The 72089-nt window shown below is 45.2% G+C and overlaps 1 protein-coding gene and 1 long non-coding RNA gene across 2 annotated transcripts; one reads left to right on the top strand and one right to left on the bottom strand.

Annotated features, from left to right (window-relative positions):
* Positions 1–36935: 36935 nt before the first annotated feature.
* Positions 36936–55751, top strand: pnkd (PNKD metallo-beta-lactamase domain containing; the record flags this gene model as incomplete). Its single annotated transcript, XM_084315255.1, has 9 exons — positions 36936–37093; positions 37255–37370; positions 37501–37613; positions 44864–44922; positions 45713–45805; positions 46865–47028; positions 48132–48218; positions 50856–50971; positions 51775–55751. The coding sequence occupies 9 exons, from the start codon at positions 36936–36938 to the stop codon at positions 51946–51948; spliced, it is 1080 nt and encodes a 359-aa protein (XP_084171381.1). The 3' UTR covers positions 51949–55751.
* A 9176-nt stretch (positions 55752–64927) lies between these two features.
* LOC311229067 lies at positions 64928–67964 on the bottom strand. The gene is made up of 3 exons (XR_014619727.1): positions 67916–67964; positions 66462–66588; positions 64928–65597 (listed from the first exon to the last, which is right to left on the bottom strand). It is a non-coding gene; the product is annotated as an uncharacterized lncRNA (long non-coding RNA).
* Positions 67965–72089: the final 4125 nt, after the last annotated feature.

Here is a 72089-nt window from a genome sequence, read left to right as displayed (position 1 = left end):
AGACCCGACATTTCCTACACGGTAGCTTTCGCTTGGGGGTGGCTTTGTATGCAACCATTACATGCTTCACAAAGCCACCCACTAATCTGCTCTGCGGGTCCCCCAGTGGGGCCCTAGGGTCGCCACGCCCCACCTGCTCAGCCCCTGCCTCCTCCTCATCCCCACCCCCTGCCTCCTCCCCTGCCTCCTCCCCTGCCTTCGCCTCCGCCTCCATCTCCGCTGTCACCCCAGGAATCTTCTTCTCCAGACCATCTGTGTAGGTCCGCGCCACAGCCCTGGTGAACCGGAAGAGGTTGTGGTAATGCCCTTGTGGGTGCTTTTTTTTGTACAAGACAAAAGCGTTGAACATACATATTTGGATCAGATACATCACAAACTTTTTGGTCCACTTTCCAGTCTTACGTGTAACCGGATAGTACGAGATATTTTGATCCAGCTGATCGACGCCGTTCATGAATTTATTGTACTCCATGATTGATGACGGCTTGAGCATCTCCACCCTCAGCGCTTTGCCCTTCTTCTGCTTCTTCCACACCATCGCCGTTTCCATGGTGTCCTCGTGGTAGCTGCTGATGGTCTTCACGATTCTCTTATCGCGCCATGCCACGATCAGGACCTCCTTGTTGTTGACCGCAATGCGCTCCCCCACACGATGTCACGTTTGGTCACATTCTTGATGATGGCTGGCTCCCCCCGGTGCTTCCTGAGGGTACCACAGACGTCGGTCCTCAACTGTCGGAGCCTGGCGGACATACGTACCGAGTTGTAGAAGTTGTCCATATAGAGCGTATAGCCGGCCCCAGACAGACGTCCAAGCAGACCGACGACCGTGTCCCCCAGGAGCGAGCCTTCCCGACAATATGGCTTAAATGCAAAGCAATATCCTGTGCGTGATTCGCACAGGAAGTAAGACTTGATGCCATAGCGGTTGGGGTTGTAGACCCGGAAGGTCAGGCGGCCTCGCCATGCCATCACCCCCTCGTCAATGGCGAGCTCACGTTCAGGCTGGTACAGGTCCTTGCACCTCGCGTTTACATGGTCGACTACAGGGTGTACTTTGCACAATTTGTCTCTAACTTCCAGGGAAGTATTGTCCGCAAAGTGGAGGAATCGCCAGATCAATTGAAACCGGTTGCGTGGCATGGTCTGCGAGTAATATGGTGTGTACATCATGTCGTCAGTGGTCCACATCTGGTCCACGCGAGGCTTCCGCAGGACACTGCTAAGGAAATTGAGTCCAAGGAACTTCTTCAGCTCCTTCAATGCGAGGGGCTTCCAAAGCAGTGCCCTGCTACTGGTTAGCGTGGGGTCCAGCCGGGCAATGGACTGCTCAGCGTAGAGGTTGGTCTGGGCAACAATGGAATTCAGAAAAGCATCTGTCAGGAACAGATCCATCCATTTCGCAGGCCGGTACGATTTGAGTGCCGCGGCGTCCTGGAGCAACCCCGGTTGGGCTGTGAAGGGGATCCTGTGAGGCACCCAGCCCTCACGAGACCAGGCATTCTCCTCTTCCTGACGGATCGCAGCCCTGCTCTTCGCTCCTCCACGCCACGACCTGTCAATTATACAAATATACTATAACACCCCTACTGTAGACATTCATATGCCACGTAGTTACAAACTGTGTGTGAGTGAATGAGTGTGTGTGTGGGGTTCAGATGTCAGAGCTGGACGTAGTGTGGGGGTCAGAGGTCAGAGCTGGAAGTGGTGTGCAGAGTGAGGCCAACTTACCGCTCTTAGATGTGCGTTTCGGCCCTGCAACGGGTTCCGGCATGTCCAGACTAGCATCCAGTTCTAGAATCACATGATGTAATACATTACACTAGGGCAACGTATTGTCATTGTATTTACATGATATATATATATAGCATTATGTGTTATATTTTATGTACAATTACCTGCAGGAGTAGAATGTGATCCTATGTCGTTGCCAGTCTCTGCGTCACTCTCTGCGGGGTCTGCGCCAGAATCTGAATTAGATTAAATTCATTCAGTAAGTAAGTCTCATAAAACACAATAGTAATACATTTACACATACATAAATGTAGTTAGTACATACCCAAGCATGTTGGTGTATCGGCCCCGGATTCGGTGTCGGATCCTGTAATGAACACAAAATAAATCAGCGGCCATTGTACATCAAAGCATGTACATGTACATGTGTGTGTGTGTGTGTGTGTGTGTGTGTGTGTGTGTGTGTGTGGTGTGTGGTATGCAGGCCTCGCCATAGTTCAAAGGTGTTTGAGAGGGTTCAAGCCTTTGATGTGGTGTGTGTGTGTGTGTGTGTTGTAATCAATGCTATTTCATTTAGCATTAGTCCCAATTCCATTGATAGCACACACACACACACACACACACACACAGTGTGTGCTATCAATGGAATTGTGATACATGCTATGCTACACAATCCATGCATATATAGGCCACAATGTACTGCAAGTTCAAAGCTGTTGGATAGGGGTCATGCCCTTTGATATTTGTGTGTGTGTGTGTGTGTGCGTGTGTGTGTGTGTGTGTGCAGCATGGTGGCCTATATATGCATGGATTGTGTAGCATAGCATGTAGCACAATTCCATTGATAGCACACACTGTGTGTGTGTGTGTGTGTGTGTGTGTGTGTGTGTGCTATCAATGGAATTGGGACTAATGCTAAATGAAATAGCATTGATTACAACACACACACACACACCACATCAAAGGCTTGAACCCTCTCAAACACCTTTGAACTATGGCGAGGCCTGCATACCACACACCACACACACACACACACACACACACACACACACACACACACACACACACACACACACACACACATGTACATGTGTACATGTTAAAGTTAAATGCATCAATCTGGTGCACTTTGAGAGCAAAATTAAAAGGCTAGATCTATGATGAACATTGTGCTCAAAACACAAAATCGAGGGGCGCCCCAGTGGCGAACCACATAGCGCGCTCAGCCGTGACACGGCCGACACGGGTTCGACTCCCGAACCCGTCGTTATTTGCCGAATGTCTTCCCCCCACTCTGTCTCCCATTCCTCCTCTGTCTCTCTCTACTGGACTGCCCAGTAGAATAAATAAAGCGATAAAACGCCAAAAAATATATATAAAAAAAAAAACACAAAATCGACTAGAGACTAGAGCATACATTTGAGCCATCAAAGAAATTAAGCAAAAGTGGTTACCTGTGTTGAACTAGTTTATTTTTTAGAACATTTAAATAGACTGGATTACTATTACGACTACTACCACTGCCAATACTACTGATACATCCCTATTGGGAAACTCTATATTAAAAAAATTAAAATTAAATAAAGATATTATATAAATATATATATATAACATTTACGGAAATCAGTCTCAAGACGGAACGCTTTAATGCCTGTATATATAATATACGAAAAGAAAACGTTAAACTCTGGTTACCTGATCAGCTTGTGATTTGTGTCTATGTGCACAAGGTACTTTGGACAGGGCACAGAGTATGTACGCCTGATGACGCATCCCAACTGAGTCATTCTGGACAAAACCCCAAGACTGTCCACACGGTGCATGGATGCTCTCACTCTGTCCCATTGCAGACGGTGTCCCTGTGCCTGCAGACTCCCTTTCACAAGTCGATAGCCGACATGGGGCATCCTCGTCCTAATTTCTGTGACCATTGCATCCAGCTCTTCATCGGTACAGGTGGTCTACAATGCCCTGACTGATATGTTGTTGTCTGGCGATGCAAGCCACAGGCAGCCCTATCTCAAGGAGATTAACCAAGCGATCCATGTTGACTACTACCCTTGGGCGTCCAGGTTCAGGTCCTCTTTCCAGGTGTATATCTGGAGGTAGCAGTTGGTTTTGTCTGTGTCTCTGAATCATGTTGTGCAGCTCTGTCAAACATTCCATAAACCCCTCAGACATTTGAATGTGCTGTGATATGGCATCAATAAGCACTTAAACGTAATGTTTTTGACTACACAAAATAGTTGAATAAGACTTATTCAGGAATACCTCTCTCACCTGTTATACGAGACCAAAGCCACTCTTCACGGAATGCAGGCATATCATCATGTGGGCTTTCAGAGCAGAGTAAGTTGTGTAGTGGCTTGGCAGGCGCTCATAGCAGGTGGAGGAGGTAGGTAGGCTAGATGGGGAGTGCACAATTTCAAGCCTGAGGACTGGGGCTGGCACTTCCCAACCAACCCAGAACCTCATAAGCTACCGCAAGTCTTCTGAGGATGCTAGGATGAAAGAACATTTAAAATGACTAAATAGTAGATTCATATATTTCTTAACAAATTGATTGAAAACTTTATTAACAGATTGCAGAATGGGTACAATACAGTACGCTCAATACAAACAACTGCTAAGAGGATGCAGACCAGAAAAAGACATGTCTCGTTTACATCAGGGTCCCCCATTTTCAATTCATAAAGACATTTATGACATACAAATATACAGTAAGTTTCATCAAGACATTTATGACATACAAATATACAGTACTGTTTAAGAAAAAGAGACCATAAAAAATATATACACATTCGAAGGGAAAGAAACTGTACATTGGAGGGGGGGGGGGGGAGTTGGACATTTACCAGGGCCAGTTTCTAATTGCAGTCTCCTGTAGCTGCTCTTTGATAGCGGTTTTGAAGGTGGGTAGGGATAATAATTTTTTTACAGCTGTGGGTAGGGTGTTCCACATTGATGTGGCATAATTGACACGTGTTCAGTCCCTTGTTTGAGCCTAATCTGGGTTTAACATGATTTGTGGAGCTCCCTCTGGTGTTGTGGTCGTGGTATTCACTGACCTTTGGGAAGTATTTCGACATGTACATGGGTATCTTAGTGGTGTAGTGTATCTTGTAGACCAGGCCCATTGCAAGTTGCTGTACTCTGTCGTCTACTCTAAGCCATCCTAGGTTGTCAAAATGGGCAGGGGTGAGGTGGGTTTTAGGAGTAAGGTCAAGCAGTAGTCTGACCAGTTTGTTTTGTGATGTTTGTAGTCTGGTTTTTAGGGCCTTTGAGGTGCTTTGGTACCATGAGGTGCAAGCATAGTCGTAGTACTCTTGAATGAGTGCTCCTGTTAGAGTCTTCAAGGTATTCTTGTTTACCAGAGAGGAGATGCGGTACAAGAATCTTGTTCGTTAACACGAAAATACACGATTTTGTATAGCCCACAGTTAAAATGATGTGAAAATGATACCTTCTTCAATAAAAGTGTGAAGAAAACCCATACGTCGTCGTGGTCATCGTGGTCATCGTGGTCATCGATCTGTTGAGCCTCCGGACAGTGTAAACAACATAATTAACTCTGAATATAAAAATATGAGGAAAATAAACAGCGTAAACAAAGGTGCAGATGAGGGTCTGTATGCATGCCCTATCGGTTATCGGTAGGGATGCACCGATCCGACTTTTTCAATCCCGATACCGATACCTGGGCTTTGGGTATCGGCCGATACCGAGTACCGATCCGATACCCATTGTTCAATTAATAAACTGTATGCCTCACTGTGTGGAAGAGACTGGGATCATTCTTTTGTGCAAGGCAACATCAGGCATGACTTAGAACAGGGGTGTCAAACTCATTTTCACAGAGGGCCACATCAGCATTATGGTTGCCCTCAAAGGGCCAAAGACCGTATAAATGTTAATGTAATGTAAAATAAATGTAGCTACTCATTTACATATTGTTAAACATGTTGTTTCTGTATTTATTACTTATTCAAGTTATACATATTGCATATGCATTTGCATAGATGTAAAAATATATGTTAGGTTATGTTATTTTAACAAATAATTTTAGTTTATCAGAACCCCATATTACTCCATCAATCAATGATCAAACCATTCAAGTAAATAACAAAGAAGAATATCATCAAATACAAGCTATGACATTAAGTTTGTTCAAAACCTTTTTGTCACAGTCAAGAGGGGCAGAACTAACACCTGTGAGCTGCAAAGAACACGTGGGACAGATGTAGCAGATGTTACAAAAACAAATGGCTGCACACAACCTTGCAGAGGCCATACATCCAACTAATGGAAGATAGTTTAATTAACTTTAATTAACAGATTGCAGAATGGGTACAGTACAGTACAGCTCAATAGACACAATTGTTAAGGGGATGCAGACCAGAGAAAGACTTTCGACTTGTTTACATCAGGGTCCCCCATTTTCAATTCGTAATGAAATTGCTATTATGTGTCTGCATGAACACACAACTGTAACTGTACTCAAAAATAACAAAATAAGGGTTGTCTCAGTTCACAACTATATTGGTCAAGTTTTGGGTGGGACTTGTTTGCGTCCCTACAGCTTCTTATTCAATTGAGCGAGATGCTCGGTTATGTCACACAGCCAGCTTGCATCTGACAGTTCAGACAATATTTCTTCAACCCTTTGTTACCTATTCCGCCTGGATCTTTTTTGTATTTTGGGCTGTAAAATTGTCAAAGAATGTCTGAGGAGTAAGTGCTTTTGGCTTTTTTCCTTTGTTACTTCATGTGAGGTTTTGTCCGCTGCTCACCTACTCTCTCTCTTCCTTTAAGCCTACTGTTTAGGAATTCCCTTCTCACTCACTCTCACTAGCCCCCACCCTCTCGTTCGTTACTCTCGTTTGCTCTCAGCGGCCACACCTTGGACTACCTGTCATTGTGTGTTTGATTGGTCTTGTGCCGAACACACACTTTAGTTTCAAGTATCAATTACCTTCACGCACCTGTGGTGCATTCTAATTAGTTCCCCTGTGGGCTTTAAGTACCTGGCTCTTCCCCTCTGTTCCTCGTGGGGTCGTGCCGTAACATGCCGTAACATTCGGTATCATATTCTCTATCATCAAGACTCCTTCGGGAGGTCCTCTGTCTGTTAATGCTGTTTTCATCTCCGGCGTGACATGCGCTCCAGCCTTCGCCTCCTGTCGCCGTTGCCTGAGGGGGATACTGGACTGCGCTCCCTAGTCTTCCACGGGAGGTATCCCAGTGATCCACTTCAGACCTCCGCACAGCAGACGCCCAGACGACCACCCAGACCTCCGAGCCTGGCACGCTCTTCCGCGCAGACGCACTCCAGATGCGTCCTCCGTACCGGCGCGCATTCCGCGCAGACGCGCTCTCCACTTCAGACCTCCGCGCAGCAGGCGTCCTGACGCACATCCAGACCTCCGCGCAGCAGACGCCCAGACGACCACCCAGACCTCTGAGCCTGGCGCACTCTTCCGCGCAGACGCACTCCAGATGCGTCCTCCGTACCGGCGCGCATTCCGCGCAGACGCGCTCTCCACTTCAGACCTCCGCGCAGCAGGCGTCCTGACGCACATCCAGACCTCCGCGCAGCAGATGCCCAGACGACCACCCAGACGACCACCCAGACCTCCGAGCCTGGCGCACTCTTCCGCGCAGACGCACTCCAGATGCGTCCTCCGTACCGGCGCGCATTCCGCGCAGAAGCGCTCTCCACTCCAGACCTCCGCGCAGCAAATGCGCCCTCCGTACCGGCGCGTACTCAAAGCAGACGCGCACCTTCCAGACCTCCGAGCCTGGCACGCTCTTCCGCGCAGACGCACTCCAGATGCGTCCTCTGTACCGGCGCGCACTCCAAGCAGTCGCGCACCACTCTGACCTCCGCTTGGACAACCGGTTCCCCGGTGGCGACGCTCTCGCCCCGCTCTGTTCCAACGCTCTTTACGCACAACGCCTGGGTGAGTTTTTTATGACTGTCTTTGATCCAATTCCGTTTTTCGTGTGTTTATAGAACACTGAAGATTACCACCTTTTTATCAGACAGTCACTCACCCAGCGTTTGCCCTTTTTGATTATTTTCACTGGGATAATATTTTGACCTAACTTCTCCCACTGTGTGTTTTTCACACCGAAGATATTATCACATTGGATTGTATTTTGGACTTCGCTCACAGTGTCTATTTTTGCACCGAAGATTCTGTCACCTTGATAACTCTGTTTTTGGGACTAGTCACCTCTCCTGCACCTGCTCTGTTTTTCCCCATTGTACTCTGAGCTAACCCACTCCTCTCTCCCTCTCGGCCCCGTTTACCCACCTCGGAGATCTGCCGAGAGAAGTCTGCAGAGCGGCTCTGATGTTCCCACCTGCTTCCCCAGACTACCATCCCGGGAGAAGCTGCAGAGCAGCAACCTCTTTATTGCTTTTTCCTAGGCCTTACCCTGTTTTTCTCTGTCCCAGTATGCAGCTCCAGCCCTCCCCCTGTTCTAAGGCCTTACCCTGTTTTTCCCTAGTCCTCCTAGTCCTCCCTATCTAGTCCTCCCAGTCCTCCCTGTCCCCAGCCCGCCTCCGCGGGCCTCTGTCCCTTTCTCCCCTCTCCTAGTCCTCCCTATCTAGTCCTCCCAGTCCTCCCTGTCCCCAGCCCGCCTCCGCGGGCCTCTGTCCCTTTCTCCCCTCTCTAGTCCTCCTAGTCCTTCCCGTCCGGTCCTCCTAGTTCCTCCCGGTTCCTGCCTTCCCTTGCCCCGGCCCTGTTTTCCTTTAGCCTTCCCTTAGCCTTCCCCTTAGCCAGCTCGCCTCTTAAAGGCACTGTACCTTTCCCTTCTTGTCTATTCCAGTATTGGTGTTCTCCCTTAAAGGGACAGTGCCTTTTTCTGTTTGTTTTCAATAAATGCCCGTTCTTGGCTTACTCTCATACCTGTCTTGTGTTGTGCGATTGGGGTCGGTTAAAAACCATAACAGTACGACCCCACCTAATCGACGACCCCAGCCAGCACAGACGGTGTATGTTGAGTTTGCCTTTTTTTTTCTTGTTCCCTCTAGTTCCCCTCTAGCTCCCCTGTTAGCCCTGTTTAGCTCCCCTGTTAGCCTGTTGACTCCCCTGTTTGCTTCCCTGTTAGCCTCGTTAGCTCCCCTGCAGCTTGTTAGGCCTCTACTACCAGCATGGCCCCTGTCAGCTAGCCATGCCCAGGCAGCTAACCCGGTCCCTCTGCATGGCCTCCACTTTTGGTCAGTTTATCCCACTGCTAGGACTGCCTTTTCAGCTAGCAAGGTCAGTTTATCCCACTGCTAGGACTGCCTTTTCAGCTAGCAAGGTCAGTTTCCCCACTGCTAGGACTGCCCTTTCAGCTAGCAAGGTCAGTTTATCTCACACTGCTAGGACTGCCGCTTCAGCTAGCAAGGTCAGTTTCCCCACTGCTAGGACTGCCCTTCAGCTAGCAAGGTCAGTTTATCCCACTGCTAGGACTGCCTTTTCAGCTAGCAAGGTCAGTTTATCCCACTGCTAGGACTGCCCTTTCAGCTAGCATGGTCAGTTTGCTCCCACTGCTAGGACTGCCCCTTCAGCTAGCAGGGTCAGTTTTCTCTCACTGCTAGGTCTGCCCCTTCAGCTAGCAAGGTCGGTTCCCCACAGCTAGGACTGTCCTTCCAGCTAGCTTGTTCTCTCATGCTGGTCCAGCCCTGTCTGCCAGCCTAGCTCCGGCAGCTAGCGCAGCCTCTATGTTAATGTGCAGTACAGCTAGCATAGGCCCTGTAGCTATCAGTGCCCTGGCAGCTACCCTTTCCCCCTGCTAGCCTAGCTCGGCAGCTAGCGCAGCCTCTATGTTGATGTAGCAGTACAGCTAGCATAGGCCCTGTAGCTATCAGTGCCCTGGCAGCTACCCTTTCCCTCTGCTAGCCTAGCTCCGGCAGCTTGCGCAGCCTCTATGTTGATGTAGCAGTACAGCTAGCATAGGCCCTGTAGCTATCAGTGCCCTGGCAGCTAACCTTCCCTCTGCTAGCCCTTTTCCCGGTGCTCCTCTTGGTTACCACTCAGCTCCTCTAGTTGCCCCTCAGCTCCTCTGGTTACCCCTCAGCTACCCTACTTTGCCCCTTTGCTACTCTAGTTACCCCTCGGCTACCCTGTTCTTTTGCTAGCCCCACTTTTGTTGTGGCTTCCCCTGCTGGCTTGGCCCAGTACCTTTTGTTTTTTGCCTTGTTTTGTCCCCTGCCACTCTGTCTGTATTTTTGGGTCGCCGGGTGGCTCCCGTTGAGGGGGGGGTACTGTGAGGTTTTGTCCGCTGCTCACCTACTCTCTCTGTTCCTTTAAGCCTACTGTTTAGGAATTCCCTTCTCACTCACTCTCACTAGCCCCCACCCTCTCGTTCGTTACTCTCGTTTGCTCTCAGCGGCCACACCTTGGACTACCTGTCATTGTGTGTTTGATTGGTCTTGTGCCGAACACACACTTTAGTTTCAAGTATCAATTACCTTCACGCACCTGTGGTGCATTCTAATTAGTTCCCCTGTGGGCTTTAAGTACCTGGCTCTTCCCCTCTGTTCCTCGTGGGGTCGTGCCGTAACATGCCGTAACATTCGGTATCATATTCTCTATCATCAAGACTCCTTCGGGAGGTCCTCTGTCTGTTAATGCTGTTTTCATCTCCGGCGTGACATGCGCTCCAGCCTTCGCCTCCTGTCGCCGTTGCCTGAGGGGGATACTGGACTGCGCTCCCTAGTCTTCCACGGGAGGTATCCCAGTGATCCACTTCAGACCTCCGCACAGCAGACGCCCAGACGACCACCCAGACCTCCGAGCCTGGCACGCTCTTCCGCGCAGACGCACTCCAGATGCGTCCTCCGTACCGGCGCGCATTCCGCGCAGACGCGCTCTCCACTTCAGACCTCCGCGCAGCAGGCGTCCTGACGCACATCCAGACCTCCGCGCAGCAGACGCCCAGACGACCACCCAGACCTCCGAGCCTGGCGCACTCTTCCGCGCAGACGCACTCCAGATGCGTCCTCCGTACCGGTGCGCATTCCGCGCAGACGCGCTCTCCACTTCAGACCTCCGCGCAGCAGGCGTCCTGACGCACATCCAGACCTCCGCGCAGCAGACGCCCAGACGACCACCCAGACCTCCGAGCCTGGCGCACTCTTCCGCACAGACGCACTCCAGATGCGTCCTCCGTACCGGCGCGCATTCCGCGCAGACGCGCTCTCCACTCCAGACCTCCGCGCAGCAAATGCGCCCTCCGTACCGGCGCGTACTCAAAGCAGACGCGCACCTTCCAGACCTCCGAGCCTGGCACGCTCTTCCGCGCAGACGCACTCCAGATGCGTCCTCTGTACCGGCGCGCACTCCAAGCAGTCGCGCACCACTCTGACCTCCGCTTGGACAACCGGTTCCCCGGTGGCGACGCTCTCGCCCCGCTCTGTTCCAACGCTCTTTACGCACAACGCCTGGGTGAGTTTTTTATGACTGTCTTTGATCCAATTCCGTTTTTCGTGTGTTTATAGAACACTGAAGATTACCACCTTTTTATCAGACAGTCACTCACCCAGCGTTTGCCCTTTTTGATTATTTTCACTGGGATAATATTTTGACCTAACTTCTCCCACTGTGTGTTTTTCACACCGAAGATATTATCACATTGGATTGTATTTTGGACTTCGCTCACAGTGTCTATTTTTGCACCGAAGATTCTGTCACCTTGATAACTCTGTTTTTGGGACTAGTCACCTCTCCTGCACCTGCTCTGTTTTTCCCCATTGTACTCTGAGCTAACCCACTCCTCTCTCCCTCTCTGCCCCGTTTACCCACCTCGGAGATCTGCCGAGAGAAGTCTGCAGAGCGGCTCTGATGTTCCCACCTGCTTCCCCAGACTACCATCCCGGGAGAAGCTGCAGAGCAGCAACCTCTTTATTGCTTTTTCCTAGGCCTTACCCTGTTTTTCTCTGTCCCAGTATGCAGCTCCAGCCCTCGCCCTGTTCCAAGGCCTTACCCTGTTTTTCCCTAGTCCTCCTAGTCCTCCCTATCTAGTCCTCCCAGTCCTCCCTGTCCCCAGCCCGCCTCCGCGGGCCTCTGTCCCTTTCTCCCCTCTCCTAGTCCTCCCTATCTAGTCCTCCCAGTCCTCCCTGTCCCCAGCCCGCCTCCGCGGGCCTCTGTCCCTTTCTCCCCTCTCTAGTCCTCCTAGTCCTTCCCGTCCGGTCCTCCTAGTTCCTCCCGGTTCCTGCCTTCCCTTGCCCCGGCCCTGTTTTCCTTTAGCCTTCCCTTAGCCTTCCCCTTAGCCAGCTCGCCTCTTAAAGGCACTGTACCTTTCCCTTCTTGTCTATTCCAGTATTGGTGTTCTCCCTTAAAGGGACAGTGCCTTTTTCTGTTTGTTTTCAATAAATGCCCGTTCTTGGCTTACTCTCATACCTGTCTTGTGTTGTGCGATTGGGGTCGGTTACAAACCATAACACTTCATCAATACCTCAGATGTTCAACACGCATGTATGTGTAAGAATGTGTAATAACTAAGGCTGTCAAAGCTTTATTAACGCATTAACCCACAATTATTTTAACACCGCTATTTTTTAACCCAAGATTAATGTAAAAAAGTTTTACATTGAGTTTGACACCTATGACTTAGAACATTACTTTCCTAACTTAGTGAAACAAAATGTAACAAATTAACACATAGATATAAATGTACTGAATTGTTATTTATAGTTGTAGTTATTATAAAAAAATATATATATACATTTGTTTTTTTACCGATACCCGATCCAGCTATTTTAGTCATATCGGGCCGATATCAATATGGGATCGGTGTATCCCTAGTTATCAGTTATATGTCTATGCCTGGGAGGTGGGAAATACCTGCAGCTGGTCTTTGCTCTCCAGGGCCTTGGCGATGGCCTGCGCCGCCTCCACTCCGACAGTGTTCCCTTCTAGCCGCAAGGCTCTGAGACCTCGGTACCGCTCTATGTCTTGCACCAACTCCTCCACTGAAAACACAGGGGGACAGTTTTAAAGATGAGCATGGGACACGTTCTTTACTGGCGTATACGGGGTGACAGATAAAGACTGTGTTTTCACCTGAGTCTGCGTTGTCCAGCCTTTGTAGCTCAACTCTACGTCCCCGACGTGGGTCTTGGAGAGAGCGTCGGCGAGCTGCGCGATGTTGTGCGAGTCCATTATGTTGCTATGGAGACGAGATCAGATCGCATTCAATGGGAGAAAGCCTTTTGCCGAAGATTAGCGCTGGACACACGAACGAACACGCGGACCTTCAACACCTCGACCCTGGTCAAGAAAGCTCACCACTGAGACTGAGGAAAGCCCACCTGTCTCTTCGGATTCTCATTAACGTCTACCGTTGTGCCATATAAATCATATTTACTAACTGCATCACAGTCTGGTTTGGCAACTGCTCTGCCTCGGACCGGAAAGCACTGCAGAGGTGGTGGAAACCGCCCAGCGCATCACCGGTACATCACTCTCTGCTACTGAGACTGTTCAGCATGAACAGTGTCTGAGAAAGGCATGCAGTATCGTCATGAGGACACCTCTCACCCCAACCACAGACTGTTTTCCCTCCTTCCCTCTGGGAGGCGCTATAGGAATCTCAGTTCCAGGACCAGCAGGGTTTTGATTGATTGATTGAAAACTTTATTAACAGATTGCAGAATGGGTACAATACAGTTATGGCTCAATACAAAACAAACTGCTAAGAGGATGCAGACCAGAAAAAGACTTTCGTCTTGTTTACATCGGGGACCCCCATTTTCAATTCATCATGTATTTAAGTACAACTACCTACCTCAATCTATAGTCTATCCATATAACTGTATGATAGTGTAGCAGCCTGAAAATATTGTATATTATTCAGAACTGCTGACTTGTGTTTTATATCCCCTTTGTACACAAAGACATCATTGATATTCCCACGAGCAATGATATGAGTTTCTCTTCCTCCTATCGACTGAAGTATGGACCATACACAGTATCGCTGGACCATAATCAACATCCTTCCCTGTGTGACTAGTAGGCGGGACCAGCAGGGGGCGGTGTCTGACAGAGAGTGTTGGAGAGAGATGGAACGTGATATATGGGAGCGGAAGACGGAAAGAGAACCTCTTCGGCAGTGAACTTGAACACGAACAGTCGCAACGGACGGGGGCTCTGGAGAGCCCTGTTGCAGAAGTTATGCCAGAGGGCCCCGTGGGATAGCGACGGGTGATAGGAAGTACTTGCTAGTGGACGCGATATCCTAGCAGTACCAGCGATAGTGTGTGAACACTTAGTGCAGAGCCAGGCACTAACAATCGGGTTATAATAGTTACTGTGTGCGGTATAAGTAACGTGCGGCTAACAATGTATCAAAGTCCTTAACAATCGAGTTATAGTAGTTACTGTGTGCGGTATAGAGTGCGAGCCCCGAGACGAGCGTGGGCCAACAACCGGTCTGCTCCGGCTGCCTTCAATCAGATCTGCACCCGGCTGCCTGCAATCAGTCTGCCCCGGGTACCTGCGACCAGATCTGCACCCGGCTGCCTGCAGCCTACGGGAGTTCGTCCCGTCCAGCAGGGGTCGGCATCGCTCAGCACACGCTCTCAGCCGGCGCTGCCTCTCTGTCCAGCTCCGCCTGCTAGCATCCTCACCGAGAGCGTTCGACGCCATCTTGCTTCCCGGACAACAGTGGCGTGGCGAGGCGGCCATTTCGGATGAGTACAAATGGGCATTGATGCTCCCGAGTTATTATACAGTATACAGTGTGGTGCAGCCTGCGGGCGAAAGTAACGTTGCTACTACCATTCCATAGGGGTACCCCAAACAATACATGCCGGCATTAAGATAGGACTTTACTGGTATTTTGTGGGCCCACTCTTTTGCTTTCTGTTTATTTCTTTTGAGCGTGATACCGTGTTGGTGTAATAATATTTTCCCATTCAGTGAACCCTTCTATTCCTCCCCTATGTCCTCCCTTCTTTCCCCATATTACGGAGTACTAGAGCAGTATATGTAAACCCTTAGGGAAGGTATTGATACTGTGTCTAGCCCAGACATGGGCAGCACTTAGTCTGGGTACAACAAGAGCACTTGGTGCCTAGGGCGTAATTACCTAATTATCAGACTGTAATTATTGTGCAATGATAACCCTGGTGCAATAATCACCAGACGTAGCTATTGTGTAACTAGGCCAATGATACAATAATAATCAGACTGAATGGGAGCACGGTGTGTGTGTCTTTTATTGAGCCAAATCTTAACCCTTTGATGCGGGTAACACATATATTATTAACCCCTTCCTATTTAACCTTCCCTTTTCCACTGTAAGGTTTCTGGTGTTAATGAGGGAGGGTACTGCTTGCGGGGGGAACCAAGTTATTTATTTACCATCCAGTCACTAGGTGTGGGGGGGTGCTAAGGGGACAATTGGGGAGAGTGAGGGCGTGTTGGGGAGTACTGCTGATTGCCCTGGAAGAGAGAGGAAGACCAGAGTACCGGACTAGGTTTGTAAATCCTGGGCCCCATACACTCCCACTGCCAGCCTCCAGTTGACGCTCCTGACCCCAAAGACGGAGGTGCAACTAGCCAGAGTTCTACTGTGTCTCTCTACCTAGTGACCGTGCACCACAGTTCCCACGAAGCAGGGATAATCCACCCTGCTACATTTGGCGTCACGAACAGGATCTACATCCTACTCCACTCCCTCGTAAGTGACGACCAAGAGACCTAAGATGTCAGACAGCGACACCCCGAAGCCGGAGGTCAAAGCCGGGCCGTCCCGGGCGGAGCGACGAGATGACCCGCCGGCCCCTCTCAAAGAGGAAGGAGGGAAAGCCGAGACGGTGCAGGCTTTGGCCGCAGAAGTGGAGTTCCTAAAGGGTCAACTCCAAGACCAGGCGGACGTCCTGGACCACCAGGCCAAACAACTGGAACGGGCCAGGTGCCAAGAGTCGCTTGCAGCGGCGCAGGCCATGATCCTACAGCTCCCTCCAGCGCCCCTCCCGGTGGTGTACGTCCAACGAGAGCGGAAGTGCAGCGAATTTGGGGGTGAAAAGGAGAGAGGGGAACTGCCTGTGGAAGACTGGATCCAGGCAATGAGGACTCATCTCCGTGCCAGTCGAGTGCCCGCAGAGGAACAAGCGGAGGTCGTACAGCTTCACCTCAAAGGCAAAGCGAAGCAGATGGTACGCTTCCGGACGGAGGGCACTATCCCAGACACGGAAGGCTTGTTCTCGCTCCTCGAGGAAACCTATGGGGACAAGGTCCCGGTCAGCGTTCGACTGGGGGAGTTCTTCGACCGAAGACAGGCCGCCGGCGAGACCGTACGCCAGTTCGCCTATGACCTGCAGGAGAGGATCCGTCGCCTACGACATCGGGCGCCTGCGCTGGTGGCCAACGCCACCGCCCTGCTACAAGAGCGGTTCGTGGTGGGCCTCCGAGACGAGGCCCTGAGGAGAGAAATGCGGAAGTACATGAGGGAGGACGGGACGCGGCCGTTCCCCCAGGTACTGCAGGCGGCGATCGATTGGACGGAAGACGAGCTGGTCCTCCCCGCCGACAAGGGTCCCCCCCGGGGGACACTATTAAGCAGATCCAGGCGGGAATGGAGCGGCTAGGTGCGCGCCAGGAGCAACTAGCTCAGACCTTCTCACAGGAACGTGACGCGCCCCGGAGAGGCGCCACCGGACGGCGACGCCGAGATGACGCGACCGCCGCCACACGAGAGCCCCGCCGAGACGAAGACGGCTGGCTGATCTGCTATGCCTGCAATCAGCCGGGCCACATCAGCAGAGACTGCCCCCGCTCGGCCGGCGAGCCACGCCCCGCCTCTACTCCCAACCCCGAAGCTCCGGGCTCGTCAGGGTACCGACCCGGAACACGAAGGACAGTCGACGCCGTCGTAACCGGAGTCGCCGACTCGGCCGCGGAGGACACCAGGACGCAAGACGTGCAAGGGGGATGCCTCACACTAGACGTCCAGATCGACGGGGTCGAGACCCGCTGCCTCTTCGACACCGGCGCCGAAGTCACCACCATGTACGAAAGCCACTTTCGAAGACACTTCCCGGAGTCGAGGTTGACCCCCGCCAACTGGATCACTCTCATCGCCGCCAACGGGTTGGAGATCCCAGTGGTGGGGTGTCTCTACGCCGAAGTGAAGTGCCTTGATATGACATTTACGGGGAAATGCATATTCATACTAAAAGACGACCCCGGCCGAGGGGACCTAGGAGACGCTGTCCAGGGACTTCTGGGCATGAACGTGCTCGGCGGGGTAGACGGCCTGTTCGCAGGGATCAAGGGGATGCGGCCGGTGAACCGAAGACGTGTCGACGCTAGAAGCATCGCCATCCGCCGTGTGGTCGCCGTCCTGGCCCAAGAAGCCAGAGAGTGTACCGCCCCGGGGAGGATGGGGTACGTCAAGGTGGCCGGCAGAGAGTCTGTGGTCATTCCCCCGCACAGCGAAGTGGTCGTCTCAGGCCGCTGCGAGATGACAGCGGGGATGCGGCTGGTGTTAATGAGGGAGGGTACTGCTTGCGGGGGGAACCAAGTTATTTATTTACCATCCAGTCACTAGGTGTGGGGGGGTGCTAAGGGGACAATTGGGGAGAGTGAGGGCGTGTTGGGGAGTACTGCTGATTGCCCTGGAAGAGAGAGGAAGACCAGAGTACCGGACTAGGTTTGTAAATCCTGGGCCCCATACACTCCCACTGCCAGCCTCCAGTTGACGCTCCTGACCCCAAAGACGGAGGTGCAACTAGCCAGAGTTCTACTGTGTCTCTCTACCTAGTGACCGTGCACCACAGTTCCCACGAAGCAGGGATAATCCACCCTGCTACATTTGGCGTCACGAACAGGATCTACATCCTACTCCACTCCCTCGTAAGTGACGACCAAGAGACCTAAGATGTCAGACAGCGACACCCCGAAGCCGGAGGTCAAAGCTGGGCCGTCCCGGGCGGAGCGACGAGATGACCCGCCGGCCCCTCTCAAAGAGGAAGGAGGGAAAGCCGAGACGGTGCAGGCTTTGGCCGCAGAAGTGGAGTTCCTAAAGGGTCAACTCCAAGACCAGGCGGACGTCCTGGACCACCAGGCCAAACAACTGGAACGGGCCAGGCGCCAAGAGTCGCTTGCAGCGGCGCAGGCCATGATCCTACAGCTCCCTCCAGCGCCCCTCCCGGTGGTGTACGTCCAACGAGAGCGGAAGTGCAGCGAATTTGGGGGTGAAAAGGACAGAGGGGAACTGCCTGTGGAAGACTGGATCCAGGCAATGAGGACTCATCTCCGTGCCAGTCGAGTGCCCGCAGAGGAACAAGCGGAGGTCGTACAGCTTCACCTCAAAGGCAAAGCGAAGCAGATGGTACGCTTCCGGACGGAGGGAACTATCCCAGACACGGAAGGCTTGTTCTCGCTCCTCGAGGAAACCTATGGGGACAAGGTCCCGGTCAGCGTTCGACTGGGGGAGTTCTTCGACCGAAGACAGGCCGCCGGCGAGACCGTACGCCAGTTCGCCTATGACCTGCAGGAGAGGATCCGTCGCCTACGACGTCGGGCGCCTGCGCTGGTGGCCGACGCCACCGCCCTGCTACAAGAGCGGTTCGTGGTGGGCCTCCGAGACGAGGCCCTGAGGAGAGAAATGCGGAAGTACATGAGGGAGGACGGGACGCGGCCGTTCCCCCAGGTACTGCAGGCGGCGATCGATTGGACGGAAGACGAGCTGGTCCTCCCCGCCGACAAGGGTCCCCCCCGGGGGACACTATTAAGCAGATCCAGGCGGGAATGGAGCGGCTAGGTGCGCGCCAGGAGCAACTAGCTCAGACCTTCTCACAGGAACGTGACGCGCCCCGGAGAGGCGCCACCGGACGGCGACGCCGAGACGACGCGACCGCCGCCACACGAGAGCCCCGCCGAGACGAAGACGGCCGGCTGATCTGCTATGCCTGCAATCAGCCGGGCCACATCAGCAGAGACTGCCCCCGCTCGGCCGGCGAGCCACGCCCCGCCTCTACTCCCAACCCCGAAGCTCCGGGCTCGTCAGGGTACCGACCCGGAACACGAAGGACAGTCGACGCCGTCGTAACCGGAGTCGCCGACTCGGCCGCGGAGGACACCAGGACGCAAGACGTGCAAGGGGGATGCCTCACACTAGACGTCCAGATCGACGGGGTCGAGACCCGCTGCCTCTTCGACACCGGCGCCGAAGTCACCACCATGTACGAAAGCCACTTTCGAAGACACTTCCCGGAGTCGAGGTTGACCCCCGCCAACTGGATCACTCTCATCGCCGCCAACGGGTTGGAGATCCCAGTGGTGGGGTGTCTCTACGCCGAAGTGAAGTGCCTTGATATGACATTTACGGGGAAATGCATATTCATACTAAAAGACGACCCCGGCCGAGGGGACCTAGGAGACGCCGTCCAGGGACTTCTGGGCATGAACGTGCTCGGCGGGGTAGACGGCCTGTTCGCAGGGATCAAGGGGATGCGGCCGGTGAACCGAAGACGTGTCGACGCTAGAAGCATCGCCATCCGCCGTGTGGTCGCCGTCCTGGCCCAAGAAGCCAGAGAGTGTACCGCCCCGGGGAGGATGGGGTACGTCAAGGTGGCCGGCAGAGAGTCTGTGGTCATTCCCCCGCACAGCGAAGTGGTCGTCTCAGGCCGCTGCGAGATGACAGCGGGGATGCGGCGTCCCGTGATGCTAGAGAATACGCCGAGCGCCAACCTGCCTCCCGGACTATTGGTGGCGAACGTGGTGGCATACGCCCGACAGGGGAGAGTGCCTGTGCGGGTGTTGAACCCGACCAACGTCGAGATGGTGCTCCGACCCCGGTCCAGGCTAGCGGAGCTCCACTGCCCCCGTCAGGTACGGCCTCAGGAGAGGGTGACCGTGGAGGAAGTAGACGGAGGCGTCCGAGTGACGGCGATTGAGACTCGAGCCAGCCCGCCAGAGGCGGAGCCGGACGGGAAGACCCGCGGGCTCGCCGTGGCCGTGCAGGCGAACCTGCAGGATCTCACACCGGCCCAAGTGAGCCGGCTAAATCAAGTGCTGGAGAAACACAAGGCGGTGTTCTCCGTCGACGATGGGGACTATGGTTACACAACCACGGTCACGCACTACGTTCCCACTGGTGACGCACACCCGGTCAAGCAACGACACCGCCGAATACCGCCCCATGTGTTCCAAGAAGTGAAGAGACACGTACAAGACCTGGTGAACCAGGGTGTCCTGGTAGAGAGCTGCAGTCCGTGGGCGTCACCAGCCGTGATCGTCATAAAGAAGGATGGCTCCGTGCGGTTCTGCTGCGACTACCGCCGCCTAAATCACGTGACGCACCGGGACGCGTACCCCCTACCTCGCATCGAGGAGTCCCTAGACGCCTTGGGGCAGGCCAAGATCTTCTCTTCGCTCGATCTCACCGCCGGCTACTTCCAGGTGGCGGTGAAAGAAGAAGACCAAGAGAAGACGGCAGTCACGACGCCCTTCGGCCTCTACCAGTGGAACCGTATGCCCTTTGGGCTGTGTAACGCACCAGCAACATTCCAGCGGTTGATGACCACCGTGCTGGGAGACCTGGCCTTCGACGTCCTACTCGTCTATCTAGACGACGTCTTGGTGTTCGCCAGGGACTTCGAGAGCCACTGTCAGAAGTTGGACCTGGTGTTTGGACGGCTTCGGGAGCATGGGCTCAAACTCAAGCCCCGGAAGTGTTTCCTTCTGAAGACCGAAGTCAAGTTCCTGGGACACGTCGTCTCCGCGGCAGGCATACAGGTCGACACCGACAAAGTGAAGGCGTTGGAAGACTGGCCGGCGCCACGCTCAGCGAAGGAAGTGAGGCAGGTGGTCGGGTTCCTGTCCTATTATCGGCGGTTCGTGCCCCGCTTCGCCCAGGTGGCTCAGCCACTGCACGCCCTGATGGGGAAAGAAAAAAATGGGTTCGCCAAAGGCCGGCCCGAGGCTTTCAAGTGGACTCCGCAGTGTCCGACGGCCTTTGATCATCTGCGGCAGTGCCTCTTGACACCCCCGGTGCTGGTCTACCCCGACCTCCAGCTCCCCTTCATAGTGACCACAGACGGGAGTTACTTGGGACTGGGAGCGGTACTAAGTCAGCAACAAGAGGGCGTGGAGCGAGTCATCGCCTTTGCGAGCCGAGGCCTGCGTGGGTCCGAAAGGAATGACCAAAATTATAGTGCGTTCAAGCTGGAACTCCTCGCCCTGAAGTGGGCAGTCACTGAGAAGTTCAGAGACCTCTTGATGTACGCCCAGTTCACCGTGATCACCGACCACAACCCGCTGAGGCACCTCGGCACGGCCAACCTGGGAGTAGTGGAGCAGCGGTGGAACGCTCAGCTTGCGGAGTACGACTTCGTGGTGCACTACAAACCTGGTCGACTCAACCAGAACACAGACGCTCTGTCTCGCATGCCGATGCGATCGGAACCTGAAGTGGAGGACACTGAGAAGGACTTCCTAATGATACCCGCGGCCGGGCCCCACACCCGTCAGGGTCTCCAGGAACGGGCCGCTCCATTGTCCGTCCCCGCCCCAGTCGCCCGCGAGGGCTACGTCGTGGTCCCAGCAGAGGAAGTACGGGCCCTGCTGTGCCCCGGGAGACCGACCGAGACGCGGGAGGTCTCGAGTGTCGGTGCACGACGGATAGTGGCACAGAAGGGGAACAGCGGATATGACTGGGCGGAAATGCGGCAGCTCCAGGCAGACGACCCCGAGTTGGGTCCGGTGTGGCGGGCAGTGACACAGGGGGTCCCCCCCACTAAGGTACAGTTGAAGGAGGGAGACCTGAGACTCCGCAAGTTATACGGGCAGTGGGAGCGGTTTCGTCTGCACCAACAAGTACTGTTTCGACGCGTCAGTGACCCCCGTGACGGGGAGGAGGTTCTGCAGCTGGTGGTGCCCACGGCCCTGTGACGGAGGATCTACGAGACCCAACACGAAGATGGAGGACACTACGGGGGGCAAGGGACAGTGGACCTGATGAGGCGAAGTTATTACTGGACCGGGATGACAGAGGAGGTGAAGAAATGGGTGCAGCAATGCAAGCGATGCGCATTAGCCCAGGACGTGTTTCCTAAAGCCCAGGCCCTGATGACCTGCACCAACGTGACAGCACCCATGGAGGTCCTTGCTATGGACTTTACCGTGTTGGAAAGGTCGGTGGGTGGCTATGAGAATGTACTGGTACTGACCGACATGTTCACCAGATTCACTATTGCCATACCGACCAAAGATCAGACGGCGAAGACCACCGCCGCCGCCATCATCAAGCATTGGTTCGTGTATTACGGTTGCCCTGCCCGACTCCATGCCGACCAAGGGCGTAATTTCGAGTCGAGCGTCATCAAGGAACTCTGCCGACTGTACGGAATCTCCAAGAGCCGCACCACGCCTTACCATCCCCAGGGGAACGGGCAATGTGAGAGGTTCAACCGGACGATGCACGACATGCTGCGGAGTCTGCCCGCAGAGAAGAAGCGAGACTGGAAGGAGCACCTACCCGAGTTGGTACTCACGTACAACTGCCATGTGCACTCCTCCACGGGGTACTCCCCCTTCTACCTGCTCTTCGGAAGGGACGCCAGAATGCCCCGAGATGTCCTGGGGGGCCGAGACGTTATCCAGGAGAGAGCGGGGGACCTAGACGAGTGGGTACAGAGTCATCACGAGCGATTAAAGGCCGCTGCCGAGGCCGCCAAGGCCACGGCGAAGCAGGCGTCTCATCGGCGCAAGAGGATTTATGACAGGAAGAGCAGAGGTGCACTCCTGCGGGCTGGAGACCGAGTCCTGATACGCGACCACCGAACCCGGGGCCGTAACAAGATACAGGACAAGTGGGAGCCTACGTCGTACGTGGTAGTGAAGCAGAGCCACGAAGGGACACCCGTGTTCACAGTCAGGCCTGAAACGGGGGGCCCCGAGAGGACCGTGCATCGAGACCAGCTCAAGACCTGTCCGTTTCCAGCCTCCGACCCGGAAGCAAGGGTGAGGGCCCCTCGACAGACCCCTGTGGCGCTGCGGAGCTTGTCCGAATCAGACAGTGGAGATGCTTTCGGGTGCCGCCGAAAACCGCATCCTAGGGCGTGTAACCACCCCAGGCCTGTGCGGGACGCCCCTGAAGAGGCAGCGAACGCCGGGTCAGACGCGGAGTCGACCGCATCAGGAGAAGCGGGGGAGGAAGGCGGAGACGGAGTCGAAGAAGAGGCCGCGGGCGGTCCACCGATGGCCCCGGAGGGCGAGGCCGTGGTCCATGACCCACCTACGGACACAGAAGAATCCGACACGGAGTCGGAGGTGGGGGGAGTGGAACCCCCCAGAGTGGAACCAGCCCGGCCCCACAGGAGCACCAGAGGTCGGCTACCCGTTCGGTATCGCCAGGACTACGTGCTCAAGAGTGTGTTTGTTGAACAGTGTGTCCAGCTCATGAAGGAGTGTGTGAAACTGTTAGCATAAGGTGTGAGTGTCGATCGATGTGTGAAACTGTTGGTCTCAGGACCGTTTTCATGCATGCGTTGGTTGGTGTTGTTGTTAACTTGCAGAGGACTTAGCAAGTTCAAAGTGGGGGGAAATGTAGCAGCCTGAAAATATTGTATATTATTCAGAACTGCTGACTTGTGTTTTATATCCCCTTTGTACACAAAGACATCATTGATATTCCCACGAGCAATGATATGAGTTTCTCTTCCTTCTATCGACTGAAGTATGGACCATACACAGTATCGCTGGACCATAATCAACATCCTTCCCTGTGTGACTAGTAGGCAGGACCAGCAGGGGGCGGTGTCTGACAGAGAGTGTTGGAGAGAGATGGAACGTGATATATGGGAGCGGAAGACGGAAAGAGAACCAGAGGGCCCCGTGGGATAGCGACGGGTGATAGGAAGTACTTGCTAGTGGACGCGATATCCTAGCAGTACCAGCGATAGTGTGTGAACAATTAGTGCAGAGCCAGGCACTAACAATCGGGTTATAATAGTTACTGTGTGCGGTATAAGTAATGTGCGGCTAACAATGTATCAAAGTCCTTAACAATCGAGTTATAGTAGTTACTGTGTGCGGTATAGAGTGCGAGCCCCGAGACGAGCGTGGGCCAACAACCGGTCTGCTCCGGCTGCCTTCAATCAGATCTGCACCCGGCTGCCTGCAATCAGTCTGCCCTGGGTACCTGCGACCAGATCTGCACCCGGCTGCCTGCAGCCTACGGGAGTTCGTCCCGTCCAGCAGGGGTCGTCATCGCTCAGCACACGCTCTCAGCCGGCGCTGCCTCTCTGTCCAGCTCCGCCTGCTAGCATCCTCACCGAGAGCGTTCGACGCCATCTTGCTTTCCGGACAACAGTGGCGTGGCGAGGCGGCCATTTCGGATGAGTACAAATGGGCATTGATGCTCCCGAGTTATTATACAGTATACAGTGTGGTGCAGCCTGCGGGCGAAAGTAACGTTGCTACTACCATTCCATAGGGGTACCCCAAACAATACATGCCGGCATTAAGATAGGACTTTACTGGTATTTTGTGGGCCCACTCTTTTGCTTTCTGTTTATTTCTTTTGAGCGTGATACCGTGTTGGTGTAATAATATTTTCCCATTCAGTGAACCCTTCTATTCCTCCCCTATGTCCTCCCTTCTTTCCCCATATTACGGAGTACTAGAGCAGTATATGTAAACCCTTAGGGAAGGTATTGATACTGTGTCTAGCCCAGACGTGGGCAGCACTTAGTCTGGGTACAACGAGAGCACTTGGTGCCTAGGGCGTAATTACCTAATTATCAGACTGTAATTATTGTGTAATGATAACCCTGGTGCAATAATCACCAGACGTAGCTATTGTGTAACTAGGCCAATGATACAATAATAATCAGACTGAATGGGAGCACGGTGTGTGTGTCTTTTATTGAGCCAAATCTTAACCCTTTGATGCGGGTAACACATATATTATTAACCCCTTCCTATTTAACCTTCCCTTTTCCACTGTAAGGTTTCTGGTGTTAATGAGGGAGGGTACTGCTTGCGGGGGGAACCAAGTTATTTATTTACCATCCAGTCACTAGGTGTGGGGGGTGCTAAGGGGACAATTGGGGAGAGTGAGGGCGTGTTGGGGAGTACTGCTGACTGCCCTGGAAGAGAGAGGAAGACCAGAGTACCGGACTAGGTTTGTAAATCCTGGGCCCCATACACTCCCACTGCCAGCCTCCAGTTGACGCTCCTGACCCCAAAGACGGAGGTGCAACTAGCCAGAGTTCTACTGTGTCTCGCTACCTAGTGACCGTGCACCACAGTTCCCACGAAGCAGGGATAATCCACCCTGCTACAATAGCAATCTACAATAACACTGTATATACATGTATCTATATATTCTTTTTTTGTTTGTTTATAGATATATAAACACACACCTATATATACATACACACACTGAATATTTATCCATATCTATCTACCTTAGTTAAATCACTGGCTAGTATGGTTTATTACCATAGTGAATTCATACTCGTACCACTGTAATACTGTACACAGATTAGCTTAACATATTTACTCCGTAGCTTCGTCACAGATATACTCCACATATTCATGTTATATACTGTATACTGCTATGCACTTTACAGTTACTTTGCATTAAGTTGTACGCTATACTTACACTTGTGCATGGGGGACCCTGATGTAAACAAGACAAAAGTGTCAAGTCTTTCTCTGGTCTGCATCCCCTTAACAAGTGTGTGTATTGAGCTGTACTGTACCCATTCTGGCATTCTGCAATCTGTTAATACAATTGTCAATCAATCAATCAATGCAATGACAATCAAAATATAATTATAATGAAACCAGTAGCTTTTGGAGCATATCATATAATGCAGTGGTAAATGCCAACTAATTGTCAACTGTAAAGGGATCCCTTTTAACTAGCGTTAATTGTCAGTTTTGATCAACAGGAAACATTAACGTTAGCTTAGAGGACTGTCAACACAGTGACGTCGGTTGGCTAGCGTCCACGTTTCTAGCTACCTAATGTTACAACATGAGCTGATGAATGAGCTGATGAATTGAAAATGGGGGACCCTGATGTAAACAAGACGAAAGTCTTTCTCTGGTCTGCATCCCCTTAACATTTGTATGTATTGAGCTGTACTGTACTGTACCCATTCTGCAATATGTTAATAAAGTAATCAATCAATCAATCAATCAATCAATCAATCAATCAATCAATCAATCAATCAATCAATTCAATCAATTCAATCAATCAATCAATCATTCCTCCTCCCTCAACACTGTCATATCCATAACATCAAGAAACATCTTAGCTGTATCAGTAGTACCTAATCTTACCTGATTTGCTCTCATGCTGTTTGATTACCACGGCAAAGCATGTCAAAAACCTAACCTTAATAATACCAACACCTCTCCCTTTCAGTGTCAATTCTTTGGCCTTTTCTCCAACTGTCATTATGTAATTTTCTCAATCGTCTTTACTATTCCAACAGCCATCAGACTATACAATGCATCACTGTGCCTCACTGCATCACTGAGCACAGAGTGACAGTTACCATCTTCCTGGACTCTTACTTTTGAAACGGCACTGTGCAATATTACACCTACTGGAGACTTTATATTTTTACTGTATTTATTTACTGTATATTTTATTCCATTTTATTTTATCCTATTCTTATTCTTAAAAAAGTGACTCGGCTTCCCTGTCTGACAAGTGTGACACGTTATGATGTAAGCGGAAACATCACATTTTAAACGGGGTCAAAAACAGTGTCAGTGCACGGGCATACAGTACGTTTTCCTCACTCCCTGATGCCCTGCAGCCAGCTTCCTTCTCATCCCCCTCTCTGCCACCACCTCTAGTCTGACCAGCTCGACTCCCACCACGGAGCTAGCCTTCCTCACCAGCTTGTTCAGTTTGTTGGTGTCCCTCGATTTGATATAGCCCCCCCAGCATGCCACAGCATAGAAGAGGACGCTGGCCACTACAGACTGGTAGAATGACTGCAGCAGTCTATTGCAAACATTGAAGGACCGGAGTCTCCTCAGGAAGAACAGCCTGCTCTGTCCCTTCCTGTAGAGGGCCTCTGTGTTGTCCGACCAGTCCAGTTTATTGTTCAGGTGTACCCCAAGGAACTTATATGACCACCTCATCCTAAAACCCTATACTCTTGCCAATCTAAAGGCAGAGAGGAGGATGAGAAGGAAGCTGGCTGCTATCCTGGAGAATCCCTCCAACCCCCTCTATGACGAGCTAGTCAAGATGAGAAGCCCCCCCCCCCCCCCCCCCACACCCAACTAACCGCCTCGGCCAGTCCTTCATACCAGCGGCCATCAGACTCCACAACAGTGGGCAGGGACTGCTGCCAGACCTCCAACTAGGAACCTATAGCACCTTATGTGAATACTGTATACTTTATCAGATCATATAGCATTTAGCATTTATAGATTCTTATATTAGATTTACACCAAAACAAAAAAAAACATCAAAAAACACTTTACAATTATTATATACAATTATTATATACTGTAAGTATTTCTTAGATAATAAAGCTGCAGTGAGTGTTCATCAACTCCTCTGGGATAAATGGGGACACTGCTCCATAAGAAATAAGTTAAAGCTAATTACCTTAGCATATTTGACATGTACAGTGTCATGTACAGTAACTGACTTATGTTTAATCAATACAAATATAACTAATAAACGATGGGATTAGAAAACTACAAGGCTAAATTAATTCAGAATGCAGTTGTTTGTTGAAATGTGGTGGCCGGACAAGATTTTAGTAATAATTTCTGTATCAAATATGAAAGATTTGAATAATATATTACTTTGAGCATACCCACAAACAGATATTCATCATAAACCCATTCAAGTTAATTTTCAGACAGAATTGTTTTATTACTATCACTATAATTATAATAACTTTTGAACAATAAATTATATTTCTAATCTGTCAGCTGTTCTATATTGCCCATACAATTGTCTATATCCCATACCCTCTAAGTTTCCTGCTAGCTTGTCAGTAAAGTGGTTGAAAATGCAGTTTGTTGAAATGTGGTGGCCGGACAGACAAGATTTTTGTAATAATTTCTGTATCAAATATGAAAGATATTAATAATAATAATCATGATAATCATACAGATATTTTATATCATTTGAAAGCCCTAGTTGTTATCTTCAAAATGGTAATATATATTTACTTTGAGCATTAATTTTCATAATGAAATGTTGATTCCTAGGTAGGGCTAAAGATAATGTGCGATTTTGGCCACTGGTAGCGCTCATGAGCCGGAGACACCTCGGGCTGTGTTCGGTAGCGCCGAAGAAGAAGAAGCTTCAGAGACGAATCCACACAGGGAAAACAGTGAAATATTTGTCTCAAAATTCTGTCCGTAACTCCAAGCAGATCAAGCGTGTCCTTAGAATTCCGTACGTAAATCTAAGCAGATCAAACGTTAGAATTCCGTACGTAAATCTAAGCAGATCAAACGTTTTATGAAACACAGATTGAGAGGTTTGTGTGTGTGTATCGTTTTTACGATTGTGGATTCTACTTCTGCGTTTGTTTATTTTTGATAGACCTCTAAGAAGAAGAAGCGTCACACACGAATCCCCACGGGGAAAACAGCGAAATATTTGTCTCAAAATTCCGTACGTAACTCCAAGTTGATCAAGCGTGTCCTTAGAATTCCTTAAGTAAATCTAACCAGATCAAGCTGTTTTTAGAATTCCGTACGTAAATCTAAACAAATCAAGCGTGTTTTTATGATTTATGAAACACAAATTGAGAGGTGTGTGTGTGTGTATCGTTTTTACGATTGTGGATTCTGAGGTGTGAGTGTGTGTATCGTTTTTACGATTGTGGATTCTACTTTTGCGTTTGTTTATTTTTGATAGAAATCTACCCCCATCAGGCACGCGGGAACTATAAAACGGCAGGGGGTGCTGGGGGGTCGCCAGATGAAAAAAATTAAAAAAAATAAAAATAAAAATAAACGTTTTTTATTTATTTTTTTTGTCAGGCCACTGAACTTAGAAGCAGGCCAGGCCAGTGTTTCTATTTGCACCAGCGCAATAGTTAGATAACCTAGGTGGGGAACAACCAGGAGATCACTGCAACTCACACAAGTTGGAGAACTATCTCTCTCTCTCTCTCTCTTGCTCTCACACACACACAAAGGGAGCCGCATGTGATTGGTGGAGGCGGGATCCTTACGAAAAACTGCTAATCATTGACACATGCTAGCCTGTAATAATCCCCCCCAGAAAAATGTACTTTGCATTTGATATATTGCAAATATATGCCATCACACACACTGGCATTTAAAGGGTTAGAATTATAAAATTAATATGTGGTGTTATGATCAGGGCTGAAGTTGAATAAAATATTGTATTTATCAATTACAAAAAACTGAAAATCCATAAAAATCTGTGTTGTTGCTAATCATACATATGCTAGCCTGTTTTTTAACAATAAGTTGTGATGCCATCACAAACACTGGCATTTAAAGGGTACAAATAAAAAAAATGCCTGCACCAGAATGCAGGAAATTAAGTCTTTGTAACAAAAAAAATCCTGGTGGGGGACCCCCAGACCCCCTGCTTAAAAAGTGGCCTGACTGGGGCTATATTTCCTGGCCTGAATGATTTCCCCAGTCCGGCCCTGGTTAAAAGCCTCCAATGCTTATTAGTGTGTGTGCGTTTGAACGTTTGCATGTTTCAACCATACATTTCCATTTAAAAAATTTTTTTTACCTCCTATAATAGTGGGGGTCGCGGCTCTCTGACACAGTTTTTTTTGGGTCGCGGCCTGAAAAATTTGGGAACCCCTGGTCTAGCCTGTACCCCCCAGACATGTTGCTGGCCCCGTCAAAACAGTATCCTATCAGCCTCTCCATGGGCAGGTCGAGGCGTAAAAGTATTTTATACACAAAAACAGCGTCTCGGCTGTTGTGTCTGGGCCGGGCATTGTAAAAACCCCAAAATAAGTTCTGAGCTTCCAAGTTGTCATCGGCTAACTGTATATTACACGAGAATTGTTCTTTTCCAGTGAGTGACATCAGTGGTTCCGTCAGCGCTCAAGCCAAAGATTGGGCTTTTGGATGCTTTGCCTCTAATTTGTCGCTGAATATCATGGGCAAGCAGCTGTAAGAAGATTTCGTTTTGGATGTTGTTGGACATCCAGTTGTCTCTCTTTTGGAGCCAATTCTTCAACTCGGGATCAGACTCGGTGCGCACTCTTTCCATCATGAGCTGCCATAACACCCCATCCCTATTTGCATCACCCCTCAGTGGAAGCCCCTGGCGCCCGAGGGGGGGTATAGGGGAACAGACTCAGTTAACTCTTCAATACCTGATGCTGAGGCTGAACCTGTCGTCTCTGTCTCTCTCTGACGTTTATCAGATTTAGTGGGACTGTCACTGGGACCGGCGGGACGTTTCGAAAATAAATCTGATATTTTTCTTTTCTGCGAGTGAGACATTCTGTGCTAGCAAAGTCTGACTACTAGCTCAAATCGACTGACTGCGCAAGCACTGTATCACAGTAGCTCAGTGGCTCGTGGCGCGTGGGAAGGGCGGGAGACAGGAGGTGAATACAATTAGTTGTTTCACCTGTCATTCAATCAGTCTGTGACAGTCTGTCATCACTCGAAAATCTACTCAGTTTTACACGTATGATTGTGTACATACAGTAGTGTAATGAATGAATGAAAACTTTATTTAACAGATTGGAGAATGGCTACAATACAGTACGGCTCAATACACACAATATTAAAATGGTGACGTGCTTTGAGCAGGATAAACTTATAATATACAGTGTTACAGTTATACAGTTACAGTATATACAAATATATAAATACTGCCATAAAAAAAAAAAAAAAAAAAAAATTCCTAGAAAAAAAAATCTTAGAAATGTGGGAACATAGGGCTGTGAGACCATTGGGCTGTGGGAACATAGGGCTGTGGGACCATTGGGCTGTGGGAACATAGGGCTGTGGGACCATTGGGCTGTGGGAACATAGGGCTGTGGGACCATTGGGCTGTGGGAACATAGGGCTGACTTCACTCCAAAAGAGCCCCACTTTGTTTTGTTTTGGTCCGAAATGTAGGTAGGAGTTGAGTGGGGAGGGGTTGCTATTGCTGGCCACACCTCAGGCTCTAGTTTATTTTCCAAAAAAAAAAAGAAAAAAAAAAAAACATCTTTCACAGATTCGTTGTATAAAATCATTAAAAAGAGACAGGGTGAGATGAGAATGGGCATCCTTTATTATACTGTTACATCTTTAGATGTGCCATGATCAACGAGGGTTGAAAATGTACTTCCAAACCCAAAATGTTCCAGGACTTTAAATATGAAGTCAGGCTGTCTGGTGTCAAATGCCTTGTAGAAGGAAGAAACATAATTAATAGACCACTGCAAGTATTTTGAGCTCATGGGAGAGAGGGGGAAATGGATTGATTGATTGATTGATTGATTGATTGATTGAAAACTTTAATTAACAGATTGCAGAATGGGTACAGTACAGTACAGCTCAATATACACAAGGGGATGCAGACCAGAGAAAGTCTTTCGTCTTGTTTACATCAGGGTCCCCTATTTTCAATTCATAAGGGGAAGGGAGCGAGAGGGGATACAATTAATGAATGTTGATTAGAGCCTTGGTTAGAGCACTTTTAACACTACACCATATTTGTATCTATTTTTAGATCTATTACAAAGACATTTGCAGCATTACATCCATACCTAATTTTTGCATTCGAAAAAGTTTGCATTTTGTTGTTTGCATTTTGTACTTAATTTTGTACTTTAGTTTGTATTGTATATTTTGTATAGTGTTTGGACTTTATTACTGTTACTTTTACATCCCGAGGGCCAAATTCCCCTCGGGATGAATAAAGTATTTATATTCTATTCTATACTTTATTACTTTGTTTACTGAATGAAGCACATTCTCAGGGGGCTCATGATACAGAACCAAGCATTTCACTGTAATTTACTCTATATGTGACAAATAAAACAAAACTGAAACTTGAAATGTAAGCCGTAGCTACAACAACCACTTACGTCAACCCAACCCCCTCCAATGTACAGTAAATTACCAAGTATGGCTTTGTCAATATCCAAAATGTACAAGTCAAGTCAAGTCAAGTCAAGAGTTTTAATTGTCACGGCATACAGGTATACAATGAAATGCGGGTGGTCTTGCCTGCAACTATGTGCAATACAGTGGTACAACATATAATAGAATCAAAAAATGAAAAAACAACATTGTGCAGTAAACAGGTAACAGGTAACATGGAGTGACATCTCGGTATCTGTACATAGTTATTTACAGAGCATATGGGACATGCTAGTTAGCTTTGGTAGTGCAATACACTGTTCCTGTTATTCTAATTTAAAGTGTCCTTTCCTTTGGCCATAAGTGTGCGTGTGTGCGACATGAGTGTGTGTCCGCTCATGTTAAAGTGTTAAGTGGCTGCTCGTGTGTGAGCGTGCACAGCGTGCGTGTCGTGTGTGTGTTCATGTGTGCTTGTGTGTGGATAGTTCAATGTTCTGAGCACTCAATGTTCATTTACAAACTCATTTACAATGTCATTATGTTATGATGAATTGAAAATGGGGGACCCTGATGTAAACAAGACGAAAGTCTTTCTCTTTGATTGATTGAAAACTTTATTAACAGATTGCAGAATGGGTACAATACAGTACAGCTCAATACACACAATTGTTAAGGGGATGCAGACCAGAGAAAGACTTTCGTCTTGTTTACATCAGGGTCCCCCTGATGTAATCTGCATATGGCTCGCTGATAACAAACTATCATTACACATGGGCAAAACAGAGTCCATTCTCTTCGGTTCAAATAACAAACTCAGCAAGACCGACGGCTTCTCAGTTACAGTGGGTGACAATATTGTCACAAGGAAAGAAGATATTACCTACCTGGGTTCCATCCTAGAGGCAAATCTTTCCTGTGACAAAATGGCATCCAATGTAATAAAAAAAGTCAACCAACGAACTCGATTCTTGTACCGGATCTCCTCACTGGTAAACAAGAATACCCTGAAGACTCTAGCAGGAGCACTCATTCAAGGGTACTACGACTATGCTTGCACCTCATGGTACCAAAGCACCTCAAAGGCGCTAAAAACAAAATTACAAACATCTCAAAACAAACTGGTCAGACTACTGCTTGACCTTACTCCTAGAACCCACCTCACCCCTGCCCACTTTGACAACCTAGGATGGCTTAGAGTAGACGACAGAGTACAGCAACTTGCAATGGGCCTGGTCTACAAGATACACTACACGACCAAGGTACCCATGTACATGACAAAATACTTCCCAAAGGTCAGTGAATACCACGATCACAACACCAGAGGGAGCTCCACAAATCATGTTAAACCCAGATTCGGCTCAAACAAGGGACTAAACACGTTTCGCAATTATGCCACATCAATGTGGAACGCCCTACCCAAAGCTGTAAAGGAATGTGAATCACTACCCACTTTCAAAAACACTCTCAAAAAACACCTAAGGGAGACTGCAACTCGAAACTGGCCCCTGTAAATGTCCGAACACAACCCCCTCCAATGTACAGTAAATTACCAAGTATGGTCTTGTCAATAATCCAATGTACAGTGTTTGTTTGTACAGGTGTACAGTGTCCCCCACCCACCCCTCCTACCCAACCCCCCCCCCCCCCCACCCATCCACCTCCAATGTACAGTCCCCCCCCACCCCCACCTACCCAATCCAATGTACAGTTTCTACGTCTAATGTATATACTCTTTTCTTTCTGGACTCTTTTTGTATCACAAACAGTACTGTAATTGCAAATCTGGTATGTCATAAATGTATAGATGTAGCAGTACTGTCTATCGGTATGTCATGTATGTCACATATGTTACGATGAATTGAAAATGGGGGACCCTGATGTAAACAAGACGAAAGTCTTTCTCTGGTCTGCCTCCCCTTAACAATTGTATGTATTGAGCTGTACTGTACTGTACACGGATATGCTGCGTAAATCAGCACCCGTCTTCAAGGCCTTCAGTAGATTTTCTGACCTGCACGGTTTCAGCCAGCTAATCACACAACCCACAAGGGTATGCGATTCGACACAAACCACCATTGACCTCATTTTGACCTCTGACAAGTCCATGATCTCCAGTAAAGGGGTGATAGCATGCGGGTTAAGTGATCATTATATGATTTTCTGTACCCGCAAAAAGCTAAAACAGAAGGCCGGCTGTCACAAAACAGTCACATCTAGAGACCTCAAAACTTACTCTAGAGAGGCCTTTAACCTAGAACTGGGGAGCTTGGACTGGTCAGATGAGCTCAGTGGTACACAGGTTGAAGAAACATGGCTTGGATTCAAAACCAAATTCACAGCAATACTCAACAACATGGCACCGATAAGAACCACCAGGGTTAAAAATCGCGCTGAGGCATGGATGCACACTGAAATACTGGCCGCTATGAAAACCAGAGACAAAAAATGCTCTGAACTTCATAAAAGTCAGACAAAGCTTTCCAAAAGCTCAAACAGTGAACTCCAAGCCCACGTGGTTGAACTAAAAATCCAAAGAAACAGACTAAGAAATGACGTAAACACCATGATCAGAACCGCAAAAAGAAATTTCATCAACGACAAAACTGAGGAAAACAAAAACAAACCCCGCGAACTTTGGAAATTACTCAATAATCAACTAGGCTGCAGTAAAAAACTTAAAACCAGATTCTCAAACATAAACATAAAGACGGACAACACGCTCATCACAGACAAGCTGGATGTAGCCAATTACTTAAACATCTTCTTCACAAACATAGCCACAACACTGGTAAACAAACTACCCTCCCACTCAGGGCATTATGGGGTAGAACACATAGTAGCATACTACAAAAACCTAGGGGTCCACAAAGACGACTTCAAACTTGAAATGGTAACAACCGATGAGGTACTCAAAAAATTGAGCGCCCTCCAACCTAACAAGGCCACTGGCCATGACAACATCCCCTCCAAATTCCTCAGAGACGCAGCAGCCGCCATCACCCCAGTCATCACACACATAATAAACCTCTCTATAAAACAGGGGCACGTCCCCAAGGACTTCAAAATTGCGAGAGTGACCCCTCTACACAAAAAGGGCAGCAAATTAGACCCAGGCAACTACCGCCCTGTTTCTATTCTTACCTCCATCTCGAAAGTCATGGAGAAAATAGTCTACGAACAGGTCGAAAAGTACCTGGCGGAAAAAAACCTAATCTACGAATTCCAATCTGGCTTCAGAACGTCCCACTCCACTGACACATGCCTCCTCTATTTGAACGACCACATCAAACAAGAGGTGGACGCTGGCAAATACTGCGGCATGGTCATGCTGGACCTACAAAAGGCCTTCGACACTGTCAATCACTCCATTCTAATGGACAAGCTAAAAGCAATTGGTTTTGATAGCCTATCAGTGAGCTGGATGCAATCCTACCTGGAGGGGAGAGAACAGATGGTAGAGGTAAACGGTACTCTATCCCCCCCCCTCACAGTGAGCTGTGGTGTTCCACAAGGAAGCATACTAGGACCGCTACTCTTCCTAATTTATGCAAATGACATGTCGTCAGCCTGTGACTGCAACTTGTTCCTGTTTGCGGACGACTCAGCCCTGCTGGTCTCTGACAAGAACAAATTGCAGGTTGAAAAAACCCTCAGCACGGAACTAGGCAAAATCTGCATATGGCTCGCTGATAACAAACTATCATTACACATGGGCAAACAGAGTCCATTCTCTTCGGTTCAAATAACAAACTCAGCAAGACCGACGGCTTCTCAGTTACAGTGGGTGACAATATTGTCACAAGGAAAGACGAAATTACCTACCTGGGTTCCATCCTAGAGGCAAATCTTTCCTGTGACAAAATGGCATCCAATGTAATAAAAAAAGTCAACCAACGAACTAGATTCTTGTACCGGATCTCCTCTCTGGTAAACAAGAATACCCTGAGGACTCTGGCAGGAGCACTCATTCAAGGGTACTATGACTATGCGTGCACCTCATGGTACCAAAGCACCTCAAAGGCGCTTAAAACAAAATTACAAACATCACAAAACAAACTGGTCAGACTACTACTTGACCTGAACCCCAGAACCCACCTCACCCCTGCCCACTTTGCCAACCTAGGATGGCTTAGAGTAGACGACAGAGTACAGCAACTTGCAATGGGCCTGGTCTACAAGATACACTATACGACCGGGGTGCCCATGTACATGTCAAAATACTTCCCAAAGGTCAGTGAATACCACAACCACTACACCAGAGGAAGCTCAACAAATCATGTTAAACCCAGATTCGGCTCAAACAAGGGACTAAACACGTTTCGCAATTATGCCACAACAATGTGGAACGCCCTACCCAAAGCTGTAAAGGAATGTGAATCCCTGCCCACATTCAAAACCGCCCTTAAAGAGCACCTACGGGAGGCTGCAATTCGAAACTGGCCACCGTAAATGCCCAAAACCCCCACCACCTCCTAATAGACAGTCTCCTCCCCACCGCATGTATATATTCCCTCCCCGCCGTATGTATATTCCCCTCCCACCCACCCACCCCCTCCTAATGTACAGTCCCCTCCCCATCATATGTATATACTCTGTCAGGATCTAGGGGTAACAGTACTGTATATTTGAATACCGCCTATGTCACAAATGTATCAGTACTAAATACCTATATGTCCCTATGCCATAAATGTCATGTATGTTATGTATGTCATAAATGTCTATATGAATTGAAAATGGGGGACCCTGATGGAAACAAGACAAACGTCTTTCTCAGGTCTGCATCCCCTTAACAATTGTATGTATTGAGCCGTACTGTATTGTACCCATTCTGCAATCTGTTAAATAAAGTTTTCATTCATTCATTCATTCACACCCATTCTGCAATCTGTTAATAAAGTTTTCAATCAATCAATCAATCAAACCCCTCTGGTCTGCATCCCCTTAACAATTGTATGTAATTGAGCTGTACTGTACTGTACCCATTCTGCAATCTGTTAATAACGTTTTCAATCAATCAATCAATCAATCAATCAATCAATCAATCAATCAATCAATCAAAAGGATCAATCAACGTTCATTAATTCCCCCCCCCCCCCCCCCCTTCCTCACGAGCTCCATGTAACGCGGAAGCGCAGTGGTCTAATTGTACGTCACGAAGACTCCGCCCTCGCAGCTATGGCGCTTCCTGACTGGTCGGTAACCCTGCTTGCCACTGCGTCCTTTTGCAGCGTTTTATTCCTATGTCTCCGTTTCAGACGCGCAGGGAGATTAGTTTGGAAAAACCTGTTGACCAAGATCATGGCTCGCACGGAGAAGCCATTGTTTCGAATTGCGTGAGTAGAAAGAACGTCACAGCCTTAATCAAAATCCCTATCATTTGTTTTCATTCCGAGCTACAGTAGCTTAGCGTCACCATCACCACACACAATAATGTCTGGCTTGCTATCTAGTACTGTACAGTACAGTTCTGATTGATTTGAACTGTGACTTCCAGGTACACACTGTACACAAGGACCAGACTGGGTTATCTGTACTACAAGAGGCAGATGAGGAAAGCCCGTGAACACTATCCCACTGGACATTCAAAGGCTCAGCCCATGGAATTGAATGGTATGTAGGCCTACCATGTAGCAGCCTAACAACTGTTTGTCATTGTCATCATCACCCAGGCCTTTCTGTGTGTGACCTGTTAAGGCAAGTGTACATGTATGTATGTAGCCATCTCTCTCTCTATCCACAGGTATCAAAATCATCCCCATACCAGTCCTCTCTGACAACTATAGCTATCTTGTGATTGACACGGCATCAAGTGTTGCAGTGGTTGTAGACCCTTCAGACCCACAGACAGTTGAGGTAAATTACCTTTATATTATATTCTATTTCCTTTAGCATTGATTGATTGATTTGATTGGTTGATTGATAATTGTATTAACAGATACAATACAGTACAGCTCAATACACAATTGTTAAGGGGATGCAGACCAGAGAAAGACTTTCGTCTTGTTTACATCAGGGTCCCCCATTTTCAATTCATCATAACATAATATGACATAGATCGATGACATACAGATAGACAGTAGTACTGCTACATCTATACATTTATGACATACCAGGTTTACAAATACAGTACTGTTTTTGATGAGTCTAAAAAAGAGAGTATACATTTGACGAAGAAACTGCACATTCATAAGCTATAGTGTGTTGTTTGTTTATGTATCGTAAGGCTGGCCATCGTGGGTGCCTAATATTCAATACCAGTTACAATACTCAGAATTTGATACCAGCTCTAAAACAATTTTTTTTTAATATATACTGTATATATAAACAGAGTAAACTGTACATTTATTTTATTTATACATGAGAATCAATGGGTGCCCTGTGCACAGCCGTGCTATTCATCCTGGGTGCAGCCAGAGCAGGAACAATACAACGTTCAAGGTCAAAGTAGTGCACACACCAGGAGTGTTCAAATTGAATTGAATTGAAAACCTTTATTTATCCCCGAGGGGAGATTCAGATGTCCTTTACAGCATAACAACAATTTAAAAACAGCCATTTAAAAACAGTTAATACATAACGTACACTTATTAGTATGTGTACATGAGCGGGCACACACTCATGCGCACACACTCACACTTATTGCCAAAAGGAAAGGCCACTTTAAATCAGTATTAGCAACTGTAACAGTGTATTGCACTACCAAAGCTACCTAGCATGTCATATGCTCTGTAAATAACTATGTACAGATACCGATTTTGATGTCACACCATGTTACCTGTTACCTGTTATTGCAAAAAAAAATTTGTATTGGATTCTACTATATGTTGTACCCACTGTATTGCACATCGTTGCGGGCAAGACCACCCGCATTTCATTGTATACTCGTATGCCGTGACAAATAAAACTCTTGACTTGACTTGACTTGACTTGACTTGACTATGTGTTAAAAACAAGATGGACAAGTACACATGGATAAAAATAGCTAAAATAGGACTAAAATAGCGCTAAAAAGTGGTCCAATCATGATGTTAAATAATTAAATTAATTGGTTACAGTCCACAACCCAGCTCCTCCAGTCCACGGCAGTTGGCCCGTCCTGGCCCTGCCTGGTTGTGGAGCCTGATTGCCACCGGCACAAAGGACTGCCCAAAGCGATTTGTGGTATGTCGGGGGGGGGGGGGGGGGGGGGGGGATAAGTCTGTCGCTAAACGTGGACTGCATTGCGGCAAATCGACTTTAGTTTGTACGTTAATGCACTTTACTGTTACTTTGCACTCTGGTTAGATGCCCACTTCATTTTGTTGTACTGTACTTGTGCAGTGCAATAACAATACATTTACATTTAAATAAAACATAGGAACGAACAATGCGTTTCGCATCGTGGCTTCCTCCGGTTCACTCCTCACTTAATTGGCATCAGGTCGGTGTGTGCTTTCAAAGACTTTCTGTGCCAACTGGTGATGATGACAAAACATGTGACAACAGAAGTTTACATTCACGTATCAAATTGCATGTCAAAGGGTCCATTGTCAGTAGCCTATATTATCATTTATATATATATATATATATATATATATATATATATATATATATATATATATATATATATATATATATATATAATGGTATATATATAGCCACATAAGACAGCAGTAACTATAAGTAAACAGATACAACACTTTCTATACCATATAACATTAGATTTCCCATTAAATACAGATAAATACAAAAATCTTCATTTGACATATTACATAGTATATAATACAAGTGCTACTTCCATAGATGGAGTTGTACACTTGACCCCTAACTGCTCCCGATGAGCAGGTTGTAACCTTGCATGGTTGCCTCCACCATCATGTGTGAATGTGAGGCATACGTTGTAAAGCGCTTTAGATAAAAGCTCTATATAAAAGCTCTATATAAATGCAGTCCATTTACCATTTATATTGATTTCTTTCTTTATAGTCCTGAAACTATTGAATACTCCACATTTCCATTTCTTATTGCTGCTTTGTGTACCGCATTACTTATAGTATAACTTGTGTATATAATGTGTGTACCTATATATATTTGTCTTTTTTTTTTTTAATATAAAAAATACGTGAATGTAAAGTTCTGTCTCATGATTTGTAATTATTATCACGTGTTGACACAGAACGTTTTTGTAAGCCCACACCTGATGCCTTCAAGTGAAGAGTGAACATGAGGAAGCCATGATGCCAAACATATTGTTCGCTCTAGGGCTGACCCCTATTTGTCGATTAGTCGACTAATCGGTTGAAAGGAGCCGTAGTCGACTGCCAACCTCTTAGTCGAATACAAAAAAAAATTATAAATATTTTATCATTCTTTCCAAAAGAAAAGAGGCCTAGAAGCGTGGCTAACGCTAATGGCACGCATACCAGAGGCTAACTGCCTACGAAAACAGGCACAGAGGCACTGAAAGAGGATTTCACCCATCTAATGAACACACTAGACAAATATCAAGATGTATCCATCAGTGGACCAATTGCATGCTTTTGCAGAGGACAAGAAGCCTTCAGTCGACTCCTTCAGACATTAAGCACCCCCCACAGCCCAAATGGAATGATAAAATATATATATATATTATGCTTTTTTTTTATTTTCTTATTTTTTTTAATACTAATAGTCGACTAACGGCAAATTTTGGCCAATCATAGTCGACTATCAAATCCTTAGTCGGGGACAGCCCTAGTTCGCTCCTATGTTTATTTACATTACTATTAATTAAACAACACTTATGGTGTGCGCTTGATTACTTTGATCAATGTATATATGTATAAACTGTATATATATCTTTGAAGTTAAATAACTTTTTATTCATTATGCAATAATGCACAATGAATATTTATTTATTGTAGTTACATGCCACTTGTTACATGCCACCAATCTACTGTATTTCACGCTCAAGTGATTTCCTTGACATTGTAAAAATCTAATATTTAGAATATTTTTGATGCCTTATTGACACTGAAACCGAAAAAAAAAGAGTACACATACCTTGTCGGTCAGTTCGTTGGTTGGTCCACAAATATTTCACCACTCTAACAGCCACAGGTTTCACCCTAAGAGGCTGAAATTTGACACGGAGGTCAACTGTGTGTGGGTGTGTTAATGTCAATTGGCTAAAAGGGGGTGTGGCAGTAGGTAGCCTATCGCAAAAAGGTTGCAGCTATAGTGAATTTGCACTTGTTTCAGTACCCAGCCTAATGTTAAGACATCATTCATATAAGCGTGCTCATATTATTGTCATGTATCATTATGTCGAATGGTGTTCATCATTATGTCAAATGGTGTTCATCATTATGTTGAATGGTGTTCATTATATCTAATGCTTCTCATTCTCTGCTGCAGTGAGCATTAGAGCTGGTCAGGATCTTTGGTTTTTAATGCCCTTGCACACCTGGTTAGACTGCATTCCCCTGTCTTTATGTGGGGAGAGAATCATTGACATTGTGGATGAAAGCGAAGGTAACTGAACTAATGGGCAGGTCGTTGGATGTGGCGTTGTTTCATCCAGGCTGTTCCTGGTGACTTCCGTAGCCAAAACGTCATCATTGTTGTTTACAAACAGTAAAAGTGTCTATTGTGATAGTAGTGTTTCTTTAGCTGCACAGAACCCTCTGTGACTGAAGGGAGCTCTGGTGTCACTTTGACCTCTGTCTCTGTCAGTGGTAATTAATGACTGCTCTGATACTGGCTGAAGACGTATCTTCATTCACCTCTATTTTCCATCAAACACACTGAGGCAAGGAAATGTATTGATTGGCCCGTCCTGGGACTTATTGTGTTGTCTGTAATAGGGGTCGACCGATTAGTATGGCTGATAGGGGTGTGTGGAAACGTCATTATCTGTATCTGTTCAACCTACAGAAATATCTATTTTTCGGATAGAACAATACAATTAAAATAAACAACAAAATCTGTTAACAGTCACAAGTTGACACAGTGATCGTAAATCATACTCTTAAATTCTGTAAATGTTGGAAGAACTTCCCAACTTTAGAGTGAGTTGGAGGTCATTCCAAATATTGGGTGCATCAATTGAAAAGGCTGATCTTCCAAGTGCAGCGCTCATGCTCAAGGGTGATAGACCAAGGTTTGAAGGTTGAAGCTGCAGCATGCCTATAAATTACATCACCATAGTCTAAAAAAACGTTTTTTTTTTTTTTTTTTTAAACTGCCTCAACAATCCTCCTACTAATCATAGGAAAGCTGGTTCTGTTTCTGTACAAGAAGCCAACTTTCTGTCTCAGCTTAGAGGTAAGGTTGTCCACATGAAACTTAAATTAACATTTCTCATTGAGCCACAGGCCAAGATATTTATACTCGGCAACTCTCAATACAAGAGCCATTTACAGTAGATATATGCACTTGGGCATAAACAATATGTCTAGCTCTAGAAAACCGCATACATTTAGTCTTACATTATTATAATTGTATTAAGGACTCATTTTAGATTAATAAAATTAAAAGAAAGCTGCAGGTTCTCAATGGCCAACTGAACAGTGTCATCGATACAGTATCGTCTGCATACAAATGGGCATGGATGTGATCCGTTCAAAGAAGAATCAATATAATTAATATAAATGGTAAAAAGAACGGCACCCAAAACTGAGCTCTGAGGCAGACCTTTGGTTATTCCCTATCAGGTCTCTGACATCAAGGCCACCTAATCACCCCTTCCCCTTAATTGGCTTATATCAATCCCCGTCTCCTGAGCCGTTGAGCCATTGTGTAGTGTGATGTGTGCCTGGTGCCAGTGTATGGCAGCCATTGAGCCTGCGTAGCCCAAGGTTGGGTGCTACCAGTGGTGGTGAAGGAAGCCATTTCGACCCTACATTGTGGGCAATGCTTTGAGTGTCTAGAAAAGCGCTATATAAATGTAATTTATTATTATTATTATTATTATTATTATAGACAAGAATTCAGATTGGGCATGGCCCAATTCTTCACACACTGACTAGATAGATAGTCCTGAAACCAATCACAAGCACCCCTATCCAAGCCAATGCTGGATACTCATTTTAAAACTAGATGGTGATTGACTGTATCAAAAGCTTTTAACAAGTCTATGAAGGGGGCAGCACAGTGTTTCCTCTTATCTACCACTGAAATGGCTCTAAACCCTAATTGGTGTGGGCTATTGAGTAACTTGAAAGAATTTGAGTTGATTATTTACCAAGTTCTCCAGAACCTTTGCCAAGCATGGTACCTATCACCTCATTTTGTGTAAATGAGTCTCATTGTGGCCTCGGCTTGCTTTTCTAACAATTCTTTAAAGGCAGACATTTGCCAATTAATTTAAGATTCAAACCAAAGTAGGCCAATACCATAAACTATGGAACCAGATTGTAACAGACATAAACGTGACCAACCATACCACAAATGGCCATAGTCCTAAGCTGTAAAATAGATTTTCAGTGGGTTGGCATGTGTCAGTGACTAGTCCTACACTTCTTCAGTCAAAGGTCAGTGCCTCCAGGGAACCTCTTGCACTTTTATTGTTCAAATATTCCTTGTTTTACGTTAAGTATTCTATTAAACATGTTAATTTAAAGGCAGGTTTGTGTTACTGTGCATTCAGCTGTTGAAAGACTCTTGACGGGCGGCCGGGTGGCGCAGCGGTCTAAGCGTATGCCTACCACCACAGAGACGGTTGGATCGAATCCAGCTGTGGTGCTTCCGGGTTGGCCGACCGTCCATACTAACACAATTGGCAGTGTTAGAGGGTGGGAAAACCCGGCAAGGGTGGGTCCTGGTCGTTGTAAAACAGCGACTCCTACCTGATCGGTCGGGGCACCTGCACAGCGAGACTCTTGACTTTACCTGACACTGACGATAGCAGGTCAACCTAAATGTTGGTGAAACTGTTGCTGGTCCCCAGCTACACTAGCTACATATCACATCCGGGCAAATTAACTTCAAGATCCCTTTGGCGACGGTATGTTATGTAATTGAATTTTACTTACTCAAGACTCATTTGGGCCACTTATTTGTCAAACACTCACCCAATGTTGTTGAAATGATCCATTTGTCAAAACATCAACAGGGAGCTTTATGGACGCTGACATCTTGATTAGAATGATCAATTTGTTATTTCCACTCAGTCATGTTCAATGGACCTATCTCAAACCCTGCCCTCTTTTCTTGATCCTCCAATCACAACTGTCGCTTACCAAAGTTTGTCCGAGGTAAGCGACAGTTGTGATTGGAGGATCAAGAAAAGAGGGCAGGGTTTGAGATAGGTCTATTCAACATGTCGGCGTTCTACCAGAGAGACCCGAAGTTTTGACAAGTTGTATCTTTTGACTAGTGTTCGACTAATAAGTGGCCTGGATTTTATGATCAGATTATATAAAATGTGTGAGTAATTATAAAATGTAATTACATGATGTACCGTCACCTGAGGGATCTTAAAGGATAATTGTAATTTAATATTTTTCTTATTGTCAACAGCTTAGGAAAAGACAAACCTACAATGCATTTATTCCAGCCAACACCAGATTAGCTCATATCCAGAATGTCTAGAACACCACTGATGTAAAAAAGAAAAGGGTTAGTACACAGTGCTGTACTGTTGCTTTGGTCTGCATAATGCATCGTTGTGATGAACATGGGCATTGTACTTTGTCCTGGACTCGAGTGTAATGCAGTGTGCATGCTTGGGGACTACTCTGTTCTGTGTCCTGCTGTACTTCAATAGCTCGATGGAGCTTGTCGCCAATTTTAAGTAGATTTTGTAACAACTACAATGCCCCTGTTTTTCATGATAATACATGATATTTAGAACTGGAAATGTGTGTTTGTGAGCTGTATTTAATGGCTTTAGCAGACACTGGGAACATATGGCTTCCTGGCTGAGAGCTCCTAAGGGGGTAGGAGAGAGTAGAAGTGCACAGAGTGGAAGAACTCTATTGTAGGTTTTTGTCTTTTCATAAGTTATGTAGACGATAATATTTATTTAATTTTTTTACACTGGCCTTATCCTTTAGCGTAGCGTTACATATTACAGCCGAGGATCAGCAAGTGAAACTGAGTGATGATGATGACTAAACCAGACTTCTCTGTAAATCCTACAGACAGTCCTGAAGGAAGAAGGGGTGATGTTGGAAGCAATCCTCTGCACACATAAACACTGGTGAGAGCACATTGATTTCAGTATGTTGTGTTTAGTGTGTGTTCCGCTCCATTTATTGTTTTACATGACGATATGTCGTTGATTCCATATTGAACCCACGGGGAAGGGTTCATGCAGCCCTTTTCATGGTGAATCGTTTGGAGATATAATATACATTTAATTCATTTCATTTCAAATCTTTCCGTGAGGTTACCCTCATTTACAGCAATGACAAGCTTACAAAACAAGACATAGTTTATCAGAAATTTGATACATATATGCACAATAAACAATAAAAGAAACGGCTAAGACATTTATATTGAGTAGGCTATTATTATACATACAATAAACTTGCTGATTGTATTTTATATTGTATACTGCACTGAAGACACCCAAGTTCCTATAGTGAGTTAAACTGAAGAGTTCTATAGTTTATATATTTTTATTTCTATTTGGGTTATTTCTTTTTATTTGTATGTTTATTTTGTTTGTTATTTTAGTTTGGAGATTTTGTTTATGTATGATATTGTGAGAAAGGGGCAGGACTAGATAAGCATTTGCTTCCTTCTGCTCCTTCTCGAACTCGTTTGTTTATCATTTAATGAAGAATGTAAGATTTCATTTTAAATTAGATTTTTTTATCATTATCATTTTTATTGTGTTTTTATATGGTTGATTGTTCGAGATAAAATAAATCCACTCAAAGTTCTTGTTTTATTCCTAGGGACCACAGTGAGTTAAACTGAGCAGCTCTTGTTTTATTCCTAGGGACCACAGTGAGTTAAACTGAGCAGCTCTTGTTTTATTCTAGGGACCACAGCGGGGGAAACAAAGGACTGAAGAGGCTCCACAGCTCCTGCCGTGTTTATGGAAATGCATCTGATAACATTCCTGGCCTCACACAGTAGGTCACTGGGGAATATGGTGCTATCTATAGCATGTGTTTTGTTGTACGCAACCTCATCATCTCCTCCTCCATCTGTGTGACACACTGAAAATGGTAGGCTAGTCATGGCTAACGCCACATAAACACAGTCGCATGGATGTCTATATTAAAAAAAAAAGGAAATAAAAGAGTTGTTATGTAATATGGGCTCTTGATGATACGCGTGATGGTATCCAAACATAGAATTCTCAGAATGGTGGGGCGGCTGAGTGGCGCAGTGGGCAAGGCGCCACTAACGCAGGAGATGCTGGTATCGAGCCCAGCTCTCGGCGTTGCTACCGGCTTGGCCGGTCGTCATACTAACACAATTGGCAGTGTTAGGGGTGGGAAAGCCGGTAGGTGGGGATTGGACGTTTTGGACAGCGACTCCTACAGGTCGGTTGGTGCGCCTGTACAGCAGAATCAGGACGTATCGGGGGCAGCGTGAGTCTCCCACGCATTACTCACCACTGAGAGATCGTGCTGTTCAGGTGAAAAGATGCGACAGCTGCCTCCTCGTGTACCGGAGGGGACACGTGATGCAAGGCTTTGTCCTCACTGCAGCCGACCAGTGGGAGGCATAGTCTAGCAATGTTCGAAACAGGGGAGGGGAGAATGGAAGGGAGAATTGGCGAGGCGAAATTGGGATGGGAGAAAAATTGAAAAAAATAAGGAGAAAAAGTGGATAAAAAACATTTTTATTCTCAGAATGGTGATCGTATCTTTCATAGAAGAATATGGGGACTTGTCTCCATAATCTCAGTGGAGTCCATTCAATTGAATATTAAGTCCATTCAATTACACTGGACCACAGAATACATGACTGTACCATCGTGACTAGTGTTTGTAAAGCTCTTGTGTTTTTTTTATTGTATTTTGTTTGCTATTTAGCACAATTGTGCACAAATGATGAGACAAAATTTTTTCACAGAAAGTAAAAGACCCCCTCCATATATAAATGAGCTGTCAACACATAAACATAATTAAATGAGCTGCAGATGCGTGTTAATTAATACATGTTTGTTGTGCTTTTGTCAGTCCCCTCACAGACAAGGACTCCATAACAGTCGGCTGTATGCACTTCAAGGCTCTCTTCACCCCCGGACACACAGTGGGTCACATGATCTACCTCCTGGACGGAAGGGCCACCGGGGCCCCTTCCAGCCTCTTCTCTGGCGACCTGGTGTTCCTCTCTGGATGTGGTGAGTGATGGTGGATAGGGGTGGGGGGGAAATCGATACGTAGTAGTATCGCGATACTTTGCGTAGCGATACTGTATCGATACAGGGACGCCAAGTATCGATATTTAATTATTCATAAAAAAAAGGAATAAGGTATAAGGAAGTTTCATTGTTCATTTCAATACCTGTAATAGTACAGTAGTTCACACACACACAAGTGTTAAGTTGGAATATGACTGTAATACAAACAGTGCAGTTTGTCAGGTACATGCAACACAGATTACAGTGTTTACATCTGTCTGCTTGAGAAAATACCATGTTCTGCAATAAAAATTATTGAAGTGAGATGAACAGACTGAACTTTATTTTATTAGATAAAACATGTTGACAGTTTAACTTTGCAGTAAAAAAAAAGAAAAAAAAAGTTGATAAAATAAAATCGCAATATTCGCGATATATCGAGTATCGCGATACTATCGTATCGCGGCTCAAGTATCGCGATAGTATCGTATCGCGAGATCTCTGGCGATTCCCACCCCTAATGGTGGAGGTTCCATAGAGGCTGGGGCCATATCACGGCCAGAATATCATCTCGCAATATTCTTCTTAGTTTTGGGCGGTGTAACAGGATAACAGGATATTTCCAGGATATTTCCTTTTCCAGTACAAATTGCAATGTGATATATATATATATATATTTTTTTTTATGTCTTTATCTTGTAATACTTGTCATATGGTGCTATTTCTTTCAAAATGGTCGGTTTTAATTTTGTTGTATAATTCTGCAAGAGGGGGTGGGGGGGATTACAAAAAAGATGCAGTATGTATAATTATTTTTCCTTAATATTCGGTATACCTTCCAGCCCTAGAGGAGAGCATCCCTTTCTCAAGACAAGATACACACACACACATTACACAACCCTTTAGAATTTACATATATTTGGATTTTAATATTGTGTGTGTGAGAGAGGGAGAGAGAGTGTCGTTTAGGGATGCTTGATATCTACATTTGGATGACAAGTGTATCAAATGATTTTACTTGTTTACTTATGAGTATCAATCATCAGTGAATTAATTCAAGTATTGCTTGTCATTGTAACACCGTATTTTCTTTTTGTTTCTAGGGAGGATGTTTGAAGGCAGTGCCCCAACAATGCTCTCATCTCTAGACACAGTTGGGTCGTTGAGCGACGACACTCTATTATGGCCCGGTACGAACATCTTCATGTCCTTCTGATTCTGAACATGACCATCAATATTGATGGAAATATTATGTGTGTGTGTCTGTAAGTGTATGATTGAGTGTATGCGAAATAGGGCGGTCACTTTTTTTTTTCTGCCAAAATGTTAACTGATGTGATCATATTCAAAATTGATATTTATTAAAGGGGCTATGCATTATAAATGTCATTTTTCAGTCTCTAGCATTGTATTATAGTAATAGGAGTTCGTATCAATGTGTTTTAGGGTCTAAATACCATATTGGCGGATTGCTCCGATTCAGCCCAGCCCCTCTCGACCTCTAGTAAATCGGGTCATTTTGATTTGAAGTCCTGAGTCACGTCATTAGGCGCACAGTGATGCGATTGGCTCTGTGGTTGGAGCTAATGCCCGCCCCCATTCTACCTAGAAAAGACAGCGAGTGAAGCTGCGGGGCCGTGCGCTTTGGAGGAAGAGAAAGGAAGAGAGAGCCGAGAGGGAGAGAAAGGAGAGAACGGAAGAGAGAGGGAGGGAGGGAGAGAGAGGGGGCACTTGGGGGGGGGGGGGGGTACCTGCCGGCCGCGCGCCACACGGGAGATTGAAAGAAAGAAAAGAAAAAAGTTGCCCCGTCTCATCAGCGAGAGCCGAGTGGGAGAGAAAGGAGAGAAAGGAAGAGAGAAGGAGGGAGGGAGAGAGAGGGGGCACTTGGGGGGGGGGTACCTGCCGGCCGCGCGCCACACGGGAGATTGAAAGAAAGAAAAAAGCTGCCTCTCTCTCTCTCTCTCTCTCTCTCTCGGTATAAATGATTATTTGTGTAAATAAGGTTATACGCCGACCATTAAGAAAATACATGTTAGTTTAGGAATAAGGGGCAGGTAACTATATAACTATAAGATTTATTCTTCTTCCTGCTCCTTTTGTCCATGGAATGACTATTTATGATTTTTTAATGAAGAAACTATGATTGTATTATTCCATGTGGCAAATAAAAACTCTGAACTGAACTGAACTCTCTCTCTCTTCCCCCCCCTCCCTCCCTCCCTCTACCAGTGCAGACTGTGGTCTGACTGTCACTCAAAGTGCTTATGGGCGGAGCCAGGCCATAACAGCCTGATTTCTTGAGGCTGAAAAATGATGGTTTCGAGTACTTGATTAGAAATATAAAACAATGATTTTTTTTGAAAAAAAACTTACAAATGTCTTCAATAGACTAACAGGAATTGTGTAAAGTTGCCCAAATAGTGCTAGGAATAGCAGTACATAGCCCCTTTAATGAATTAATATTCAGGTGCCTTGCTCCCTGTGCGACGTTTGTATCTCGGTCTCTCCTCACTGCTCGATTGAGCGCTGAGCACAGCAGAGGTGGGAACTGCCGACTGGGGCTGTGAATTCATCCAGACTGATCAAATCATATGGGCACAAAACTCACTACCGGAGATACGTCCACCATTACGAATGAAAGGCTGTCTGTCATCTTATCATCTCTCTCTCTCTTGCTCTCTCTCTCTCTCTTGCTCTCTCTCTCTTGCTCTCGCTCTCTGTCTCTCGGGTGCGTGCTGTCCAGAGGCAATACACAATTACAATAATTGTTTTTGGATTGCTTGTGCTGGGGGGGGGGGGGGGGGGTTGATTAGATCGAACTTGATTTTTGGAAGAAGTGACAGCCCTGATGTGAAAGAGAGGTAGGAGAGAGTTATGGTACCCCGATGGGGTATTTAAGGGGGTAATAAAGGGGAGGTACCACAGTTTAATAGGAAAAATAAAATCCTTTCATCCTGTCTGAATGAAACATTTGGATACAATAATAATTGGTTTATTTTAATATTAACATGCCCAGATTAGATAATTTTTCATAAACAATGTGCACGTTTTCACGTAGTAGATTAAGTCAAGTTAAAGTAAATCTTCTGAAAGTAAATTTTTATCTTCAATGTGACGAGTAACTAAATAGTTGGTCATTTACTGAAGGAGTTTTTCAAAATTTTGTTTCTAACATGAATTATTAAAAAGGACTAGGTAATAGGGTGATTCTTTTCATATAAAATATACCATACAGTAAAATGGAAATGAAAAATAGCAACAGCTTCGGTAAATTACCAACTAGTGGCAGTAACTACAAGTTAAGGTGAAAAAGGTGTTTTGCATAACGATAATGTGTCATTTTGTGAAAACGGCCATTACATTTTGTTCAGTATAGCTTGGTTTAGAAAATGTGATTATGTTTATAGTTGCTGACTGCTATATATGTGTTGACTCTTGCGGTTTGTGTACATGTGTGACCAAATGGCCCCACAATGAAAGAAAACAAGCATATGATATACATTTAATACATTTTTATGGGGTTGGATCTTTTTGTGAAGGATAAAGTTGGGGTCAGGGGTTAAAGGGCAGGCATGGAGTGGTTATGGTTAAAGGGATATTTCACTTTAGTACAACTTGTCAAAATTCAACAGTTATAAGCTAAGTTAGGGAATTAATGTCAATGGAATATCTCCAAGGAATGAAAATGTGTGTGTGTGAGATGGAAAGAAGGGCGTTGTTGGGAGTTGACTCTTGAGCTCCATTCGTGTCGGGAGAGTGCATGCATATGTATGTGCATGCATGAATGCATCATGTGTCTATGTGTGTGTGACCTCCCTACCATTTAGGTCACGAGTATGCAGAGGACAACCTGCTGTTTGCGGGCGAGGTGGAGCCGCGCAATACTGTCAGGGAAAACAAGTATCAGTGGGTCCTGCAGCAGCGGGGGCAGAGGTTGTGCACGGTGAGAATAATCTCCCCTCATTGCCATGCCGGGCCACGCGCACCAGCCGCCAAAATGAATTCACATTGCCCCGGTGCCGAGGAAGAAGGAGACTTATCAACAGGGCTACAGGATATATATATCGTCAGGGGGGGAAAAAGCTGACTGCTCACGCTCACTCTCCACTCTCCCCTTCTTTTGAGGGGCCTGCATCAAGTCTCATTGGTGATGGCACAGTCGGGAGCGGCATAGCAAGCGGTTCTGTGTTTTGAGCCATGACCTCCGATGATCATTTTTGCCTGTTTGTCTATGAGGTGGTATAGGTGAGGGTTATGGTGGGACGTTCAGGGGACATTGCTAAGGAACGGCCACAACCACGGTTGACTTATTTTTTGTGTTGCGTTTGTTGATGTGTTATTTAAAAGCTCCGGTCTTCGGCTCTTGTGGAGAGGAAGATTAAACAGTTAAGCTAAATAGTGCTCCCTTTCTCTATCTGGAATCGGATATATTTTTCCTATTAACATCAATCAATCTTCTGGCAGCTTGCAAGAATACAAGGTTATTATTGTCAAGTTAAAACCACCTATATCATTGTTGGCAAACAAACAAACAAACAGGGCTAATGGATATTATGGATGTTTGAAGTTTCTCAGGTGAGATATTGGAGCAGAAATCTATTCAATATGAGAAAACAAACGGCTGGATTGTTGTATTGGTCAAGACCACAACATCAAACCACACACTCATAATAAATGTCATAAACTAGGCTGTCGGACACCGACGTGTATTTTGATGTAGGCTCATTGTCGTGTTTTTGTCTCCAGAGTCCCTCCACCATCGGGGAGGAGAAGGCGTACAATCCCTTCCTGAGGATCCACTCTCCGGAGCTCCACCAGGCTCTGGGAGTCCAGCAGTTCCAGGACGAGGACTGGACCCAGTTCCGGGCTCGTATTCTCGAGGAACTGCGTCGACGCAAAGATGTCTACAAGAGCAGATAGTGCCCGGTACATTTATGGTACGTTTCTCCGGTGGGTGGACTGGATGGAAAGGAGAACTGATCCGCTGGCTCGGCGGTTCCAGCGCTGGTTTTCCATGGGACCCCGACGGGTTATTGACGGTCGTTCAAGAATAGATAAAGAATTGGAATTGTATGACTATTGTGGTGATGGTTTTCACTCTCCCAACTGTAACCTCCTCACCATATAAAACACAGACTGTTTTTGTAATTCTCAGATGGGGGTGCCTGCCTGGGACAAATTCTTCCCAAATTGGGGGCGTGTGCGGTGTGTCTTATTGGGATGCCTTTGACGTGATTGTGTTTGGGAACCACTTGGCTAGCATGTCTGTGTGTGTGTAGCTGATGGTGAGGAGGAGTGCAGCTGTAAAGAGATAAATTAATGAAGCTATCGGGCAACTTTTACTAAAGTCGGCATAAAAACATTATACAAACCAAGTCAGCTTGCATGTTTAGCATTCCGTTATGTTGCTGTTGAGTGACCACTAGGTTTCAGTCGGGCTCGTGATTATCGGGTTGAGACTGTATGTGTGCAAAGTTTTCTGTGAAGTCGACACACTACATGGTTAGATTCAGGATATTGGGTACTGTATTAGTATTAGTTTATAATAACTCTTAACTGTGAGCTCCATCCTAAGGGAGCATCCGCACCGATCCATCACAAACTGGAGAGAAAGCGAAGTGTTGCAGTCCATTTGTTTGCTTACCTAATGTAATTGTGCGTTTGCAGAAACATCAGCATTGCTAACGTAACATACTCCTCATAGTGATTGGCCAAAAGGACAGTGATGTATCCATCAGTTTCCAAAAGTCAGAACTTTTCTGTCCATCAAAACGGATACAAATCTGGCTCATTCCACAAATGGATACGGAAGAATAATTAAAAACATGGGTTCTTGGGTTCAGTCCCTGGTAGCGGTACTTCCTGCTTGGTCAGACCTTCCAGCGAACACAACTGGCAGTGTTCACAGGTGGGAAGTCTGTGAGGGTATTGGTCCTGGTCGTTGCATTAGAGACTCCTGCTGGTCGGTCTGGGCACCTGTTTGGCGGGGAAGGGATCAAGCTCTCAGGGGAGACGGCATCAACCTCTGCGCATGTTGCGCTCTCCCAGTGAAACTCTTAGCCGTTGGGTGAAAAGAAGCGGCTGGCGGCAACTCTGCGTGTATGGGAGCCGGGAGGAGATGTGTTGTAGTCCACAGGGTAGTGTAACGACCAGGACTGTGACACTTGCAGGGAATTGGCATAACAACTACATTGGGGAGAAAACATAAACAGATGTTGACTGACAGACACAGTGGATCTGTGTGGCCGGCCCCTAAGGGCAATCAAAACATATGTACAGAAATGTGTTTTCCACTTATTTGAATTTAAGTGTTTTTTCTTTTCATGAAAAGGTTTTGGTACACGTTTATGTTTGGTACGTCGGTTTCCCACTTCCAGTGGTGTGAAAAGGTACACACTCCAGGATAAGTCTTGTCTTTTGACATACTGTATGGCTATGTGATCTTCATTTCCAAGCTATTTATTAGATAGAAATAAACTAACAAATAATATAAGAAAATTATATTTAGCATACAATTCATCTAAGCCATTGTAATTTCCAGGTATGGCAAATAAAGTAAGCCCCTAGCTGCAGGATCTGGCATTGTTGGTATCAATTCCCTTTCAATTCAAAATGTATAAACAGAAATGGCAGTGTATTTGCTAATTATGGAACATTCATTCTAATTTACTGGTCAATAGGTTGGATAATATAACTTTTTCATGCCAAATGTTTTTCTGTATTTGAATTTGAAAGAAATCCACTTCCTGAATTGAAAGGTAATTGAACCCAACCCTGAGCTGTTGTCTTGCGCCCTTGGAAGAATTAACTCCATGATATTGTTTCTATATCGGCCCCTTATGATGACTGAATAATAATGCATCGGCCATAATTATTACATTATGTTCAGGTTAGCTCTGTACAGGACAGGTAGCTATCTTTTTCATCCACTGCTCACAGTGGCCTGTGGATTCATACATTTACCACTTTCATTATTCTACCAGCCCAATAGAATTGTTTGTAAAATAGAATTGTATTTGCCAAAGTGTAGTTGAGTAAACTGGCTTACCAATCACAGTCGAAGCCTGGCTACATTTGGCTGGTGGTAATTTCCCACCCTGGCATAGATTATTGGCATTGTGTGGCATAAATATTTTGAGTCAATGATGGACCTGACGTCAAAACTAAGCCATTCAACTGCTAAATCTTCATTGACCTAAATAGGTTGATGACCTTAGAGAGAGCCTCATACTAAAATACTGTACATGCAGGAGTACGTTTTGAGCTCTTTTGCTTTTTCAGGGACTGGGTATTGAATCAATAATGAAATCAATGTCTAAAGAAGTAGGACTGTGAAAAGGTATAGGACTGAAATCAGACTAGACACAAATTAATGGAGATTATTTCTGACAAGGGGGTCAACACCAGTTATTATTAATGTCAAGGATGTATTTGTTTTTCCTGCACTAGGAAATTGCATTCCTGTTGCTTCTTACTGAATTAAGATATTGCAAAATGTCATTTATATTTTATGGAAAATATAAACAAGTAGCTATTTGTTAGATTAGGTTATCTTTCACATTACCATTAATAAACAAGAAAATAATAAAACTACACTGTATGGAAAATAATAATATTTGAAGGGACGGATACTTTTCAGTCAGCTGCTATTACAATTTCTACCTTCTGGACTATACTGTACCATGTTATTCACTGTTAATTACTGGAATACTTGCATTAAGATTTAAAGATGGGATTATTGGAATGATGTTTGTTAGGTTTGCATATTTCCATATTGATGCAACGTCTTTCAGTAGGATTGTTATGCTTTTATTTTGAGTTTTGCTTAATTGACCTATCTCAAACCTTGCCCTCTTTTCTTGATTCTCCAATCGCAGTTGTTGCTTTGACAATAGTTGTGATTGGAGGATCAAGAAAAGAGGGTTGGGTTTGAGATTGGTCAATTAAAGCTTACAACATTACACTTGACTTACTAGTTAAAAGAAAGTGTTGCTAAGGAATAATTGGTACCACAAGAATTGTGTATCAGTACCAAGATGCATAAAGACACGAGCGTGCAACGAACATAGGGTGATGTAGAACACAACGTTTGCCCCATTCAGTGTGCTGAGGGCATGTAAGTTCTACCTGGTGCTTTAAATCAATTGGTCAATACTTCTTGGAATCTTAAGAAGATACTGTAACCTGTCAATCAAAGGAGGAGGTAATTACAACTTTGCCAAAGTGAAACTAAAAACCGGTATAAACATTCCAAGGGGCGAAGAAAACTATAAAAATGTACTTGGCAAAGGTTTCATTGATTTAGCGTATAGATTGGAGAACAACAATAGAATCTGTTTGGGGAAAATTAGAATGTAAACAAATAAAGAGCATCTGGAGCATCTGTTGGGAAAATGCCAAAGTACGACTTCAATGCTACACCCTTGTCTTGTATTCAAGAGGATGCTATTGGTGGAATTCATTCATATTTTTCTGAGGTTTTAACTTTTTTGCAGAGTTGTATGAAGATATTGTAATAATGAAGGCCATATTCTGCAGAGTTGTATGGTACGAAGATATTGTATTAATGAAGGTCCATTTATAATAATATCAATAGAATATTTTTTTAATATTCATGAGTCTAAAACGTATAACCAAAATTGTGAATATTATTTTTTGCATTTTGAATGATCTATAATTCTGTGACAATACATTTATTGTATGTGTGAAAAAGTATTTAATGACAATAAATATGGTGTTATTGCAATACATGTGTGAATCCTTTTTTTATATAAAGGTTTTTGTATAAATGGTTTCAGCTTGACAACAAACATTCTAAATGGACTCACGTTTACGTCCTGTTGCAGTGTTTGCTAACATCAATAACTGACGGGAATTAAATATGGGTCCAAGCTGTTCCCTAGCAACACAATTCTAGTGAATCTACTTATATTAATGCAGTTTTGCCTGTGGCAGTCAAAGTGAGAGTTTCAGAATGAGCGCAAATAAACACCTTATTTTACTTTAGAGATGATGAAGAGCTCTTTAGGTTTCTGGTATTTCACAAGAATGATTCGTATCTAAGCACCTAATCCTCCGGTGATTCTTGTTTATATCATTATTCTACTTGTTTGATGAAGACTCATCCATTGTTTGCATACAGTATGTATGAGCATTGGAGATGTTTTTCATCACTGTCTTTTCCATGAAGACTAGAGGTGGTATAATGTATTTTATACAAGTGAATATACTGTATAATGGAAATAGAAAAGGTGCTCAAAGTATTCTGGGGAGACAACCAATGGGGGGCTGGTATTAAGTATGGCTGCCCCCATAAATGATGAATGACATGCCATTATGGTAACAATGGTTCCAACGGAATAAGGAGTTTTCATGTGTTTGAACTCGTATTAACCCATTTGAATGCAAAACTGGTTTCTCCCAGACTTTGCTTTATGTTTGTGATATATTCACATTTTTCACAATTACATTAGCCTACATATTTTGTATGTTTCATGGCTGAATGCAATGTCGAGCACAAACGAAAAATTCAGCAAGGAGCTATTTTATGGCATAGTGACATTTCAAAAGTTTTACAATTATTTGTGCTGAAATTTACTTATCCTCTTCGTCCCGGCAATCATACAGCGCCACTGAATCCTGTTTCGTGCTTTGGCCTGCGCTTCGTCCCAGGAAAGACCCATCTCCTTCAGCTCCATCATCACTGTTCTTCGCCAGGTGTTCTTTGGTCTACCCCTCTTTCTCTTCCCAACTGGGGTCCATCTCAAGGCAACTTTGGGTACCCTTTCATTGGGCATCCTCAATACATGGCCGAGCCATCTTAACCTCCGTCTCCTTATCTCAAGGGACATATGCAAGCTGCCTGTCTTCTTATAAAGTTCCTCATTCGAGATTCTATTTGGCCAAAAGATGTTGCAGATCCTACGTAAGCAGCTATTGTGGAAGACGTCAACCTTTCTCATATCCTGTTTTGTTACTCTCCAGCACTTAGAGCCATATAGCAGGACAGACTTAACATTGCTGTTGTAGAGCCTGAGTTTGGTTTTAAGGCTATATTGTTTAGACTTCCAGTCAGATGTTGCGAAGTTGGCTGAAAGCACCTCTTGCTTTGTTGAGACGCGTCTTTTTTTTTTTTTATCCACTTTTTCTCCCATTTTCTATATTTTTCTCCCTTCCCAATTTCGTATCATCCAATTCAACCCTCCCCTGTCACGAACGCTGTTTCTTGCCTCCCACAAGCCGGCTGCAATGTGGACTAAGTCATACATAGCACAAGTCCCCTCCGGTACTTGAGGTAACAGCAGTCACATCTTTTCACCTGCGCAGCTCGATCTCTCAGTGGCGAGGAGTAACGCGTGGGAGGCTCACGCTGCCCCCGACACTTCCTGATTCTACTGCGCAGGCGCACCAACCGACCTGTAGGAGTCGCTGTCCACAACGCCCGATCCCCACCCTTCAGTTTCCCTCCCCGTAATACGGCCAATGTGTATTACTGTGGACGACCAGCTAAACTGAAAGCAATGTGGAGCGCTGGGATCGAACAGGCGTCTCTGCATTCGTGGCGTCTCTGCATTCGTGGTGAGCGCCTTGCCCACTACGCCACGTAGCCGCCCCCACTTTCACTGCTTATGAGGCTTCCGAGGTATGTAAAGTCTTCTACACATTCCAACGCCTCTCCATCGATGGTGATTGGAGGTGCTGTTGGGACATTGATGCACATCACCTGGGTCTTTTTCTGGTTGATGTAAAGACCAGTTCGCTTTGCATAATTGCTTAGCCGGTCAGACTTCTCCTGGAGGTGGCTACGAGTGGATGACATGACTGCCAGATCGTCTGCAAAGTCAAGGTCTTCCATAAAGGAGAACAGGGTCCATTGGATTCCACGGGGACGGTCTGATGTAGTTTGACGCATAACCCAGTCGATGGTAATCAGGAACAGAATAGGGGAGAGGATGCAGCCTTGTCTTACTCCAGATTTAATGGGAAATGACTGTCAAGGTGTTATCAAGGATGACACTGCATTCAAAGTGTTCATAGAATTTTCCAATGATGTTGACCATTTTGGAAGGTATTCCATATGCCCTTAGGATCTTCCATAGGCTCTCGCGATGAATACTGTCAAATGCCTTCTTAAAATCGATAAAGTTAATATACAAGGGGGCGTTCCACTCAATACACTGTTCGATCATGTTGCGTAAGGTAAAGATCTGATCGATACAACCTCGACCTTTGCTGAAATTTGTTTTAACTTAAATGTATGTTTCACTCCTTGAACTTAGGGTTAGGGTTCAAATAGGTGCCCTTCTGCATGTTGTTTGTTCATATATTTCCATGTTGGTGATGTTAAATCCTTGTGTTAATTACAGCACCATGGAATGATGTGGATGAAAAGAAAAATAGCAATACCTTGTAGTTACCTTATCATTTCATTGACCATTGTGTACCCTTTTTTTGGTGTAACTGTCCTTTTAAAAACATTGACCTCAAGAGTGGCTGCAAGAGAAGAGTGTGCCAAGGTGGTATGCATTCTCATCACCCCCAGGGTTGTGGAGTAAGTACTCAAAGCTAAGGACAACAGGGTTATCCTGTCTGTAGGGCAGGCTATAGCATCTTTCACCTTAAGGAAGTGTTCATGGAACCAGTGATGGAACAGGTCAGTGTTCCTATCTTCAGTGGGGGTAATGTTAAAACCAGTGTCCAAACCAGTATTGACTTCTCTTATTATGTTCTACTCTATTGTTACAATTTATATTATTATGGGGGTGACAGTGGCTCAGGAAGTAGAGCTGTAATCGGAAGGTTCCCGGTTTGATTCCGGCTCCTCCCGGCAGCGTGTTGACGTGTCCTTGAGCAAAACACTTAACCCATAACTGCTCTCGATGCGCAGGGCCCCGTTCCCCTTAAATGGCTAACTGAGTTTGCCGGATAATCTTCAGGATAACTTGACATAAATCAGGCTTTATTGTCTTATTGTCTGAACTGTCAGATGCAAGCTGGCTGTGTGACATAACCGAGCATCTCGCTCAATTGAATAAGAAGCTGTAGGGACGCAAACAAGTCCCACCCAAAACTTGACCAATATAGTTGTGAACTGAGACAACCCTTATTTTGTTATTTTTGAGTACAGTTACAGTTGTGTGTTCATGCAGACACATAATAGCAATTTCATTACGAATTGAAAATGGGGGACCCTGATGCAAACAAGTCGAAAGTCTTTCTCTGGTCTGCATCCCCTTAACAATTGTGTGTATCGAGCTGTACTGTACTGTACCCATTCTGCAATCTGTTAATTAAAGTTAATTAAACTATCTTCCATTAGTTGGATGTATGGCCTCTGCAAGGTTGTGTGCAGCCATTTGTTTTTGTAACATCTGTTACATCTGTCCCACGCGTTCTTTGCAGCTCACAGTTGTTAGTTCTGCCCCTCTTGACTGTGACAAAAAGGTTTTGAACAAACTTAATGTCATAGCTTGTATTTGATGATATTCTTCTTTGTTATTTACTTGAATGGTTTGATCATTGATTGATGGAGTAATATGGGGTTCTGATAAACTAAAATTATTTGTTAAAATAACATAAGCTAACATATATTTTTACATCTATGCAAATGCATATGCAATATGTATAACTTGAATAAGTAATAAATACAGAAACAACATGTTTAACAATATGTAAATGAGTAGCTACATTTATTTTACATTACATTAACATTTATACGGTCTTTGGCCCTTTGAGGGCAACCATAATGCTGATGTGGCCCTCTGTGAAAATGAGTTTGACACCCCTGAGTTAGCTGGATAAACTGGCCACTCCCTTGCAAACAAATGCCAGCTCCCTTCCTCACAGATCCCATTATACCATTCTGAATTATGTTTTTGTGCTTCGTTTTTCTAGAGGGGGCTTTTGAAATGTAAAATAATAATTAAAAAAAATCTGATAATAAATCATATTCAGCCTATGGATTTACTTTGTCCTAAATAATGCACGTCATAGCTATACGGCACCAGGGCCGCGGGAACTCTGCGGGAAGTGGGGGTGCTGAGATATTGATCATTTTTGATTAAATTTTTATTTTTTTATATAATCTTATTTTTTTTTATAAAATATATATTATATAATTATACTTGTAGTTGTATTGTCTGCGAGACATCGCCACCACGCAACAAGTCAAAATGCTTGCTATCTGCAAACAGCTCCACTGTCTGTGTGTATACTCTGCTTTGGTCAAATCACATTTAGCATGGGGCCTGAGAGTGCTGAGGCTGACGTTTTGCAGATGGATACTATTGAGTCAGAGCGTTCAACAGGGTCTGAAACGTGTTATGAGGGGGTGCTGAGATAAGTGATATAATAATAACGTCATAGGTTTACCACTCTGGTAAACCAACACTCTCGTTCACTAGAGACCGCGCTCTTACGCTCAGCTCTGCGGAGCGTGCGAGACAAACATTCAGCCCAGCTTACCCCACCTGTTGCGCCCTCCCTCTGCAATTCGTTCCCCGCATACATGATCGCCGACATGCAAAAGGTCTTCGATCACCCTCCCGGGGGCTCGGATAGTTCTGCTGGCTTGTTCACGCCAGGGAAACCGCATATATATTCCTTTACTGCGAATTCAGCGTCCCAAAACTTCCAGGCTGAGTCTATTTTTTTTACCAACGGATTTCCAGTTCCGCGGTGACGCTTCCAGGCCCCGTCTATTCGAATCCCAACCGGTTCATGCGTCGGCTACACGCTACTTTAATAACATTGCATTATCAAGACAGCGCCCCTATGAGGATCTGGCAATGAATTCCAAGAGTAGGGTAAATCTGCAGTGCCGCTACGCTCTGTGACATTGAGTAGCCTCGGTTACAATGGAATAAAAGCCAAAACAACCTTGCAGTTGCAGTTACACTCCCCGCCAGCAGGGGGTGCTGCAGCCCCTGCCGCACCCCTAGTTGCCGCGTCCTTGTATGGCACTCGCGAGTCGCGACACACACTGGTTATTTTAATAACGGAGCATTGCAAATGTGAATCCCGCTGGGATATATATTTTTTTTGTATCTACTTTTTCTCCCCATTTTTTCTATTTTTCTCCCTTCCCCAATTTCGCATCTTTTCACCTGCACAGCGATGCTGCGATCTCTCAGCGGCGAGGGTCTGCGTGGGAGGGACACGCCGCCCCTGTCGCTTCCTGATTCTACTGCGCAGGCACACCAACCGACCTGTAGGAGTCGCTGTCCACAAAGTCCGATCCCCACCCACCAGCTTCCCACCCCCTAATACTGCCAATGGACCTATCTCAAACCCTGCCCTCTTTTCTTGATCCTCCAATCACAACTGTCGCTTACCTTGCCGAGGTAAGCGACAGTTGTGATTGGAGGATCAAGAAAAGAGGGCAGGGTTTGAGATAGGTCTATTGTATTAGTATGAACGACCAGCCAAGCTGGTAGCAACGCAGAGAGCTGGGCTCGAACCCAGCATCTCCTGCGTTGGTGGCGAGCGCCTTGCCCACTGCGCCACCTAGCTACCCCCGCGGGGATATTTTTTATGAATGAAACCTATCGGGCGTTTGGCTCTGATTCGTTTCATATTCTCCGCTGTGGATGTATTTGCTTAACTGGAGCGCCCGGATTGTGTTTCATTCAAGCATAAATTGAAGCGCCTTTACGCGTGGATTGTGGATGTGAATTACGAGGAATCTGAATCTGTGGATTGGTGAATTGTATCACTGTCACTCGTTATTGTGATATTGTAACTGGGATTAAAATGTCTGAGGAGATGCGCTGTTTGACAGACTTGATGATGTGGATGTGACTTGAGAAAAGTGGATGAGCAATTGCAAGCCTTTGACATTTTGATGAATGAATTTGAGAAAATGCATTTATCTGTTCAAGCACTGTTATCTGATGATGAACAAGAGGGTGATGAACATGACTGGTATAAAGTAAACCAAAGGTTAATCAATTCAATGCATGTATGGATGATGTCCGAAACAGATTAAAACTTGATTAATAGTGAAACTGTTAATAGCCTCCAAGCCTCTCTGACACTGTTATTTTGGGGGTCGCGCATTGAAAACGTTGGGAACCATGTATTTATATAGTACATGATACCTAAGCGCATACAGTACAGATATCCTCATAAGTATCTATTAATTTGTATCAATTAAATACGTTTTGTGCTTGTTTTTATCTACTTATTCTGAAAGAGTTGAACTAATTATTTTCGCTAGCAAGATCTCATTCAATTATTCATTCCATTAAGCCTACTGCCAGCAGGCACATTTAAAGAAATTAAGGCTGTCAAAGTTAACGCGGTATTAACGCGTTATCGCCTGATTCTATTGACGCCACTATATTTTTTTTACTCACGATTAACTTAAAAGAAATATTTGTTTTAATTTTTTTTTACTAGACTTCACTCAGGTGTATTATTGATGCTCTCATTGATACTATGTTTGTTTCTGAAGTGTGTGTGTGTGTGTGTGTGTGAGTGAGATATAGAGAGAGGGGGGTGAGAGAGATGAGGAAGGGGCAAGAGAGAAAGAGAGCTGGGAGAGGGGGGGGGTGTGATTAATCAGCCCTTGTGTGGGTGAATGTAACAAGTTCCTAACGTTTTCTTTCCCCTATTATTTCATGCACACTTTATTCATTGTTTTAAATTATTATTTTCTTTCAAGTTATTTTGTGCATCACTCTGTTTTGAATTTGATGCAAATTTGCAATGCATGAGGGTGAAAATTTACGAGAAACTAAACAGAAATCACATATAAAAAAAAAGAAATATCCCAAACCATTGCAATATTATCTAAAATTAAATATATTTTAAACAAGAACTCACTCTATTTATTGTACTGTTCGCTCATATAATATATATATATATATATATAATAAGAAAATAACTTGTTATTTTACAGGTCTTCCCATAATTATTTCAATCAAACTCCTTCAATTAAGTGACATAACTCAAAGTTCAGCAGTGAAACACTGTTATTTGGCCGGTTTTTCCAAAATTATTACAATCAAACTCCTTCAATAAAGTGACAGAACTTAAAGTTCAGCAGTGAAATGAATGAATGAAAACTTTATTTAACAGATTGCAGAATGGGTACAATACAGTACGGCTCAATACACACAATTGTTAAGGGGATGCAGACCTGAGAAAGACGTTTGTCTTGTTTCCATCAGGGTCCCCCATTTTCAATTCATATAGACATTTATGACATACACAACATACATGACATTTATGGCATAGGGACATATAGGTATTTAGTACTGATACATTTGTGACATAAACGGTATTCAAATATACAGTACTGTTACCCCTAGATCCTGACAGAGTATATACATATGATGAGGAGGGGACTGTACATTAGGAGGGGGTGGGTGGGTGGGAGAGAGATATACATACAGCGGGGAGGGAATATAAACATGCGGTGGGGAGGAGACTGTCTATTAGGAGGTGGTGGGGGTTTTGGGCATTTACGGTGGCCAGTTTCGAATTGCAGCCTCCCGTAGGTGCTCTTTAAGAGCTGTTTTGAATGTGGGTAGGGATTCACATTCACATTTACAGCTTTGGGTAGGGCGTTCCACATTGATGTGGCATAATTGCGAAACGTATTTAGTCCCTTGTTTGAGCCGAATCTGGGTTTAACATGATTTGTTGAGCTTCCTCTGGTGTAGTGGTTGTGGTATTCACTGACCTTTGGGAAGTATTTTGACATGTACATGGGTACCTTAGTCGTATAGTGTATCTTGTAGACAAGGCCCATTGCAAGTTGCTGTACTCTGTCGTCTACTCTAAGCCATCCTAGGTTGTCAAAGTGGGCAGGGGTGAGGTGGGTTCTGGGGGTTAAGGTCAAGTAGTAGTCTGACCAGTTTGTTTTGTGATGTTTGTAATTTTGTTTTAAGCGCCTTTGAGGTGCTTTGGTACCATGAGGTGCACGCATAGTCGTAGTACCCTTGAATGAGTGCTCCTGCCAGAGTCTTCAGGGTATTCTTGTTTACCAGAGAGGAGATCCGGTACAAGAATCTAGTTCGTTGGTTGACTTTTTTTTATCACATTGGATGCCATTTTGTCACAGGAAAGATTTGCCTCTAGGATGGAACCCAGGTAGGTAATTTCGTCTTTCCTTGTGACAATATTGTCACCCACTGCAACTGAGAAGCCGTCGGTCTTGCTGAGTTTGTTATTTGAACCGAAGAGAATGGACTCTGTTTTGCCCATGTGTAATGATAGTTTGTTATCAGCGAGCCATATGCAGATTTTGCCTAGTTCCGAGCTGAGGGTTTTTTCAACCTGCAACTTGTTCTTGTCAGAGACCAGCAGGGCTGAGTCGTCCGCAAACAGGAACAAGTTGCAGTCACAGGCTGACGACATGTCATTTGCATAAATTAGGAAGAGTAGCGGTCCTAGTATGCTTCCTTGTGGAACACCACAGCTCACTGTGAGGGGGGGGGGGGATAGAGTACCGTTTACCTCTACCATCTGTTCTCTCCCCTCCAGGTAGGATTGCATCCAGCTCACTGATAAGCTATCAAAACCAATTGCTTTTAGCTTGTCAATCAGAATGGAGTGATTAACACTGTTATTCCACAAGTTTTTCCAAAATTATTACGATGAAACACAGTGAAACACTGTTATTTGGCCGGTTTTTCCTAAATTATTACAATCAAACTCCTTCAATAAAGTGACGGAACTTGAAACACTGTTATTTTACAGGTTTTTCCTAACTTATTACAATCAAACCCCTTCAATAAAGTTATGCCACTAAAAACTCAGCAGAGAAACACTGTTATTTTACAGATTTCTCCTAAATGATTATCAAACATATTTAATAAAGTGGCACCACTAAAAAAGTTAAGCAGACAAACACTTTTATTGTACAGATTGTTAGAAACAAAAAGCTTCAAGTGTTAACAAGTGTTTATTTTGGAAGCACGTGTGCTGTATAAAACAGATTAAAATGATTTCAAACTTTAGCTTGCAGTGTTTGTTCAAATGTAATGTTTAAATACAGTATGTAAAGTTAAAAACCAATAGAAGTACAATCTAAACACACTATTTATGGATCAATATGCATGGCAGCTGCCACCATTGGTGTGTGAATGTGTGTGAATAGGTGAATGAGAGGCCATACGCGCTTTGGATAAAAGCGCTATTGCTATATATAAGTGCAGTCCATTGAACATAACATAATGGCCAAGTAGTAAATTAAACTTTATGTCCACAATTCTGAACTATCCCTTCAATGTCATCAGATGATTTCAACTTTTAAAAGCGGCGAAAGCAACATATTGTGCTGTTGAACCGAGGGGGTTGTGGTCAGGTCTACAGTTTTTTAGCTTTACCATTTCAGTTTTATATTGTTTTCCACAATATTCTCCCGACCCCTGGGGGCTCCATAATATGTGTGAACATTATACTGTTTAATTCAGAATCCCAACTATACAGTGTATTACTAAGTCAAATCAAAACATACCACACCACAAAAGGTCAATGAATCGGTGGCACAAGTGAAGAGCAGATAAGGAACAATCCTCCAGATTGGCAGTAATCAGCTGGATCCTTGGTGCATGGTGCATCTGGGAAAATGAAAAAAAGGACACTATGATTCACTGGAAAGTCCTTGAAAAGTAGGATTTAATGGGTTACCATTCCTCAAACTTTATTCAATAGTCTGTACCGACATTTGCCACTATTACACATTTTGGAAATGTGAACAGAGTACTGTCAGCTTTGAGAGTGCTAGTTGCATGTTTGTTTAGCAATAAAAACATGCACCTAATGCACGTCCTGTCAGATAAAATTGAATCACCAAAAGAAGGAAGACGTGGATTCACAACACCGGATACCAAGCCACCGGGGCTGTGAAACATTTTGAGCGAGTAGCCAATCTCGTCACGTGACACTTTTAGGGGCAAACATACCTTTTCCCATAGACATACATGGGTAAAGAAACGGCTGGGGAAATCACTCAGGCGTCGCACAAAGTCCAAAACTACTCTTAACCCTTGTGTCTGAAAACTAAAGCGTTACTCAATTGTCCTCTTCAAAAACACTATGTTGAAGGTGATAGTGGTGTATTTTTTAGACCCTCTTGCTTTGCTGCTGGGAGGGGGGCTCCTTCATCTCCTCTCACTACCGCAGGTGAGACACCACTAGGTTGCTTGTGGTAAACAGGGCTTCTACCACTAGTGGGACGGAACCATGGACTAAACTCCTCTGATGCTGCTGCCACTTTCACTTTTGAGGTTAGCTCACAGGAAATTCAATTGAATAGCCTATATTAATATAAATTATATTAATAATGATTTGAAGATGTTTACACTTTTTTTTACAACCCTACTGTTCTCCAGAGAATTAAATAAAGGTTTGATGATGATGACATGTGCTCGAAGAGAGATATAGATAGAGTGGGTGTGTTTGTACATGCAAGTTATACTCACATCAGCTTAAGGGAGATGCCATCCATGTAAATTCAGCATAGGATGATTCAATGGCCTTGTGGTCAGCAGGGTCCCCCCCTCTGGCTGCTGGCCTCTGGTAGAGGTGTAGATCACCAGTGGCATCCCTCTGAGAACACAATTAGACTTTAGACAGTGGCCTGCGAGCACGATGAGCCTCATTTTCTAATTTTGAGATTGCTCTATCTATCCGATCTCATTACAAAATACTTGCCTCCTAGATCACTAAATGCGGGGCTATTGATCCCTAGGGTAAAATGCATGCGTGGGCTGAGCTCCCAAAGCGCCATGTGACTTGCAATACCAAGCTTGGCCTCTAAGCCCTTGTTGCTTTAACAAAAATTACAGGGGATCTGGGGGAGATAGTGTGAACCTCTGCATGCGTTACGTTCCCCCAGTGAAACTCCTCGCTGTCAGGTGAAAAGAAGCGGCTGGCGACTCCACATGTACTGTACCCTCCCCAGGCCAACAGCAATGGGCAACGCGTGCAACGACCAGGAAGGGAATTGGCATAGCAACTAAATTGCGATGGGTGAGAAATACAGGAAGCCCAAAAATAAATGGAATTAAAAAAAATTACAATTGTATATAATTAGGAATAATCTGAGTGTTATTCAGTGGACTTCTCCTTTAAAAAGGAATGCACCAACTTTGTGGGAAATTTGCTTATTTGCCATCTACCCTGGAGTTAGACAAGCAGATTGATCAGTTAGCCTCATAGCATAATTGCCTAAGTCATTTTTTGGCCAAATTGATATTTCTGCCTAACTCTACTCTCCTCACTGCTGCACCACCCTGGCTTAGTGGCTGTGTCCTGAGCCAATCAGGACCTTGTTAAAAAATGGGCTGTTTAAGGAATTCCAGGCCTTGACTTTATTTTATTTTTTTATCAAGCATTTTAAGCACTTCAAGGACCTTGTGCGAACCCTGGATATATATACTCTGAACTATTTTTTGCCGAACCGCTGCTGCCTGACCGCAGTGATTTCATCACCTCAAAAGCCCAGTTTAAAAAAAAATAAAGCGTTTTTCGTGACTGTTGGGAACTAGGCTACACTGACACACCTACTTCCAGTGTACAGAGAAGAAAAGGGTATGTATCTGCTTGTCCAACTCTAGGTAGATGGCAAATAAGCTAATTTCCCAAAAAGTTGGCGTGTTCCTTTAAGCCTCCAAAGAGACCTTTGCTGGAGTGGTCACAGCTAAAAATGTCAACGCATACTGTACACTTTTAATTACTACACTCTCCTGGAACAGGGCAGGCCAGTTTAACTCAGACCAGGGGCCTCTCCTCCACAATCTGCATTCGCCTGTAGGATAATGTATTTTCCATTTTCACTTCAATGACGACTTCATTGTCATGCTTTTTCCTATAAGATCACTCTTGTAAGGAAAAAGACACATTCTTGGAAAAAGCCACATTCTTGATTACTTACCATCATAGTAGGAGGCTGCAAAAGCTGTTTACTGTGTTATTTGGACTGCCTGAAAAGGAGAAGAGAACATTGAACAAATTAGAAGAACTTCTTGTTCCAGCATTGAGTGTTTAGTCTATACCGAGAGCGCTAGCTCAATTCAACATTAGTTTACCGTAATATACAGACAAGAGAGCTAAAAGTACTATTAATATGCTTATCATTTAACAGCAAGCGCAAAGTCAGTCAAGGGGTCTGGGGGAGCTGTCGCCGGCCCCGGTGAGGCGTGCTTTGATTGAATATTTTGATTGAATACTTTATTTTGACACAAATCGTAGGACAAAAAAACATTTTAAAAGACAAGACAATAACAGTGTCAACAACGCTGGTCAAAAATGGATAAAACACAATAAAGCCAAGGCTTGTTTCCATTGTGGTCCATATAATGGAACATAAAAAGGCACAGAAACACAAATGGACATGTACACTAGACAGGATACATCCTAAAAATTTGTATAAAAACGCCTAACCTGACAACTCATACAGTTAACTAATGTTAAAAGAAAATCCGCAAACCCTTAAAAGCAACTCATGATAAAAGAAATAAAAGCCAAGTTATGATAAAAGAGATAAAAAAACATTTTAATACCAATTTGAGTTGCTGCTGAGCCATGTTTTTAGGGCGGATTTAAATCCGAGAGGGGAGTTCAGGAGTTTTATGAATGTTGGCAGGGCATTCCACATTACCGTAGCCGAGTAAAAAAATTCATCTTTCCCCATGCATGTCCTGACTCTCGGCGGGACCTGGTCCGTGGGGCTTCCTCTTGTGGCGTGTTTGTGGACATCTCCTACTTTATTAAAATATCTATTTTTTTTACCAACGGATTTCCAGTTCCGCGGTGACGCTTCCAGGCCCCGTCTATTCGAATCCCAACCGGTTCATGCGTCGGCTACACGCTACTTTAATAACATTGCATTATCAAGACAGCGCCCCTATGAGGATCTGGCAATGAATTCCAAGAGTAGGGTAAATCTGCAGTGCCGCTACGCTCTGTGACATTGAGTAGCCTCGGTTACAATGGAATAAAAGCCAAAACAACCTTGCAGTTGCAGTTACACTCCCCGCCAGCAGGGGGTGCTGCAGCCCCTGCCGCACCCCTAGTTGCCGCGTCCTTGTATGGCACTCGCGAGTCGCGACACACACTGGTTATTTTAATAACGGAGCATTGCAAATGTGAATCCCGCTGGGATATATATTTTTTTTGTATCTACTTTTTCTCCCCATTTTTTCTATTTTTCTCCCTTCCCCAATTTCGCATCTTTTCACCTGCACAGCGATGCTGCGATCTCTCAGCGGCGAGGGTCTGCGTGGGAGGGACACGCCGCCCCTGTCGCTTCCTGATTCTACTGCGCAGGCACACCAACCGACCTGTAGGAGTCGCTGTCCACAAAGTCCGATCCCCACCCACCAGCTTCCCACCCCCTAATACTGCCAATGGACCTATCTCAAACCCTGCCCTCTTTTCTTGATCCTCCAATCACAACTGTCGCTTACCTTGCCGAGGTAAGCGACAGTTGTGATTGGAGGATCAAGAAAAGAGGGCAGGGTTTGAGATAGGTCTATTGTATTAGTATGAACGACCAGCCAAGCTGGTAGCAACGCAGAGAGCTGGGCTCGAACCCAGCATCTCCTGCGTTGGTGGCGAGCGCCTTGCCCACTGCGCCACCTAGCTACCCCCGCGGGGATATTTTTTATGAATGAAACCTATCGGGCGTTTGGCTCTGATTCGTTTCATATTCTCCGCTGTGGATGTATTTGCTTAACTGGAGCGCCCGGATTGTGTTTCATTCAAGCATAAATTGAAGCGCCTTTACGCGTGGATTGTGGATGTGAATTACGAGGAATCTGAATCTGTGGATTGGTGAATTGTATCACTGTCACTCGTTATTGTGATATTGTAACTGGGATTAAAATGTCTGAGGAGATGCGCTGTTTGACAGACTTGATGATGTGGATGTGACTTGAGAAAAGTGGATGAGCAATTGCAAGCCTTTGACATTTTGATGAATGAATTTGAGAAAATGCATTTATCTGTTCAAGCACTGTTATCTGATGATGAACAAGAGGGTGATGAACATGACTGGTATAAAGTAAACCAAAGGTTAATCAATTCAATGCATGTATGGATGATGTCCGAAACAGATTAAAACTTGATTAATAGTGAAACTGTTAATAGCCTCCAAGCCTCTCTGACACTGTTATTTTGGGGGTCGCGCATTGAAAACGTTGGGAACCATGTATTTATATAGTACATGATACCTAAGCGCATACAGTACAGATATCCTCATAAGTATCTATTAATTTGTATCAATTAAATACGTTTTGTGCTTGTTTTTATCTACTTATTCTGAAAGAGTTGAACTAATTATTTTCGCTAGCAAGATCTCATTCAATTATTCATTCCATTAAGCCTACTGCCAGCAGGCACATTTAAAGAAATTAAGGCTGTCAAAGTTAACGCGGTATTAACGCGTTATCGCCCGATTCTATTGACGCCACTATATTTTTTTTACTCACGATTAACTTAAAAGAAATATTTGTTTTAATTTTTTTTTACTAGACTTCACTCAGGTGTATTATTGATGCTCTCATTGATACTATGTTTGTTTCTGAAGTGTGTGTGTGTGTGTGTGTGTGAGTGAGATATAGAGAGAGGGGGGTGAGAGAGATGAGGAAGGGGCAAGAGAGAAAGAGAGCTGGGAGAGGGGGGGGGTGTGATTAATCAGCCCTTGTGTGGGTGAATGTAACAAGTTCCTAACGTTTTCTTTCCCCTATTATTTCATGCACACTTTATTCATTGTTTTAAATTATTATTTTCTTTCAAGTTATTTTGTGCATCACTCTGTTTTGAATTTGATGCAAATTTGCAATGCATGAGGGTGAAAATTTACGAGAAACTAAACAGAAATCACATATAAAAAAAAAGAAATATCCCAAACCATTGCAATATTATCTAAAATTAAATATATTTTAAACAAGAACTCACTCTATTTATTGTACTGTTCGCTCATATAATATATATATATATATATATAATAAGAAAATAACTTGTTATTTTACAGGTCTTCCCATAATTATTTCAATCAAACTCCTTCAATTAAGTGACATAACTCAAAGTTCAGCAGTGAAACACTGTTATTTGGCCGGTTTTTCCAAAATTATTACAATCAAACTCCTTCAATAAAGTGACAGAACTTAAAGTTCAGCAGTGAAATGAATGAATGAAAACTTTATTTAACAGATTGCAGAATGGGTACAATACAGTACGGCTCAATACACACAATTGTTAAGGGGATGCAGACCTGAGAAAGACGTTTGTCTTGTTTCCATCAGGGTCCCCCATTTTCAATTCATATAGACATTTATGACATACACAACATACATGACATTTATGGCATAGGGACATATAGGTATTTAGTACTGATACATTTGTGACATAAACGGTATTCAAATATACAGTACTGTTACCCCTAGATCCTGACAGAGTATATACATATGATGAGGAGGGGACTGTACATTAGGAGGGGGTGGGTGGGTGGGAGAGAGATATACATACAGCGGGGAGGGAATATAAACATGCGGTGGGGAGGAGACTGTCTATTAGGAGGTGGTGGGGGTTTTGGGCATTTACGGTGGCCAGTTTCGAATTGCAGCCTCCCGTAGGTGCTCTTTAAGAGCTGTTTTGAATGTGGGTAGGGATTCACATTCACATTTACAGCTTTGGGTAGGGCGTTCCACATTGATGTGGCATAATTGCGAAACGTATTTAGTCCCTTGTTTGAGCCGAATCTGGGTTTAACATGATTTGTTGAGCTTCCTCTGGTGTAGTGGTTGTGGTATTCACTGACCTTTGGGAAGTATTTTGACATGTACATGGGTACCTTAGTCGTATAGTGTATCTTGTAGACAAGGCCCATTGCAAGTTGCTGTACTCTGTCGTCTACTCTAAGCCATCCTAGGTTGTCAAAGTGGGCAGGGGTGAGGTGGGTTCTGGGGGTTAAGGTCAAGTAGTAGTCTGACCAGTTTGTTTTGTGATGTTTGTAATTTTGTTTTAAGCGCCTTTGAGGTGCTTTGGTACCATGAGGTGCACGCATAGTCGTAGTACCCTTGAATGAGTGCTCCTGCCAGAGTCTT

Source organism: Notolepis coatsorum, assembly GCF_963971535.1.
Source record: "Notolepis coatsorum genome assembly, chromosome: 5".
In the NCBI taxonomy this organism is placed as follows: domain Eukaryota; kingdom Metazoa; phylum Chordata; class Actinopteri; order Aulopiformes; family Paralepididae; genus Notolepis; species Notolepis coatsorum.
Note: the sequence above shows the minus strand (reverse complement) of the source record. Positions and strands in the feature narration are given on the sequence as shown.